The sequence below is a fragment of the Nerophis ophidion genome, linkage group LG21, assembly GCF_033978795.1.
Source record: "Nerophis ophidion isolate RoL-2023_Sa linkage group LG21, RoL_Noph_v1.0, whole genome shotgun sequence".
Lineage (NCBI taxonomy): Eukaryota > Metazoa > Chordata > Actinopteri > Syngnathiformes > Syngnathidae > Nerophis > Nerophis ophidion.
The window spans coordinates 23,246,223-23,318,311 of NC_084631.1; the positions used below are offsets into that span (position 1 = coordinate 23,246,223).

Here is a 72,089-nt window from a genome sequence, read left to right on the forward strand (position 1 = left end):
TAAAATACGTCTAAAATAGTGAAGTTCACCTTTAAAATCCAAAATAGCATCAGTGTGGTTATTATATTATTAGCTGGAGAAAAACAGTGTAAAAAAATCTAAAAGTGTTTCAAGAATGTCTGGAACTGTACTTTTCACTCATGGCAGGAAGTGCCAGTCAAACCGCAGGAATGCAAAGCACTAAAGCAGACATGGTTTTCCACAAGAAAGACAAACCAAGGGCACAATGTGTGTCTGAAAAGAGAAAACAGGGGTTCTGACTTTTATTATGAAAAGTCAGACTGTTAAAACTATGGCAATGGAAATAGAGAAGATTCCTTGCAGCTGCAATCAGACAAACTGGCATGAATTTTTCTTACTTTTATTTTTTACAAAAAAAGTGCAGACAGTGTTTTAATGAGCTGTGTTTCATAGTGATGACTGGTGACTGGTACCGTATGACTAACAAAAGGAAAAAAAAAGCTGGTTTGAATGGTGACTTGCGGCAGTTCCGGAGCAGTGAGAGAGTATCAATTTATGTTTGACATGAGGCTTAAATACACAGAAGCTAATACAAATAACATAAAAAAATTAAATAAATGGTTTAACAAAAACAAATTATCCTTAAAACCTCTGGAAAACTAGAATAATGCTATTCGTTGCTGATGCGGGTATATTGATTTTTAAATGTGCCAGAAAGTAACCCGTTTTGTGTACTGTTGATATGGTTCAATACCCAGTAGTGCGTATATGTGTTCCTGTATAGTATTTCTCCAGCAATGGTCATATGGTGACATCAATTATGGTCTTTTGAGAGGTAATCATTGAAGTCGGACATCACTGAAGGCCGAGGTGGGAAACGCACGGCCTGCCACTGAGTTAGAATTGTCACGCCTGTGGATTATGTTTTATTTTTGTCATGTTTGGTCATGTCATGTTTAGTTTTTTGGACATTCAGTTCTGTTTTTTGCACTTCCTGGTTTGTTTTCGTCTCCATGCCAACCCATTAGTTTCCACCGGGTCTCCAAGTCACGCCCCTGTCCTCAGCCCTCACACCTGTTACTAATCATCATCATAGTCGCTATTTTAGCCATTCTGTTACTGTCCTCGTCCTGGCAACTTTGAACTTTACCTACCTACCTTACCTTCTGAGACCTTTTAGCACAGTTTCATGTACCCACCTTGCTGTTCGTTTTTTGACCACGCCACGTAAGTTTTGGTTTGTTTTGTGCCACTGTTAGTGTCTTTTGTTCATTTGTATATAGTCATACCAATGTGCTGTTTTTTTGTTTGAGTATAGTCTAGTTTTTTATCCGCCATTGTGTGCGCCCTTTGTTTTCCTGTTTTGAATTATAGTGTTTAAATGTTTTCCTGCTGGCTCCGCTGTGAACGGGACTCTCGCTGCTGTGTTGGATCCGCTTTGGACTGGACTCTTGCGACTGTGTTGGATCCATTATGGATTGAACTTTCACAGTATCATGTTAGACCCGCTCGACATCCATTGCTTTCTTCCTCTCCAAGGTTCTCATAGTCATCATTGTCACCGACGTCCCACTGGGTGTGAGTTTTCCTTGCCATTATGTGGGCCTACCGAGGATGTCGTAGTGGTTTGTGCAGCCCTTTGAGACACTAGTGATTTAGGGCTATATAAGTAAACATTGATTGATTGATTGATTGAAATAAATCAAAATATACTTACATTCACGTCTGGCTCGTGCAAATCATCCTTTGCGTGGAAGAAGCAAAACAAATCTAAGTCCATGTGTGACAAGAATAATACATACATATAGAAAACATTCTAATCATTCATTTAACGAATCACAAATATTGAAATTCAACAATATAGTTAATTTGCAAACAGCTAAAATTCAAAGCAAACTATAACCTGCTACCCAAGAATGTACAAAAGAAAAGGAATATAACTTCAGAGAAAAAATACACTTTAAATGTTTGTATGCAAGTACAACACTTAAAACCTGTAGTACACCCGTATGTGGAATTAAATCATGGAATGGATTAAGAAAAAAAAAATCAAACAATGTGATCCAGTTAAATAAACTGTTCAAATTCAGTTTACAAAGTAAGGAAGAAGAATCATGATATTATGATTGATCTTTTTCCATCTCTCCATATGAAATTCAACTTATTTCACTATTTATTTTTTCAGAATTCTATCAATATTAGCCATTGCTATGCAATTGGAAAAGGGGCAGGATTAAATAAATTCTGCTTCTTCCTACCCCTTTTCGAACACATGTTGAAAAGAGAAACGGGAAATTCTCATAAAGGATTTAGAGAAACGCATAAAAAAACATCATAACTTCAAGTGTCTTTTTCCTTCTGCAATGATGCAATTTTTTAATGCATGTCGAGCAAGAAGTGACGTCACAAGTCTATGAAAGATCGAAAGATAGAAAAATCGAGAAGAGGTAACAATTTCTTTGAACTGGACGTTGCTTGGCCATACTACTGAAAATAATAATAATGATAATAATAATAATAATAATGATCATCTATTTGGTCCATTGTCACACAATGTTGGTGGTAAGCTACATTTGTAGCCCTGGGGTAGACTGGCGGGACCGTGGCACCCAGTTTGCACCTACCACCAAACATCCATTCACCTTCATGGCGCTGAATGCAATGTGGGCGAAGGACACGACAACAGTGATGAGGACGGCAGAAACTGGATTTGTGTCAGGAACCCTCAAGGTCCTGGACGGCCCCTCTACCATCCAAGCCATGCCGCTCCAAGTAATCTGGTCCAGACTGGTCGAAGCTGTATGGCCTTGTGACAAGCTGTCTGAGCTAGATCTTTCTACAGCTGTTCCATGTCTTAGAGAAATACCAGTGGCGGAGAGTGAAGAAATGCATGCCTGGTATTTGACAGGTTGGCTGGGACACCCCAGGAGAACCAAGTTAAGGGGTGTTCATGGCCAAAAAGGCACTGCCGAGTGTTGCTGTCAGCCATCAAAAACAAAAGATGGGATTTTTTTCTTTCAAAGTCTTATGAAGCTTGGTGTCAAACTTGGGGATTTCACATCACCACCCCTGTTAGCTCCCCTCCTCCCCTGCTCCCTTTTTAGTGCACACACACACACATTCTTGTATTTCGGACCTTCTTGAGACCTCCAAAAAATGCCTACCTCTTTAGAATCACCCTTTCTAGATATAAAGATTTGTATTTACAACATAAATATTGATTGATTAACTGAAACTTGTATTAGTAGGTTTGCACAGTTCAGTACATATTCCGCTATATGACCACTAAATGGATAAGTTTTTCAACTTGTTTGTGTCGGGGTCCACGTTAATCAATTCATGGTACATGGTATAATACATAAATACGAGGCAAATATAAAAAAGGTAAGCTTTTAGTAAAAAAAAAAATCTATGTATATTTTTTGTTTGTAATTAGTTTTTAATCGTCATTGTTTACTTCAAGTTATTATATAATGTCTCTATATACATGTATATATTTTTTTTTATTATTTTTTGGCCAAAGGAGGCAATTTCTTACACACACTTGTTATTACATATGTTGGCCAAAGGGTAGCACTTCAAATTTTTACACACACTTGTTATTTCATATGTTGACCACGGGGAAAGCACTTTTAAAACCAACACACAGTCAATTTGGAAAATCTCTCCATTTTGGGATCACCCTCATTTTGATGGATATCACCACCAGAGGTGCAAATAAGACGTTATCCATTAGATGCAATGGATTTCTGTATTGGGACCAAAATTTCGGTCCTAACTTGTTCACCGGTCCTGGAAGGTAATTTTTTTGGAAAATACAAGAACACACGCACACACGCACACACGCTCGCTCGCTCGCTCACTCACTCACTCACTCACTCACTCACTCACTCACTCACTCACTCACTCACTCACTCACTCACTCACTCACTCACTCACTCACTCACTCACCCACTCACTCACTCACTCACCCACTCACTCACTCACTCACTCACTCACTCTTGTATTTGTTACCTTCTTGAAACTTCCGAAAAAAGCGTGCCTCTTTAGGACCACCCTTTCTAGATATATAAAGACGTGTATTTACAACATTAATAATATATAAATCCTATGCAAATATAAAAAAGGTTGTTGGGAAAAATAAATTTGAATGTCACAAGAAAAAGTTCACAATTTTACAAGAAAAACTTTGAATTTTGCCAGTATTTTAGTAAAATTGGTTAATTTACTCAATGCAAGTCCAAATTGTACAGTAAAAACTGAACATTTGTGTAATATTATGGTAAAAGTTGGAATTTCACTCAATAACAGTCGCAATTTTACAAGAAAAGCTTAATATTTTGGCAATTTTATAAAAAGAGTCATAATTTTACTTGACAAAAGTCACAATTTTATGAGAAAACGTTAAAATGTTGGCAATGCTGTAATAATAATAGGAATTTTACGAGGTAAAATTATGACAAAAGTAATTTTATTCTAAAAAATTCACAAATTTACAAGAAAAACGCAATAATTGTCCATATTGTGATAAAAGTCGCCATTTTGCATCAAAAAGTAATAATTTTGAATAAAAAAAGTACTCATTATATGAGAAAATATTGCAATATTACAGACACTGAAAGAATATGAGAAATTATTCCCAATTTCATAAGACAGAAGTTAATTTTATTAATGTATTTTTGGGGATTTTTTTTTCGTTTGTAATTGGTTTTTAATCTTCATTATTTACTTCGAGTTAACACAGTATGTCTCTAAATACATATTTATTCTATTTTTTTGTATTATTTTTTGCCAAAGGGGGCGTATATTTATATATATTTTTTTTACACACACTGGTTATTACATATGTTGGCCAGAGGAGGAGCACTTCAAATTTTTACACACACTTGTTATTTCATATGTCAACCACTTTTAAAACCCGACACACAGTCAATTTGAAAAATCCTTCCTTTTTGGGACCACCCTAATTTTGATAGATTTCACCACCAGCGTTGCAAATGAGATCTCTATTTTTTTATTTTTGTAATGTGCTTAAGGCTGATGACAAACATGTCACGGACCACAGGTGGCCCCTGGGCCGCCCTTTGGGCAACTTAGCTGTATAACTTAACTGTTTATGGCCACAATAATCATAGTACTGTAGTGTATTTGTTCTTCCTATGGTCACATATGGGACGCGGGTTGTGTTCCGTAAGCACTGGAAGTCGTAAAATCAACCGTTCACCTGGCAGGTTTTTTCGGGGATGAATAGAGAAGTCCTTCTTTAGCTGCCGTTTTAATTTATCATATATTGCTGCCTTTACATCTGTCAATGTTTACTTTTGTATGCACATTAAATCAACCAAAAAAAATCCTGACTTTGGAGCAATGTTCACGGACTCTAGTATTCCGCTCTCTTTTATATGCAATGGTGTTCTGTATTGTGACCATGATTTTGGTCCTAACATGTTTACCGGTCCTCATATGGAAGGTACTTGTCCTTGTTGACGTCTCCAGAAGGGTAGAAATACAAGAACACAAACACACGCGCGCGCACACACACACACACACACACACACACACACACACACACCCTTGAAGGGTTTCCAGCTTCAACATTCGGCCAGTCTGGAAATAATTAGAGGGAAAAAGGTGTACGAGTTGGCCAGACCACTTTTCAAAGAGTCAGTGAGACCCACCCAAAGTGTGTAACATGCATACTCTTGGCTTTCTCCCCACAATCCCCCTGTGACACCACTCCTACGATTTGGACTCCAGCTCAAAAATCATACAATCATTCTTTTTTCCAGCTTACTGTATATTCTGCACAGCTCTTAGCTCTATAATTGACTCAAGATATCCACGGTCCGCACATTATGGCTGACCAATAACGAACAACAATTCTTCTCAACATACAGAAAATAGGTCCTTATGGAAATAAACACCTAAATCATTTGTATGAGGGTAAAGGCATGGCTCAGATAGTAGATCAGCCGGCCAGAAACCGAGTTTCTGGTTCGAATCAAGCTTCTGCCATTCTCGTCAGTGCCGTTGTGTCATTGGGCAAGACACTTCACTCACCCAGTTCCACCCACACTGGTGTAAATGGAGCTCAAAAGTAGATAATTGGTTACTCAATGTAAAGAGCTTTGAGTCACAAGAGAAAAAGCGCTATATAAATATTATTTGCTTCACTTTGCAAAAGCATATCTTTTCCATCCATTTATCTTCATCCGCTGATCCAGAGTTTGAAAGAAAGACCACGTCTGGTGACTCCGGGCTTGGGTCAGGACCAAAAGAGTAAAAATAAGGAAGCAGTATAGTGGAAATATTTATCTTTATAGTTATATATTTGCTACACGGGACAATGAACCTCAATACACATATAAAAATGTAAATGTGTCAGATTTTAGCCAAAGTGAAGTGAAGTGAATTATATTTATATAGCACTTTTTTCTCTAGTGACTCAAAGCCAGGGGTGTCAAACTCAAATACAGAGTGGGTCAAAATTCTAAACTGAACAAAGCCGCGGGCCAAAGTTGAAGAACTTAACCTTTTAATAGGGACCCAAACAAGTTTTGTATTCAATATTGAACAAGCAAGGCTTATATAACTTTATAGTGACATGCAAAATCAAGTTTTGTTGGAAGCGGGGGTGTATATTGTAGCGTCCCGGAAGAGTTAGTGCTGCAAGGGGTTCTGAGTAGTTGTTCTGTTGTGTTTATGTTGTGTTACGGTGTGGATGTTCTCCCGAAATGTGTTTGTCATTCTTGTTTGGTGTGGGTTCACAGTGTGGTGTAACAGTGTTAAAATTGTTTATACGGCCACCCTCAGTGTGACCTGTATGGCTGTTGACCAAGTATGCGTTGCATTCACTTGTGTGTGTGTAGAAGCCGCATATATTACGTGACTGGGCCGGCACACTGTTTGTATGGAGGAAAAGCGGACGTGACGACAGGTTGTAGAGGATGATAAAAGCAGTACCTTTAAGGCACGCCCCCAATATTGTTGTCCGGGTGGAAATTCGGGAGAATGGTTGCCCTGGGAGATGTTCGGGGGGGCACTAAAATTCGGGCTTCTCCTGGAAAAATCGGGAGCGTTGAACGCGGTGACACAGCGGCCCCGCCACTGTATAATACCGGCGGGCCAGCTCTAATATAAATTTATTATTGCCTCAAGGGCCAAATGAAATTACACGGCGGGCCAAATTTGGCCCGCGGGCCAGCGTTTAACACCCATGCTCAAAGCGCTTTACATAGTGAAACCCAATATCTAATTTTTACATTTAAACCAGTTTGGGTGGCACTGAGAGCAGGTGGGTAAAGTGTCTTGCCCAAGGACACAACGGCAGTGACTAGGATGGCTGAAACGGGGATCGAACCTGCAACCCTCAAGTTGCTGGCACGGCCGCTCTACCAACCGAGCTATACCACCCCAAAGGCTCATTTCCATCTGCAGGTTGATGGTAAATAAACAAGGTCCATAAAAACATGTACAGAAAAGTTAGGCAGTCCCAACATCAGACATAAACAGAACGGTAAAATACAAAGAATACAAAATTAAATGGAGAGCCGTATAAAACAGTAAGTTGCTGCGTGCCCTCAGCCCAGGAAAGATCAAGAATAAGGTCCCCATAAGAGAAGTGCTATTGTCACGGTCCGGGCGCATACCAATGCGCACTCATCTGTGTGCTATGCTGATTGCGCCTTCAAAAGCGCACCTGCGCGCGCTACTCCTGCTAAGGCAAGGAATCACCAGCAATCAGCGCACCTGGAGCTGATCATCAGACCGAACTTCACAGGCCTGCAGAACCTGCTATCCCGTGCCAGAACGTAGCTACCTGTCCTGTACAGTAAGCCGTATAACATGCTCTTTTCAATCCTGCTCTCTCGCTGCGTTTTATTGTGCATTGTCCTGTATCGTGTCGTTCCTGCAAATATTCCCTGTTCCTGCGTGACGAGCTGTGTCTCGTCTTCCCTCTTGTTCCCCTCTGGTTCTCTGGCTCCCTCTCTTGGATCTCGACCTCCCGCCAGGACGCGGACCTTTTGACGACTCTATCGACCCTGACCTCCTGCCTGTCTCCCGGATCTACGAGTCTACCCTGCCTTTTTGGACTTTCCTCTCGCTCAACACTCACACAAGTGACCTCGGGGAACATGCTTATTTTTTTGCCGTACCAGATAATGATAGCGTATGTAGCACATGGCTTCATTGTAACCACGGTGGGAGACAAGAAACAACTGGTGTGTTGTTATGCAATTTTATAGACAAATTATACTATTTATAGTAACGGTGGAGAGTTTGGGAAGGCGCAGAATATTTTCTTCTTCCTGGGGCGTAACAGAAAATATTTGCGAAGCACTGGCGGCGCTAACCCATGTAAGACTTTGTGAATCAAACAGGCAATTTGAAAACTTGAGAGTTATTACTTTTGAAGGATAACACAACATGAGAATGGTTTCTCATCCAATATTTTCAATACAGGGATTCAACAAGTTTCAAAGATGATGCTCCGAGTTTTGCAGTAGTCCAGGGGTCACCAACGCGGTGCCCGCGGGCACCAGGTAGCCCGTAAGGACCAGATGAGTCGCCCGCCGGACTGTTCTAAAAATAGCTCAAATAGCAGCACTTACCAATGAGCTGCCTATATTTTTAAAATTGTATTTATTTACTAACCAGCTGGTCTCGCTTTGCTCGACATTTTTAATTCTAAGAGAGACAAAACTAAAATAGAATTATAAAATCCAAGAAAATATTTTAAAGACTGTCTTCACTTGTTTAAATCAATTTTTTTTTTTTTTTTTACTTTGCTTCTTATAACTTTCAGAAAGACAATTTTAGAGAAAAAATACAACCTTAAAAATGATTTTAGGATTTTTAAACACATTTACTTTTTACCTTTTTAATTCCTTCCTCTTCTTTCCTGACAATTTTAATCAATGTTCAAGTAAATTTAAATACATTTTAATTAAATTCTTCAGTTTAGCTTCTGTTTTTTCGACGAAGAATATTTGTGAAATATTTCTTCAAACTTATTATGAATAAAATTCAAAAAAAATATTCTGGTAAATCCAGAAAATCTGTAGAATCAAATTTAAGTCTTATTTCAAAGTCTTTTGAATTTCTTTTAAAATTTTTGTTCTGGAAAATCTAGAAGAAATAATGATTCGTCTTTGTTAGAAATATAGCTTGGTCCAATTAGTTATATATTCTAACAAAGTGCAGATTGGATTTTAACCTATTTAAAACATGTCATCAATATTCTAAAGTTAATAATAATCAGGAAAAATTACTAATGATGTTCCATAAATTCTTTTGTCTTTATTTTTTCAAAAAGATTCGAATTATCTAGTTTTTCTCTTCTTTTTTCGGTATAATTTTGAATTTTAAAGAGTCAAAATGGAAGATAAACTATATTTCAAATTTAATTTTAATTTTTTTTGTATTCATTCGCCTTTTCAAACCATTTGATTATGGGTTTTTTCATCATTTATTATCTACAAAAAACCTTCCGATACACACTTAAATAAATACAATTTATTTAAGTGTGTATCAAACTGGTAGCCCTTCGCATTAATCAGTACCCAAGAATAGCTCTTGGTTTCAAAAAGGTTGGTAAACCCCTGCAGTAGTCAATATGTGAAAGTAAAAACCATGGGGTAAAAACATGAGACCAGCACTTTTAGATATGATGTTCCAATTTGCTTGAAATGTATATGTTACCCTATTTGATACTTTCTTTATGTGCCTGGTAAATACCACAAGACAGATAACAGGCGAAACAACAAAAGCAGACACATGAAGGACCCGGAGCAGCTAAATGGTTTCTCTACAACACCTCCAGGTAAGAGAATACATTTTCAGCTAACGAGTGTCACCTTAGTATGTGATAGTACTCATCTACCAACGAATAACTGCCACCACCTGGCGGTCTACCTGGTTTGTATGCAAATCCGTGATTTTCCACACACTGATGTGCTAATAGATTTAAAAGTGTTGTACGTGCATACAACTATTTTAAGTTTGACTTTCCTCTAAGGTTATATTTCTTTTCTTGTGAGAGAAAAGTTTAACTTTGTGTGGAAAATAGCCCATCATATCTAGCAAAGGTTAAGGCGTTGAATTATGCTGATTTAGGAGAGGTCCTTATTGTCAGGTTTGTCCCTGACAGTTTGGTTATGTTTTAGTTGTTTCCTCTGCATTTGTCTTTGTTTCCTCTGTGTGTGTAGTATTTCCTGTCAGCGCTTTTATTTTGTCTGTTTCCTGTGTTACTCCCTGAGCGCTGTTTCCCCTCAGATGTGGCTGATTGGCACGTGGTGTCAATCAGCCCGAACTATTTTAACCTGCCTTCCCATCCAGTCTGTGCTGGATTATCGTCGTTGCTACCGGTCGTGTCAATGCAGCGTTGCGGTAAGCTATATTTGGTAACGGTTTGTAGCTTACTGTCTTTTGTTCCCTGCTTCCAAGTTTTTTTGTTCAAAGCCAAGTTTGTTATGCGCCTCCTGCGCGCTTTTTGTTTGTACCCTTTTGGTTTTGTTCTTGTTTTAGTATTTGTAGCTTACTGTCTTTTGTTCCCTGCTTCCAAGTTTGTTTGTTCATAGCCAAGTTTGTTATCCGCCTCGTGCACGCTTTTTGTTTGTACCCTTTTGGTTTTGTTCTTGTTTTAGTATTTAAAGATTAAATCATGTTTACCTGCAAAATGCCTGCCTCCTTCTCGACATCTTGGGGTTCGTCAAAAACTAACTCTGACACTTATAGGTCTAAAGCAGGGTTACTCAGCTACAAAATTGAAAGGGCCACAGTTTTAAGAGCCCAAGGGCCCAGGGTCTGGACATCAAAATGTTGATGTTTCTTTAGAAAGTGCCTCGCAGGTTATATTTCTTTGGGACTGTGTTTACTTAATTGCAAAGTAAACACATCAAATTTCACAATGAACTGTCAATGAATTCATTATTCTGTCCTCGCTACACGTTTCCAGCTCCAGCGAGTGCAGCTATTTAACAGTAGGAAGAAACAGAAGCTCCGGTTTTTGTTGAGGATTGATCTTGCTTTGTTTGAATTACTCCACTTCCTTAGTTTTATTTCTTTACACTTCTTCCTTCATTTAGGTTTGTAACACTGAAAATATAAACATAAAATAATTTAAGGTTTAACGTCCACTGTGTATTCAACATAATGTCCATTGTGTATTTTACATGAACAAAATAGGTTTTGTGTTAATATATTACCACAAAAAACTACATATGTTTGCACATATAGAAATTACTACACGACATTCACACACCAAACATTGTATGTGACTTATCATTATTAGCGTTGTCGCCCTCCACTGGTGAAATTTAGCACTACATGTATTAAACAAGGATTGATCGAATGCAGCTGAGATAGGCTCCAGCACCCCCCGCAAACCTAAAGAAGGGACAAGTGGTAGAAAATGGATGGATGGATAATCGTTACTCTAAGACAAAAAAAACAACAACACGAATATAAAATACAAACTAAATATTTTTATGCACAAATAATATGTACTTACAAATGTTTCGCCAGGTTTAGACGTTGGGATTTCTACCAATGTTGCTGCTTGTCTGGATAAATGTGTCCGTCGCTTAAAAGGTCCTCCAGAAAACAAAGACTTGTGCACTTGCTCGGGGTAGAACATTCATACTTTGTTGTCCAGTCGCTGTTAAAAGTCCAATTTTTGCAATTTTTTTTTTCCAGGGTTGAATGAGTAGTCTTCTTCTGCTCACACCCTGCTGCTTCATTGTGACACATGTGCCTTGCTGCTGCCCCCTGCTGGGTGGCGGGAGTACTATTTACATGATCGACTTTCATTTTAATCAGAATCAATCAATCAATGTTTATTTATATAGCCCTAAATCACAAGTGTCTCAACGGGCTGCACAAGCCACAACAACATCCGCGGAAAAACTCACCCCAGTGGGCCGCGTATGTAGGGGTCGGGGGGAATGCCCACAAAGTCCAAATAAAAAGATGTGGCCTACAAGAATTGGAATAAGAATCATAAATACTTTAATTATCCCCTAGGGGAAATTGAGATTTTCAGCACGATCCCATTCCAGATCAGACAAACATTACAGGGAGACAGAACAGGATTGCTGACGGGTCTGCCAACTTTCGGCGCCCCTTACAAAAAAGGTGAGAGACAAAATATTCAGTCTAAGCCTGGGCCCTTGGAGGGGAAAAAAAACTCATATCCATAGCACACATAATAATAATAATAATAATGGATAATATTTATATCGCGGTTTTTCTATTGTTATATACTCAAAGCGCTCACAGAGAAGTGGGAACCCATCATTTATTCACACCTAGTGGTGGTAAGCTACATCTGTAACCACAGCTGCCCTGGGGTAGACTGACGGAAGCGTGGCTGCCAGTTTGCGCCTTCGGCCCCTCCGACCACCACCAATCATTTATTCATCATTCATTCACCAGTGTGAGCGGCACCGGGGGCAAATGGTGAAGTGTCCTGCCCAAAAAGACAACGGCAGCGACTTTGCTGTCAATAGGTGGGAAGCGAACCTGCAACCCTCAGGTTTCTGGCACGGCCGCTCTACCCACTACGCCATGCCGTCCCTTAAAGCACACATAACCATGTGTGTAAGAGAGAAACATCAAATAACACAAAAGACATTAAAGAATTTAAAAGAGCAGATTTGATGCAACCAGCCACTTCTACACCGAGCCACAAAAGTAAAACAACAACAACAAAACATATACCCTGCGGTGGCCTCTGCGGTGTTCCACGCCATCGTCTGCTGGGGTGGGGGGAGCATGCCCCAGAGAGAGAAGCAGACCCAACAAAGCAACCAAGCTTTTTTTTTTTTTTTTTCCCAAGATGGCGCTGCTGTAGTGGCTGCTGTAGGCAGGAGCTCTGTGCTCTTGTATCATCCTTTTGTGTTTCCCTCTTGTTTTCATGTGTTATTATATTTTTTTGCCTTTTGGTCCGGGACCCTTTGGGACTGTGTGACAAGGGGTGTCACTTTCGTGACCTCTGTGGTGCTTTTTTTGTGGACTTCTGGATCTGCCTCCCGGGAGCCTTTTGGCCATGGAGACCAGCTGCTGGGTCTCTGCCACACCGGAGTCGCTTTGGAGGGACTGGAGGAGATGCGGATGAGGGGACAGGGCTGCGGAGCTGGCACTGAGCGCTGGGACGGAGAGGCTTCGCGGTGTCTTGGCTGGGTGAGCAGGTGTCGGACACCTCAGTCTCCTTGGACGTATCCTCGCTCATCCATGCGGACTGGACACTGGCCGGGAGTGGAGTCGGCTGTCCTGGTTGCTTTGTTGGGTCTGCTCCTGTCTCTGGCCATGCTCCCTCCACCCCAGCGGACGATGGCATGGAACACCGCAGAGGCCACCACAGTGGATATGTTTCTTTTACTTTTTATTCATAACTGTATGTAGAAGTGTCTAGTTTTATCTGCTGCTTTAATGTCTTTAATGTCCTCTGTGTTCTTTGATGTTTGATGTTTCCCTCTTACACACATGTAAGAGGGATGTGTACTATGGCTATGAGTTGATGTTTTTTTTTCCCTTGGCCTCAGTCTGCACCCCCTCTCCAGGGCCCAGGATAATACCGATTTTTTTATTTTATTTTAATCTTCTATTTCCCCCCCTTGTTTACCTGTATCTCATCTTTTTTTGTAAGGGGCGCTGGAAGCCGGCAGACCCGTCAGCGATCCTGTTCTGTCTCCCTTTAATGTTTGTCTGATCTTGAATGGGATTGTGCTGAAAATTGTAATTTTCCTGAAGGAACTCTCCTGACGGAATAAATAAAGTACTATCTAATCTAATCTAATCTAATCTAATCTGGCTCCACCCTAAACAGCTCACCGATTCTCACCCAGTGTCCAGACTGCATGGATGGGTGAGTATATGTCCAATCAAGTCCAATCCGTTCATCTCCTTTCTGAACACTCAGCAAATATTACATAGGTCTAATGTAGGGAAAATGACAGATTTGTGAAATGGCGAGTTTGTTCCGGTTCCAGAGTGTTTTAGGTTTTATAACTGTGAAGAGGGACGCGGATAATCCAGAGATAAATCTGTGGCACAACGGTCGGGATGGTGGAGCAAAGAGACACCTCACAAAGAGAATTATATTTAGCACATTACCCCTGCCCTTCACAACTGACCTCCCGTTTCAACCAGTTTCACACACTAATGCATGTATGAACATGCCCCACCCTAACCTCAAAGAAGGTTTAAACACTCAAAACACAATATGCTCCCTCATATCCACCCACTCGAATCTCCTTCACAGACCCAGAACTGAACTCCTGACCAAGGGAGACAGGGTCTTCCGTTTTGCCATTCCCAGCCTATGGAGTGCCCCCCGGAAATCTTGAGGGCACCACAACCTTAAAAAGGGTCTTAATATTTTCTTTTTCAGCAAATATTCCGGTTACGCTCCTTAAATGTTTCTTTTCAACCTTTTAACTTTTGTTTTCCATAAAACTGTTTGTTTTCATATCCCTTCAACCAAAATGAGATGTTTTTTTTGATTGTTTTCTTTCATTCTTTCCTCTTTGTGATCCTTTAGGATCTCCTGACAGAAAAGGACCTAAAAATTTTAATTTTTAAATTTTTTTAATCTTTTATCTATTATTATTTGGATTAGATGGTGAGGAATGCTGTGGGACAGACCTGGCAGACCAAAATTTATAGTGCAGGGGTGCCCAAACCTTTTTAGCAGGCGAGCTACTTATTAAATGACCATATGTTTATATATTTAAATACATATATATATATGAATGGAATTTTACATTTTTGGTAACACTTTAGTATGGGGAACATATTCACCATTCATTAATTGCTTATTAATATGCAAATTAGTAACATATTAAACTTATTGTCACACACACACACGAGGTGTGGCAAAATTATTCTCTGCATTCGACCCATCACCCTTGATCACCCCTTGGGAGGTGAGGGGAGCAGTGGGCAGCAGTGGTGGCCGCGCCCCGGAATCATTTTTGGTGATTAAACCCCCAATTCCAACCCTCGATGCTGAGTGCCAAGTAGGAAGGTAATGGGTCCCATTTTTATAGTCTTTGGTATGACTCTGAGATATTGGCTCTTAATTAGTCATTATTAAGTCTATATGTGTTGGCTCTGCGATGAGGTGGTGGCTTGTCCAGGCTGTACCCCGCCTTCCGCCCGAATGCAGCTGAGATAGGCTCCAGCGACCCCCCACGACCCCGAAATGGATGGATGGATAAGTACTTATTAAACCCTCATTTTGCATGGCCTTGTTATACAACCAGTACGCCATTACCAAAAGTCTTCCCTCAATAACCTCAGAATTATTGCTTATTGGTAACCCTAACTTTAAACATTATACTGTATGTTCCCCTCGTGTCCAAATAACTCTAAATTAAGTCTTTGTTACTGAAACTACGTTCCCCATCCTAAGGTGTTACCAACTTGTTTTACTGAATGAGACACCCAGGTTGTACATGAAAATAAATCATTTGGGTTTTACGATATTAACTATGTACGATAAAACACTGAATATTGACAACATATGAACGTCATACCTCCTCTCGATCGACATATTTTACAATCAAGCGAAACGCAACAAAAATGCAACAAACACAGCAAAATATGAACGCGAAGGGTAAAAGAAAAACCCCACCTACAATTTGATATGTGATGTGATACATCACTAAGCTTTAGAACTTTCTGGTAAAAATCTCCTTCCGTAGCTGTCCCTGACACCCGCATTTCAGGCTGGCCGCTCTGGAAACACTCTGTGGAAAAGCTTGGTGTCTCGTCTGAGCTGCTGCGACTTAGATGGCCGTAGTAACTAGTTGTCAGAACGATTGTATGTAAATTATCAAAAGACTTTCCATTCTCTGAGTTCCCAATGAACAGACAAGAGGCTGTCTTTGTTGAGCCACGCCAAAGGCTTGGAAAAATAGCATTGTGTACGATGGGAGGAGACGGGAGGGGGGGTTATCTATTGCCATCCAAGACCTGCCCAAGCTGGATCCAGGACTAACCCAAGCCCGAGGCATCTTTTTCTTCTGTGTTAATGTGACCGAAAACAATGGCTGTTTACATACCCCCCTTTGCTTTAGAAACTGCTGTTGTTATGTGTGTTTATTGTTCTTCGGTCAATGGTCAACAAAGCAAACAAACAGTTGTACATTCATAGATTGAAAATAAAAAGTTGTACATTCATAGATTGAAAATGAAAAATGTTGCAGACCGAAAGGGTTTAGGCTGAAGTTAAACACTTATTGCGCCTAACCCTATAAACTATTTCAAGTACAAAATAAACTTCCGAAAATTATAAAATGTCCTTTGCACAACTATTTATAAATACACATTATAAACAACATTATAAACAACATGAACGTAGTTCAATTCTACACACAGTACAGGCATGTGAAATATCCCTGTGTACATATTAAACCTTTGTACTAATTATATATACAATATATACAAACAATTGTACTTATATTATTATTTATATCTCATGTTTAGTTTTTAATTAACATTAATCATAGTATTAACTACGATGTTGTTTCAAGAGTGATATATTTTATCAAGACATTGGTCTTAAAGAGTTTTTTAAACACGGAAAGTCCAAATAAAAAGAGGTGGCTTACAATCTTTCGCCAGAGTGTGGTGGAAGACTGTACAGAGAGTACAGTCGCCACATCTCTCCTCAAATTGAGCAAAATTGAATTCTGTCTCTGTTTATTTCCTTGCTTCTTGCCTTGTTTAATAGATGTCATCGATGATTGAACCTGACACTAGTATATCATGCAAAAGAGCAGATTCCAACCATTGAAATACTTTGAGCCAGATTGAAAAGCTTAACATACGGCCTACGGCTGCCGGGCCTTAATTTTCCCAGGTCTGCTTTAATCCGTGTTTTTATCAGATATTTAGATAAACTGATGTTGTTTTTTCTTCTCTACTGTAAAAGATTGTAGTTACCTTTTTTGGTAACCTAATTCGCCTGACAGAGATGCAAAAAAAATGAAAAGAGACACAAACAAGGCACTTTTAGAGGATACACAAAAACAGACGAACACAAAGAGAAACAGAAGGTAACAGACATAGCCAGTGTAATCGTTGAGACCAGACAAAGCAAAAGACAAAGGTGGGGCCAGGGGCCAAACAACGCTTACATAAAAAATCTAATCCTGACAACCATGTGATTACTGAACAATTAAAAAATGTAAAGTGTTGCTTTGTGTGGGTAGTTTTGTCACCAATTGTACTACTTTGAAGTAATTATCTGCTTGAGTCGTTGTTTTTGTTGACACTCTTCATTCTGCTGTTGTTTGTGTTGCTAATTATAGAGTTTTTGCTTGTATTACTTTGGGGCAAACACTCAAAAAGTGGCAGATGGTTTAAGTCATAGTTTCAACCACTGCCAAAGCTGGTGTGTCACTATTACATGATATTTGGGTGGGGATAATGAAAATAAGAACTTAAATGCAAGAACAACTTAAAATCATTGCCAAAATTGAACAATTCTTCCTTTGTGGAAATAGTGGTAGCCAAAATGAAACTTCGACCCATCCGATGAACAGTGCAGATGGTCTGCAAGTGTTCAAACTGTACTAAAACAAACATGCATACTGCCGACATCATCAAAGTGTGACTGACATCTGTTAGCCATTGCTCCTGTTAATTATCCGGGGCTGAGCCTTATGGAAAATGTGATGCAAGCCGGAATGGATGGAATGGAATGTAAACAGAACACTGTAGAAACTCCCAAGTCTGTAAAAAAATATATATATTTTGTACTGGTTCTTTTTAGTCACAGTGCTTGTTTGGCTCTCATGCACCCATTGTGTAGGCCAAATAGGAGGAAAAATAATTGCCATTTGAAGGACATATAACATGGATAAACAGCAACAAAAGTATCGATCTCTAACTAATATCGACCGGATAGCGATACTAACTTTGGTATCGATACCACATATAGCCCTCAACCTACTATAAATATATGAGTTGTCAGAGAAAGTCTCTTTGCAAACAATCTACAAATTCCTCATGAAAATCAATAGTGTCATTTTTCTGCTTTTAATTCTTTCAGCGCTGTCCTTGACAACACAGATTGACATTGATCGGCAACATATTTTATAAGACTTTTTTGATCCGTTACCCGGATCATTGTTCATTTTGGGTTTTGACTCGCTTGTGGTTAAATTTCTGTTTCAGCACCCCTGTTTTGTGTTTCTTAGTTGTCATGGGTGCTGATTGTTTTCACCTGCCTCTGATTAGTGTTCAGGATGCTCACCTGCTGCCGGACACTAATCAGAGAGCTATTTAGTCCTGGTTTTCCCCCTCACTCAGACTGGTGCTTTTGTTTGCTCAATGCAACAGTTACGTTGGTTCCCTGTGGTTCTGGTTTTCCTTGTGCAAAGCATTGCCATAGCTTCTCATTCTATTGGCACATTTTTCCTTGTTTTGTATTTGGTATTTTTGGATGTATGGTGAGAATAAATCATCCTCTACCTGCACACTGTCTCCGGAGTTCCTGCTGTTATCTCGCGCATCACCATGCCTCCTCGTCCTCGTCACTGTTACAGAGACAAGTGATTGGCCAGGGGAAAGGAAAGTCCTAGGCTCCGCTCTCTTATTGGTCAATGGACTGTTAATGGCTCCAATTCCCCAACCTCTCCGCATCCTAAGCCAGTTCGTTTTGGTGCATGAGTCACCAAGGCAACGAATCCTGCTCAAAAGTTAAGCAGTGTTGTAAAACTGCATGTTGTGACTCAATCCTCAAATTTATCCTGGATAAGCCCAAATCCTGACCTGTGATACAGGCCCCCGATCTTTCAGGGATGAAAACATGTGGGTCCGTCGGGCATGCAGGACAAGGACAAGAGACAGGACAAGATTAAGTTAGAGACATGAAGAAGGGATTTTTGGCGAATATAACAAAAATAACCCATAATGAAAAATCCTTTAGGGCAAACTGGGAAGTTCAATGTTAAAAGGGCAGTCAACAATACATTTAAACAGAACTACTGAATATTCCTGTGAGGCGGGGGTGAAAAACCTGTGGCTCTTTAGCACCCCCCAAGTGGCTCCCTGGACCACTTTCAAGGATGTGTGAAAATGGAAAGAGATGAAGAAAAAAATAATAATTTTGTTTTGATATATTTTCTGTAGGAGAACAAACATAACACAATCCTTCCTAATTGTTGGAAGTGCCACTGTTTATGTTACACATGCCTCACTGATGAGAGTATTAGGCAAGCACCGTTTTGTCCTACTTATTTCAGCAATCCTTGAACTCATCGTAGTTTGTTTACATGTACAACTTTCTCCGATGCTGCCACAGAAAGACGTGTTTTATGCCACTACTTTGTACCATTTTGTCCACCAAACGTTTTATGCTGTGCGTGAATGCACACAGGTGAGCTTTGTTGATGTTATTGACTTGTTGGAGTGTTAATCAGGCATATTTGGTCAGTGCATGACTGCAAGCTCATTGATGCTAACATGCTATTTAGGGTAGCTGTATGTACATATTGAATCATTATGTCTAGTTTGTAGGTATATTTGAGCTCATTTAATTAAATTTACTTATATTTTCTGTGTATTTGATTTATATTTGCAGTACCCATGATACATTATCTGTATGTAATATTGGCTGCAATTCTGATAGTTGTTTGTGCGCTATATTGTTCCAGACCACAGCAAACGTTCCCCAGCTTGAAAAGATTGTAATAAATCCTTTAGAAGAAGATAGCCTGCCTTTGCCTTAAACTTGGACACACACATCTATACCTTTGGCCATTATAAGCCAGTAATTTCCAGGAGTTATGTCCTGTGAGAATTTTACTAATGATTTCCAATGCTTTAAAAATGTGTAGAATAAAAATGTTAATAAAACATTTCTGTCAATGAAGATTTGCACCATCATTTGATAGTAGGCTAATATAGCTAATATAGACACATCATGCGTTGCCGTCATTATAACACTTATATAAGGCTTTTAATTTCTTGCTGCTCTGAACAATTTTTTTTTTGTTGTATTTTTGGTCCAATATGGCTCTTTCAACATTTTGGTTTGCTGACGCCTGCTGTGAGGAGAGGTTTAAAAACATCCGTGACAAAAGATCAAGAGGCAGATCAGAATTCTGAGGGGACACTGGAATATCATGCTGAGTCTTCACAAACTGGACAGAATGAAATGAATAAAGTTCACATCATCCTACTAAGGAAAGGGAAGACACTTTATTACTAGTACTATAAAGAAATGACGGCTTAATCAAAATAACGTTGACTACTGTTACAGGATGGTGTACCACAGACATCTAACGGGGCCATGCATTTGCCATGATCAAATGTTTGGTTTCGGAAAATGATATTAAAAATGTTTTTCTTTTCAGGAGAATAACACGTTCACCTTGACGACACTGCCACTGTGAAAACCCAGGAAAGAATGAAATATACAAGGTCGGTGAGAGTAAACAATGCTGTCATCCTCTGCAATCCGAACTAGTTCTAATAAAATCTCACTAATCGGCTGTCAATTGATTTAATTTACAGTGTGATTGTTGGAAGCAAATAATTGAAATTTAAAAGGCTACAGTCAGAAGGCAAGAATAGATTACAAGGAGACATTTACCCCAACTGTATATGACGTGTGTGTAGTTCGATGTCAGAATAGCTTATCCCCTCAAGAGATTTCTCGATGCCCCGAAACTTCTCTTGAAAACCATTAATATGTTTAATTTTCTTTAAAACAGGTACCGTATTTCCTTGAATTGCCGCCGGGGCGCTAATTAGTTCAAAACCTCTTCTCACTCCTGCGCTTACCAAAGGCATGCGGTAAAAGTAAGCATGCGCTAATTATTTTAAAACCTCTTCTCACTCCGACACTTACCAAAGGCATGCAGTAAAAATTTGAGTGTGATGTAAGCTTGGACCTTAAAACCTCCTGAATGGCTCTTAATCTTCTTCCCTTTATGCGATTTCAAATTACCGGTATTGAAATCAGCCTCCTCCATTTTGAAAATGATGACAGGGCGAGTGTCACTCGTGACATCACGAGTTTGAACCGGCGGTAAAACTAAGCGTTGCGCTAATTATTTTGGGAAGCAAGTTTGACCCTGCAGTAATTCAAGGCAGGCGCACACTATATGCCCTACGGCAATTCAAGGAAATACGATATTTACTGTATTTTCCGGACTATAGAGTGCACCGGAATATTAGCCGCATTAACAAAATTTCCCGTCCAGCTTCTTCCGCCTATCCGAAGTAGGGTAGCGGGGGCAGCAGCCTAAGCAGAGAAGCCCAGACGTCTTCTCTGCCCGGCTACTTCGTCCAGCTCTTCCCGGGGAATCCTGAAGCGTTCCCAGGCATAGCCTCTCCACCGTGCAACTACATTTTAGAAAAATTAATATTTTTCAATACATTAGCCTCACCAGACAATGACCCGCAGGTATATAAATTGTGAAATTAGTTATTTAGACAGAAACATTTTGTAAATGTTTATTGACATACCTTGATTATTTCCAATTAGTGCCTGTAACAAGGCAGTAAAACGGCAGATCAAACAAAACAGATGACATCGTCATGGACACACTAGCTGTGGAAGCTCGCTCTCCAACCAGCTAAACAGACTCAATAACTCCACGGTGAAATTTTGGTGAATTTACGAAACTGTCTCTTTAGACCTCCTTAGGCTTTGTAAGGTCATATAACCTCTAAACTAAACTAAATTAATGCTAATCCACTTTTTGATTGTTGCTGAATTTCAGCAGGATTCACATTTTCAATGGTACTGCGGAAATTTGATTGGCATAGCACAGGGGTAGGGAACCTATGGCTCTCGAGCCAGATGTGGCTCTTTTGATGACTGCATCTGGCTATCAGATAGATTTTAGCTGACATTGCTTAACACGATAAGTAATGAATAAGTCCGCTGGTAATCACAGTGTTAAAAATAACGTTCAAAATATAAAACATTCTCTGCGATGAGGTGGCGACTTGTCCAGGGTGTACCCTGCCTTCCGCCCGATTGTAGCTGAGATAGGCGCCAGCGCCCCCCGCAACCCCGAAAGGGAATAAGCGGTAGAAAATGGATGGATGGATGGATATAAAACATTCTCATGCATTTCAATCCATCCATTCCTTTTCTACCACACCTGTTCAAGAAGTCGCATTAACGGTAAAAAGTATTTTATATATTATTGGTTAGCTTCCGAATAACGATGTCATTAAAAAGAATAAGACACTTATTTAACTCTGAAAATGTTGGTCTTACTTAAACATGTACTTAAAAATGCACGCATTTAGTTGTATTCAGTGTTAAACAAATATTATATGGCTCTCACAAAAATTAAATTATTTTAAATATTTGGCTTTCATGGCTCTCTCAGCCAAAAAGGTTCCCGACCCCTGGCATAGCAGACTCCACATGCAAACCGCTTCCTCCCTTACACGGCACTCCAGCACCCCATTGTGGTCCAATAAATGCTTCTCAAATGTGAAGTGAAGTGAATTATATTTATATAGCGCTTTTCTCAAGTGACTCAAAGCGCTTTACATAGTGACACCCAATATTTAAGTTACATTTAAACCAGTGTGGGTGGCACTGGGAGCAGGTGGGTAAAGTGTCTTGCCCAAGGACACAACGGCAGTAACTAGGATGGCACAAGCGGGAATCGAACCTGCAACCCTCAAGTTGCTGGCACGGCCACTCTACCAACCGAGCTATGCACAACTTGGCAACTACTCGATCAAATCAAATAAACATAGTTGATAATAAATCTGTGAGGTTAAAAAAAAAAGTGACACATTAGATATTCAATACATTTATTACACACACTGAAATGAGCCAGAGAAATTGTTTCATAGGGAAACTGTTGTTTTTAGATGTACTGTGTATAGTAGGCTTTAATGTCTGTAATATGTCATATTTACAAATATGGATTTACGGCTTGTCTGTTAAGATACACAGTATAGAGCAGTTTTAGTACAATCACCACCTTGCGTCAACCTGTTTCTGTGTAACTGATTTACTATGAGGCCCAGCTAGCTTTCAGTAGTTTCCGACATCTTATTTTGTGCAATACAAACACTTCAGATTAAAAGGTGCCATAATAACAAATGATGAAAAAAGCCCCTAAAATCACTTTTTTTTTTGTGTTTGGTCTATCGGAAAGAACTGCCATGAATAATTTGAAATATATTGACAGTTTGAAAAACAACAAGAAAATAATCAACACGTGACTCATTTCCCATCACAACCTCAGTCCCCCAATTTATAGCTGTTAATGTTGGTTTTACGTTGCTATTTTACAAAGAACAGCTCAGTTGAGAACTTGAGATTAGTATATTTGCAGCTCTGCACAAACCTAGATCTGTGATACTGATGTGAGCAGTCTACTTGCAGGTGGGCAGAGAACAATGTAAGTAAATCTACGTACAGTATCTTAATAATAGTGATGACATCAATGTGGAGACGAGTCACTTGGACACTTGCCAGATGATGATGCCAAGTATTACCAGTGCGATGGAGAAAACTAAAGCCAGGATACAGATCTTCTTTCGGGACTTTTGCTGTAACAGGAAAAGCAAAGACAAGAGTTTTTACCAAGACACACAAAATAAGTATGAGTGAACATTTGAGTAACAAAATGAATCATTGATTGAGCCAATGTCAATCAATCATTGTTTATTTATATAGCCCTAAATCACCAGTGTCTCAAAGGGCTGCACAAACCACAACGACATCCTCGGTAGAGCCCACATTAGGGCAAGGAAAACTCACTCCAGTGGGACGTCGATGACAAAGACAATGACTATGAGAAACCTTGGTGAGGACCGCATATGTGGGCAACCGAAAGCAATGGATGTCGAGCGGGTCTAACATGATATTGTGAAAGTCCAATCCATAGTGGATCTAACATAACCGTGAGAGTCCAGTACAAAGTGGATCTAATATAGTAGCGAGAGTCCCGTCCAAGGTGGAGCCAGCAGGAAACCATTCCAAGCGGAGGCTTTGATAAACTGTTCCCTGCAACTAGAAGAGGTTCTGCCATTCAACCTCAACAGTATGTATAACATTTTTATTAAATATAGTTTTACTTATCTTGGTCAAGGTTTGTTTATGTATTTATTTATACAGCATACATTTAAAACAGCCACTACTGCCTCAAAATGCTGTACAAATTAAAAACAGGAAATTAAAAAAATAGAATAAAAATTACAATCAGTATGGAAAATACTGTAAAAACACAGCTAAATGAACCATTCAATAAAATGGAAAAAAAAAATAATTACCTTATTTTTCGGACTATAAGTCGCAGTTTTTTTCATAGTTTGGCCGGGGGTGCGACCATACTTGCCAAACTCGAGACCTCTTATTTCGGGAGGTGGGGAGTGGGGGGTGGGGCGGAGGCTGAGTTGGGGGCGTGGTTGGGGCGGGGGGCGTGGTTAAGAGGGGGAGTATAATTCACCAACTCAAGTCTTTCATATATATATATATATATATATATATATATATATATATATATATATATATATATATATATATATATATATATGTATGAAATACTTGACTTTCAGTGAATTCTAGCCATATTTTATCATATATAAAAAAAAAAGAAATAGTTGTATTTCAGACGGCACCCATCAAACAGTAACAAAAACACAGTTGTTCTACTAACTGTACTGTGCTTGCTTGTTGCTAAAATAAAAGCCACAACACTTACCTTTCACTACTTGAGTAACCTTTGTTCTGCTATTTGCGTACTTGCGAGAGTCACTTGCCTTCAGGTGCGCAAAACCACATAAATCAAAAGCAACCCCATAACGCTATAGCCAACATTTACCAGGAGATGGCAACAGACAACATAGAATCACTCTATTACAGACGGCGTCGCCATGGCTGTAACTTCCTCGTTCTTCTGCTTCGTCTCCTTGTGTGTGCAGTTTTTTATTAAAATCCGTAATGTTGTAACGTGATTGGGCAGGCAAGCTGTTTATATAGTGGGAAAGCGGGCGTGAAAACAGGCTGTCCCCACTCGGGTCCACATGGAGCTTGAGGGGGCGTGGCCTTCAGCTCCGCTGAATTTCGAGAGACTTTCGGGAGAACATTTCTTTCGGGAGGTTTTCGGGAGAGGCGCTGAATTTCGGGACTCTCCTGGAAATCCGGGAGGGTTGGCAAGTATGGGTGCGACTTATGTGTAAAATTATTAACACATTACCGTAAAATATGAAATTATATTATTTAGCTCATTCACGTAAGAGACTAGACGTATGAGATTTCATCGGATTTATCGATTAGGAGTCACAGATTGTTTGGTAAATGTATAGGATGATCTATATGTTATAGTTATTTGAATGACTCTTACCATAATAAGTTACGTTAACATACCAGGCGCGTTCTCAGTTGGTTATTTATGCATCATATAACGTACACTTATTCAGCCTGTTTTTCACTATTCTTTATTTATTTTAAATTGCCTTTCAAATGTCTATTCTTGGTATTGGGTTTTATCAAATAAATTTCCCCCAAAAATGCGACTTATACTCCAGTGCGACTTATGTATGTTTTTTCCCTTCTTTATTATGCATTTTCGGCAGGTGCGACTCATACTCCGGAGCGACTTATACTCCGAAAATTACGGTAAGGTCTAGAAATAGCATAAAGAATGTCCATAAAAATGTACAAAAGGTGTCACTCTAAACATAAAAATATCTGGCTTAGCCTCATTTAAACACAAGCTCAAATAAGTGTGTTTCTAAAGATTTTAAAGTGGAACATTTTTATGGAATCCTTCACAATCATTTTGTAAAACAAAGTGGATGTATTTATTTTTTAATGCCTCTGACTCGTAAATAAGTTTGTTTACAATTGAGTTTATGGGAGGTCCTCTATTCTGCCAAAACAGCCCTCTAAATAACCATCTAAAAAACACCAACAATAGTCCATTTACATTACGTGACTTGAATATTAAAGTACCAGTGATATTGTTATTATAAGCGCTAACGCAGACAAACCATTTATAGCTGCGCCGTGATCACATTGAGCTAACTAGCTTGTTACAATGTGGACTATCATGCCTCTCATCTTGATAGTAGAAGGAAAAAGACATACTCGGACAAATTGATACACTTTGAAAGCCTATTTAGACCATGGAATGGCGAGAAACATGAAAAGATGCTAGGACTGCATTTTCACCCCCATTTTCTTCGTAAGGATTATGAGTCATTTTTCATCTAAATGGGAATATATATGAACATACTATCAGTCCGCATCCTAATGACAGCAGACATTGTACAAAAAGTGATTTTTTATTATGCAGTGAGCAGTTATCGGTGATTTTTTCAAAGCTAATGGTAATGTTTAAAATGATCAAAATATGTAAATAATACATGTTATTATAATTGTCCCTGTTACTACATTACATATATACTTAAGGCATGTGCTGTACAGTGGGGCAAAAAAGTATTTAGTCAGCAACGAAGGAGTGGCTCCGTAAGAAGCATTTGAAAGTCCTGGAGTGGCCTAGCCAGTCTCCAGACTTCAACCCCAGAGAAAATCTGTGGAGGGAGTTGAAATTCCGTGTTGCTCGGCGACAGGCCCAAAACATCACTGCTCTCGAGAAGATCTGCATAGAGGAATGGGCCAAATTACCAGCTACATTGTGTGCAAACTTGGTAAAGACCTATAGTAATCGTTTGACCTCTGTTATTGCCAACAAAGGTTATATTATAAAGTATTGAGTTGATTTTTTGTTATTGACCAAATACTTTTTTCCGCCATAATTTACAAATAAATTCTTTAAAATTCCTACAATGTGAATTCCTGGATTTTTTTTTCACATTCTGTCCCTCACAGTTTAAGTGTACCTATGATGAAAATTACAGACCTCTGTCATCATTTTAAGTGGGAGAACTTGCACAATCGGGGGCTGACTAAATACTTTTTGCACTGTATATACAATTTTGATGGAATTATTTGGATGTTTTTGGAGCGCTTTATAGGCGGAATAGAGCGACTCCCGTGGGCTCCATTGTAAACGGACATTTGATCACATGTATTTACTAGCTAGAATGCGTAAAAAAAGAAAAACGTGTTCTTGACTTACATAAGGATTGTGAATGACCGACAAAATTCCAAACAAAATGCAGTTCCCTTTTAAAGGTCTGTGATTATTTGCCATCGAAAAAAATAAAACAACAATGTTTTCCACCTCTAATTTCTTTATCACAACAATCTATGAATTTTTGAAAAGCTAAAACTGTTAAGACATGTGATGCGGTCTGTGTGGTCATAAAACCACAAAAATCTGGAGGCCAAATAGCTGAAAATTACGTTGTCAGATACATCAGCTCAACAAATATAAGAAGTGGAGTCCTCTGACAAAAGTGCTGCTTATTGCAGAATTCATCCACACAATGAGGTAACTCTTTTCTGGATTTACTACTTTCTACTTCTATTTTTACATACAACCTGCTTAACTCACCTTTTTAAAATGATTTCTCTAATTTTGTAATGTTCATGTATTCTCCTTATCCTAAATACTTGTGTAAATATGAAGTTATGGGGACCGAAACAGAGCTGCCAACATTTGGTGTTTGCAAACAAGTAGCCACAGCAGCTCTGTAGTATACTTGGCAAGTGCTTATTTTTCCGCATAAACACCAAGTTGCAAATAAATAATCTTAATTTGTAGTAACTCCCCTTATTTGTCAAATGGAATCGGACTAAATGTACGGGGCATGATGATACATTAGCTCAAGATATAAGATAATATTGAGTTCACGAGAACAAGCCTGATACAACATTTTGACAGCAACTAAGACTCAAAAACAATGCAAGTGTGTTTTTAAAATATTTTTACGGCTTTGCGCCCATGCCCGAAGCATGAGCTTTTGACTGTTGAGCTTTTTTCCATGAATTCTAACTAAGACTCGGGATCTTTGTCCTCGTGATTGGCAACACTAAACTGGCCCTAGTGTGTGAATGTGAGTAGGAATGTTATCTATCTGTGTTGGTCCTGTGATGAGGCGTCGACTAGTACAGGGTGCTCCCAGCCTTGCGCCGGAATGCAGCTGGGATAGGCTCCAGCACCCCCCGCAACCTCGAGACGGACAAGCGGTAGAAAATGGATACTGCTCAAAGTAACGAGCCAGCATATCCAAGGTGTGTCAAGTCAGGTTTGACTTGTGTGATGGCAGTTGTGACTACTTTTGCTTGACCATACACACAGCGATGGCAGTTGGACTACGATGAAAGAGGTTTGTTGTGTATGCCCAGCACTCGGTGTGCGGTTCTGATCCCGCCTCGAACACAGCTATTTCCATGTAGAGTCCGTGAACATTGCTCCAAAGTACGGATTTTTGATGGCGCTGTTTTGTCTTTCGAGCTTCCACTGACCGGCGGCTGCTTGTCAGGCTTCGACCCTGCGCTCGCAAAACGGCTTTTCTCTTAAACCAGTACGTGTGGTACTACGAGCAAAGAAGATGGCGTACTTTGCCCAGCGACACAACATCAGTAACTCAAATGGCGGAAACTAAATTTGTACAAGGAACACTCAAGTTTTTGGACGACCGCTCTACCATCTAAGCAATGCTCCCCCACCCCTTGTTTTTATCTTGCAAAATCTCGTGTCCCACCTGCTAAATATAGATAAGCACATCAAGATGCTGGTACACACAAACTGGTTAAAAAATGTTCATCAGCTCTGTGCTCATTTGTGACTCTCACAAAAGGCCAAACTCGATACCAGAGAGTACAGCACTGATGGTAGCGCACTTCCACTACATACTCATGTTAACTTACAATGAAAATGCACAATGAGAAAGCAAAATTGGTTATGGTTTGTTTGTTGATTTGTGATCCTAACCTTTACCAGTGGATGGTGATCGACCAGCCAATCTTTGGACCAACAGGCCCGCCATCAAGTACGCATTTGAACCCCTGAACATGCCCACACACCACGCCCCTCTTCAGCTTCACATCCCGCCAGTGTCGACATTGTGCCGCGGCCACACCCCCAGAGCATGGCCGCACACGAAACCCGTTCGTCTCGACAATGGGCTTCTACAAAACATTAAGGGTGATTGTTCCAAAACATCGGGCAATTTACAGAATCCAACATCAAACAAGTCTTCCCTCAACCCCGACCATCATCGCTCGCCCGCAACGGGAAGAAAAACCAGCCAAATACTAGAGTCTGTGAACATTGCTCCAAAGTACGGATTTTGTTAGGATTTATTGTGCATACAAAAGTAAACACTGACAGATATGATAAAACAAGGCGGCAGCAAAGAAGGACTGCCACGTTTATCACACAGGAAAAAGATGCCAGGTGAACAGCTTATTTTACTACTTCCGGCACTAATGTCAGGCAGCCATGGGACAGCAGGAATGCCCAAAGTGTGGCAGAGGGGCCACATGTGGCCTGTAACTCGTTTGCCTTTGGCTTTAGGCACATAGCAAAAAGAAAACAAAAACACCAGCAAAAATTGGAAAAAAGGCAAAAAACACAACGAGAAAAACAATGTTGACATCAGCCAATAATAACTAAATAAAATATATGTATATAAATATAAAACATTTTAAAGACACAGCTTTATGTTCTTATTGGCTATAAAATATATATATATATACATATGGACTATTTATATACATACATACATATGTACTGTATAGATACATACATAAATATATATACACATATGCATATGTATATACATATGTATATACATACAGTATGTATACATATAAACATACATATATATAATTGGTGCAGGAGTAGATCTTGCTTTTGTTAATGGCTGAGTCTGAGACCAGGAATCTTTGGCTCAAAAAGCACCACTGCTTTAGACAATGATTGTATATTTCTATTTTGTCCACACTCAAATTTAATTTGTTCATGAAAGCAGATGTGATATTTTTTGTCACGAACATTTCAAAATTAATCCCACGTATATTTACATTTACAAACACTCTGCAACTTAACTGAGTGGTGTGCAACAAAGACACATGTAGTGCATGTTTTGCCACTGCTAACTGTGACTTTCAACAAGCATGTAGACTTAAATGACATATTTCCTTTGCCTGAATAGCCCACAAAATAATACCTCTAAGTTATTTTTAATGATTTGCTGGCAGTTGCCAAACGATTGGAAAACAATTGTTGGTGTTCAACAAGAAAAGAAACTAGCAAAAATTCACTAAGAGTGACCGACTCACTTGGTAATAGGCGGCTCTCTGAAGTTGGTCTGTTCCTCGTTCTACATGCACTTCAGCATTCTCCACATTTGCCTCGATGCTATCTGCAAAACCGCACAAACATCGTGCATATAAATACTACTTATAAACATCAGATTTTAATCATTTTTAATTCTAAAGTCAGCACTGATTACATTTATATACAATGGAACATCTCCAGCAGTGATTCTCAAACTGTGGTACGCGACCTCTATCTAATGGTATGCCATGATTCAATTGATTAAAATACAGTTTTATTTTCCTATATTCAAACAGTGTTATTGTTCAAACTGTGTTTAATATTAACGTGGCCAAAAACATTAGATAATATTGTGATTTCCGAGGTGCTATTTGGTGAAACAAGTTTGAGAACCGCTGCTCTATATTCAACCTTTTGATACGTTTTGAATTGTGAAACAAAAAAATATATATGGTAAGTTTCCTCTTCTCCCAACAAGTTGAGATAGTATGTGAAACAGGTGTAAGGAGCACCTTCTGGTTTTAGGTACAGTAACTGTCCCACCTTTAACAGACTGACTTTCAGGTACTTGGCTTTGTCATGAATAAGTTGAGAATCGTCACGAGGCCTTTTAGATTTACTGAAGTCTGACATGTTTAGTAACTTCACCAGTTTCAGTAGCTCGACGAAGAGGGCGAAGCAGAACAGGCGACCTGGATGTGACATGCTCACTGACTTTTTAATTGGTCATGAAAACAATAATATTTCGGAAGAGGGCCAAATATAATTCTTACAGCACTTTGGAACGTTAATGCCCTCTAGATAGTCGTAAAAAGGTTGCAAAACACCACTTCAAGTATTCTGTCATGATGGACACTATATACACTTTGCTATAAATGTAGATATTTTAGCAAACTAAATTTCCCAGACATTGTTTTTGTTTCAACACCTGCTTCTCGAAACTACAAAAAAAGAAAAGAAAATGTGAGCTGAGAGACGCGAGGTTTTTAGCACATACAAAGTCAATTGTGGACTCAACTGTACACAGTATAGTCTGGCTTCCATGAATAGGAAAAATCTCATTGTTGTAGCCTTGTGTTGTAGGACCGCCTTTGAACACAGGTGTTTTTTACTGATGGCATTTTAAATGCTTAGAGAAACAGTCCCAAGATCCTGAGGCCGATCGTTCTGCCATTTTTCCACTGCCATTCCTTAACCCCATGTTGCAGAACTCTAATGTTAGGGTGTAGTGTTTACCAAGTGGTGTGCAACCAAGACACATCTAGTGCAGAGTTGTTCTTTTGTGTACATAGCAAAAGTTGTGTAGGATTTGCACTTCATCTCATGAGAAATTGTGTTCAATATATGCAAACTACTAGATATAAGGGGGAGAATTCAATAAAATGTGCTCAAGTATTTTTTTATACTAAAAACAAATCTCATAATTTATCATTGTGTTGACTGATTTTTTTTAATAATTATTTTGCATCTTGTCAGGGTTTATTTACTATTTCAATGAACCGTTAGTAATAAATATATAATTTTCCTCACCAATCATCTCTCCTTGGTCATGGATCATTACTGCAAGGTCCTTAAAGATCTGATTGACATCCATGATGTCAGACTGTAACAAATGAAAACTAACATTAATATTTGATCCCAAGGAGTGAAAATTAATGGTAATGGGGTGTGGGAGGAAGGGCAGACCTCTAGCTGTCTGATGTTGGTTTCTCTCTCCTTGATGAGCTCCAAGTCTTCCTCTGTGATAGCTGCCGTCTCCTCCGTCTGAATGGCCATCTGACCCCATCCCTCCTGACTGTTGGGTCACAGAACATAGAACTGTTGGAATGTGTGTGAGTACGCTGCACTTACATTGTATCCACAATTGAAGAAACATGTTTCCGGCTTAGTTACGTCATTGAACAAATATTGAAGTAGGTCAATCCAAAGTGTTAATGCATCTCAAAACTCAACATGTATAAGCAGGGTCGCAGCACCAAATTCTGGGCCCCATATTACAGCTTCTTGAAGACCCCCATCTCACCTTCCTCCATCCCCCTGTTTTGAGACAAAGGAAACCTTCTGATTTTTATATTTTTTATTTGTCCTTTCCAACCAGACAAATCATATTGTTGATGTAAATGCCCATGTTTTCTGTCCGCATAACCAAAACAAAAATGTTTCAAAGCTGTGTGTCTATTTTATAAAGCTGGTTAACTTATGAGAGTAGTTTTCTGACATGGACTTGTTTCTTCAGAATTCTCCACATGTTCTCAATGTGGTTTAAGTCAGGACTTTGGGAAGGCCATTCTTAAACCTTAATTCTAGCCTGATTTAGCCATTCCTTTACCACTTTTGACATGTGTTTGGGATCATTGTCCCGTTGGAACCCCCAACTGCGCCCAAGACCCAACCTCCGGGCTGATGATTTTAGCTTGTCCTAAATAATTTGGAGGTAATCCTCCTTTTTCATTGTCTCATTAAAGCACCAGTTCCATTGGCAGCAAAACATGCCCAGAGCATAATACTACCACCACCATGCTTGACGGTAGGAATGTTGTTCCTGGGATTAAAGGCCTCATCTTTTCTACTCCAAACATATTGCTGGGTATTGTGGCCAAACAGCTCAATAAATTCATACATATAAACACATACTTATTTACATACATACACATTCATATGTAGATATATACACACACATATATACATGTATACACACATACAGATAAATACTTCTACACATATACATACATATGAACATATACATATAGTCAGCCACTGATTATGCAAAATCTCCCACTTAAAATAATGACAGGCCTGCAGTTTTCATCATAGGTACACTTCAATTCTGAGAGACACAATGTGAAAAAAATAATAATTTATTAGCAAATCATGGTGGAAAAGAGGTATTTGGTCAGTGACAAATGTTCAATACAATATCTTGTAATATAACCTCTGTTGTAAATGACAGAGGTCAAACGTTTTCCGTCAGTCTTCACAGGGTTTGTACACACTGTAGCTGGTATTAATTCCATGCAGAGCTCCTGTAGAGCAGTGATGTTTTGCAGCTGTTACCATGCAAAACAAACTTTCAACTCCCTACACAGGTTTTCTATTGGGTTGAGGTCTGGAGACTGGCTAAGTCACTCCAGGACCTTGAAATGCTTCTTACGGACCCACTCCTTTCTTGCCTGTTTGGCATCATTGTTATGCTGGAAGACCCAGCCACGTCTCATCTTAAATGCTCTCGCTGATAGGTTATTGCTTAAGATTTTAATGACATTTGGCCCCAATAATTTTTTCCTTAATACAGATCAGTCGTCCTGTCCTTTTAGCAGAATAACAGCCCTGAAGCATGATGTTTCCACCCCAAAGTTTCACAGTAGGGAATGGTGTTCTTGAGATGCAACTCAGCATTCTTCTTCCTTCAAACACGACAAGTTGGATTTTTACCAAAAAATCCTATTTTGGTTTTATCTGACCACATGACATTCTCCCGATCCTCTTCTGGATCATCCACATGGTCACAGGTAAACTTTAGAAGGGCCTGGACATGAGCTGGCTTAAGCTTGGGGACACGTCTGACACTGCAGGATTTAATTTCCTGTTGGAGTAGCGTGTTACTGATGGTAACCTTTGTAACTTTGGTCCCAGCTCTCTGCAGGTCATTTACCAGAAGCCCTCCATGTAGTTCTGGGATTTTTGGCCACGGTTCTCATTATCAGTTTGACCCCACGGGATGGGATCTTGCGCGAGCCCCACATTAAGGGAGATTATCAACGGCCATGTGTATCTTTCATTTTCTAATAATTGCTACCATTATTGATTTATTTACACCAAGTTGCTTGTCTATTGTAGATTCACTCTTTCCAGCCTTGTGCAGGTCTACAACTGTGTTCCTGGTGACCATCAACAGCTCTTTGTCTTGGCCATCGTGGCGTTTACAGTCTGGATGTTTGAGGTTGTGATCAAGTGTCTGTTATATAGATCAGTGGTTCTCAAATGGGGGTACGCGTAACCCTGGGGATACTTGAAGGTATTGCCAAGGGGTAAGTGAGATTTTTTTTTAAATATTCTAGCCAAAATTTTAAAATCTTTTATAAATATATTTATTGAATAATACTTCAACAAAATATGAATGTAAGTTCATAAATTGTGAAAAAAAAATACAACATTGCAATATTCATTGTTGACAGCTAGATTTTTTGTGGACATGTTCCATAAATATTAATGCTACATCCCTGAAAAAAGTTTGAGAACCACTGATATAGATAAACCACTTCAAATATGTGACCTTAATACAGGTAACAAGTGAAAGGCAGAAGAGCCTCTTAAAGAAGAAGTTACAGGTTTGTGAGAGCTAGAAATCTTGCTTTTTTGCAGGTGACCAAATACTTATTTTCCATCATGATCGGCAAAAAATTATTTAAAAATCCTACAATTTGATTTTCAGGAATTTATTCACATTCTGTCTCTCACAGATGAAGTGTACCTATGATGAAAATTAAAGACCTCTTACTTACTGTCATCATTTGCATTATCGGTGGCTGACTAAATACTTGTTCCCCTACTGTATGTTTGTACATATGTACTGTATGTGTGTATTTTGGCTTTAAAAGTGTATTGAGTTTAATTTTTGTCTTTATTATGAAAGCTTTTTTTGACACTGAATTTGTGTAACTGAATTTTTTGCATATGAATTTTGTGAATCTCTGCGTTTTAAAATTCAGTATTAAAAAGATTCAGTGTATAAAAGTTCAGTATAAAAAAATCCAGTGTCGAAAAATCTGCTGCTTCAAAAAAGCAAGACTAACTTTTGGTAAATTAAGGCTGAAGTGATCCTGTCTCAGAACCAGTCAGTGAAATGTTACATTTTGAAGTCATGTGACACGGGTCTTGGAAAACAGCATAAAAAAGACATTTAACTGGGCTACCTTTTTTATGCTGTTTCGCAAGACAAATCAAAGGACTATAAACTTCACACTCCATTGAACTGTTCTGAGACACAGGATCGATAGCTTCAGCCTCAATTTACCAGAAGTGAGTCTTGCTTTGTGAAACAGCAATTTTTTTTTACATTTAATTTTTCAGCACAACAATTTTTTGTACACTGAATGTTTATAAACTGACTTTTTACGCAATAATTTTTTTAACCGATTTTTATACACTGAATTTTTTTTTCAATTAAAGTGTCAGCATAATTTGATGTAAACACAAATTCTGTTCACCAAATTCAAATGCAAAAAAATAATTTACATTAATCCAGTGTCAAAAAAGGTTTTCGTAATAAAGACACAAATTAACCTGCATAAATGTGGGCCCCTTCGAGTCAAAACAATGGCCCAAATGGGATGTGCACCCTCTCTCAATGTACAAATACATGTGACGTCACCATATAATATAAGCCATAGCACCAGCAATACGCATTCAACTTTATACAGTTTAGAGTTGGAATATATATAACAACTTTGCACTGGGTTTGTATATAATAGTGAATGATTTTGCATCGGCCCAAATTGTTTTAATTGGTTACTGTGCTCCAGATTCCTGAAGAGATTACCCACTTAAGAAGCCTCCATGTTGGCAGCATGACAGTTTTTCAATCATTACACTATTTATTGTGCAACGCTGTTGACTTTATATTGTTCACCATATTATTGACTAAATTACTGGGTGGTCATTCGATGAACCATCCCTCAGATCTTGAAAGCTTAAATGTTCTACAAATTCTGCAACTGTTGAATGACAACCATTCACTTACTTATCGAAAGATACAAGCTTTTCATCTCGCGCAGCAACGTCTTCAACCTGGAAGATAAGAAAAACTTCTTATTGGTGTGACATTTTTAATTCAAATATAAAATGATTATTGAGAAAAAATGTAATTCTCCTTCCCAAAAATAATACATGCAAGACAGTAATGTTTACAATTACGGCTATGCATAAAGTAAGTTAAACTGTCAACAGATAACGACAAGGTGCCTCAGCTAATCTACAGATATGCAGGTGCATTATTGCAGGTTGGTGAATTACTTATGAAAAGTGCACAGACTACTACATACCGATAGTCGAGATCCAGCTCTCGCTCTGGCTACTGATTCTTTCTCCTTCTCTGCCGCACGGCGCTGAACAACTTGGAAGTTGTTGAGCGCCGCAGAGAAATCGTTCATCAGACGTTCTCTCTGAATCTTCTGCTGCCTCTAGACACACAAAGTGATTAAGACCATAGTTAAAATTTGAAATGAAATCATGTACTATAAATCTTACCACCGCACAATGATTAATAATCTCAAACATGCTCAAGCTGTATGGTGACACTGCAAAGAGGTGCTGTAAAAATTGTTTATACAGCAAGTCGAGGTGCTACCAGTCATAACTTCAGTTACATATGGACACTCTTTTGAGATCTAATTCAAGAGGTGTATGAAACATTCTGGGATTACAAAGATAACGATCAGTCTAAATGTAATTGCCTATAAAGTATTCATTTAGCTTTGTTTTTATATTGCTGTTGAATTTCAAAGTGGTGTAGAACCATACAGTGGGACGATGTATTTCTGTTTTTTTCTCGCAAAATTACATACATCCCTGAAGAACACTATTCAGTTCTACACCACTGTAATTATTCACCTGTAATAAAAACTATCTGACGGAGTCAGTTAAAAGAAGCATTATTGTCTTTTGAAACATACATTTTGAAACGATTAATAATCGCATTAGATTATGCAAGTGTACCTAACGCCGGCAGAAATTACTGCAGTAAGTTGGTGTGGCACAGTTGGGAGAGAGGCCATGCCAGCAACTTGAGGGTTCCTGGTTCAATCCCCACCTTCTACCAACCTTGTCACGTTCGTTGTGTCCTTGAGCAAGACACTTCACCCTTGCCTCTGATGAGTCGTGGTTAGGGCCTTGCATGGCAGCTCCCGCCATCAGTGTGTGAATGTGTGTGTGAATGGATGAATGTGGAAATAGTGTCAAAGCGCTTTGAGTACCTTGAAGGTAGAAAAGCACCATACAAGTATAACCCATGTATTATAATTATTTTAATAAGCCATGCAACTTGTAATTATCTCAGATTTTGGACAGGTGTGATACCATAGTGTGCACATCTAATTTTGCTTAATGTGGTCCAAGGAGTGCTCAGGTTGTTTGTTCAGACGCATGAAAAATTAGGTGGAACGCTTGCCCTATTGTGAGTAAGCTTCAAAGCTTTTATTATGCTACAGCTCATTCCTAACATCATTAATCCTGTTGTAGCTTTTTTGGAGGGTGGACGCGGCAAGGGAAGTGTTTTCCTGAAAGTGAGCAACCACAACTCTCATTGACTAGCTAGTTAGCTTCCTGTGTAGTAGTAGTAGTGGTGAAAAATTCTAACTGTCTTCTATATCCTTTATCAAGCTGGAACATCAGTCCATTTTAATGTACTGTTCCTTTAAGGATTTAAAGGGAGTATTTAAAAATGGCACTTTCGCAGTAAAGAAAACGTGAAAGGCCACATACCATTAACTAGAAACAACCAATAACGTGTCTGCGGTCTGCATTGCGTTGACGCGAAATACATTTTTTGGAAAGTGCGCGTCAAGCTCCAACAGATGGTTTGGAGCGGAAGAAGCAAGCCTGCATGGCTTACATAACACGATGAAGCTGTACCATAATGAAGCCTTCGGTCTTTAAAGAATTGAGTAGTGGGTTGGGATATCAAGAACCAGTGGAAAGGCTTATTCACGAAAACACTTTTTTGAAGGCTGTTAAGACAACTGAGGAATACTATTAAGATTCCTTCTTTCTTGTTCAGGAGTAGTGATGTCTACTAACTTGTTCTGAGGGGGATGTTGGCAGAGGAATTGAGCCCAACTCCTTCAGGTGCTTGTTGGTTTCTTTTGCAAGTTGGTTGGTATAGTGTTGTATTTGCTGCCTGTGGAAACAGCAAGAGTTTAGAGTTACAGTGAAACTGGAGGTCACCCACTTTCTGTCATGACACTATCCATGCATTGGAATGTTCTACAGTGGAACCTATACAATTAAATAATGTACCTTGGTTTTTGTCAGAAATTTGCCCCGGTTTATGTACCCAGCCTCGGTTATTCTACAGCTTAACATTGCGCGTAACAAACAAGTAAGTTTGCCGGGGTATTATTTTGCAAAATTGAGTGCCCAAATAATGAATCCTACACACTGGTACCTTAGTATCTGGGATTTTATTTTATTTTTTTTTACTGTTTTTTGAAATATCCCCAAAGAATGCCAAAGACAGTGACAAATGCCAGCAGTTTTCTAAAGAAGGTGATTAACACTATAGTCATTCATATGAATTTGCATTTTTTTCTTTACGTAAAACTATACTTCTCTGGAGAAAACATGTTGTAGTTATTATGTTGAATAATTGTGACTTTTTATGGGAAAAGTTGCTTCCGTTTTCATATAATTCCGTCTTCATTTGAACTTTTTGAACAGATTACTAACAAAAACCCAGGTGCCACTCTACCCTTGAGGTCTAACCAAGTCAAATAATTACATTAAGACTACCAGTATTTGTAAAATTGTTTGCATGTTAATTTATTTTTGCTTCAATTGCATGATAGTTAATATGTAAAAATCTGAACAAATTAGACAAAGAAGCAGTGTTCAGCAACAGATTATGTTCAGAGCTTCCACTGTAAATATCTTGAGTACCATAGTCCCATGCAAAAGAAAATAATAAGAAACATTTTTTTTTGATTGATTGAAACTTTTATTAGTAGACTGAGCTGCAACCTTATCGTGGTAAAGGAGTTTGCGTGTCCCAATGATCCTAGGAGCTATGCTGTCCGGGGGCATAAAGCCCCCTGGTAGGGTCTCCCAAGGCAAACAGGTTCTAGGTGAGGGATCAGACAAAGAGCAGCTCGAAGACCTTTATGAAGAAGAAAAATCATGGACCCAGATTTCCCTCGCCCGGACGCGGGTCACCGGGGCCCCCCTCTGGAGCCAGGCCCGGAGGTGGGGCACGATGGCGAGCGCCTGGTGGCCGGGCCTGTTCCCATGGGGCCCGGCCGGGCACAGCCCGAAGAGGCAACGTGGGTCACCCCTCCAATGGGCTCACCACCCATAGCAGGGGCCATAGAGGTCGGGTGCAATGTGAGCTGGGCGGCAGCCGAAGGCAGGGCACTTGGCGGTCCGATCCTCGGCTACAGAAGCTAGCTCTTGGGACATGGAACGTCACGTCACTGGGGGGGGAAAGAGCCTGAGCTAGTGCACGAAGTAGAGAAATTCCGGCTGGATATAGTCGGACTCACTTCGACGCACAGCAAGGGCTCTGGAAACACTTCTCTCGAGAGGGATTGGACCCTCTTCCACTCTGGCGTTGCCGGCAGTGAGAGGCGACGGGCTGGGGTGGCAATTCTTGTTTCCCCCCGGCTCAAAGCCTGTACGTTGGAGTTCAACCCGGTGGACGAAAGGGTAGCCTCCCTCCGCCTTCGGGTGGGGGGACGGGTCCTGACTGTTGTTTGTGCTTATGCACCAAACAGCAGTTCAGAGTACCCACCCTTTTTGGGAACACTCGAGGGAGTACTGGAAAGTGCTCCCCCGGGTGATTCCCTTGTCCTACTGGGGGACTTCAACGCTCACGTTGGCAGCGACAGTGAAACCTGGAGAGGCGTGATTGGGAAGAATGGCCGCCCGGATCTGAACCCGAGTGGTGTTTTGTTATTGGACTTTTGTGCTCGTCACAGTTTGTCCATAACAAACACCATGTTCAAACATAAGGGTGTCCATATGTGCACTTGGCACCAGGACACCCTAGGCGGCAGTTCCATGATCGACTTTGTAGTTGTGTCATCGGATTTGCGGCCTCATGTTTTGGACACTCGGGTGATGAGAGGGGCGGAGCTTTCTACCGATCACCACCTGGTGGTGAGTTGGCTGCGATGGTGGGGGAGGATGCCGGACAGACCTGGGAGGCCCAAACGCATTGTGAGGGTCTGCTGGGAACGTCTGGCAGAGTCTCCTGTCAGACAAAGTTTCAATTCCCACCTCCGGAAGAACTTTGAACATGTCACGAGGGAGGTGCTGGACATTGAGTCCGAGTGGACCATGTTCCGCACCTCTATTGTCGAGGCGGAAGATCGGAGCTGTGGCCGCAAGGTACTTGGTGCCTGTCGGGGCGGCAACCCCTTGGTGGACACCAGCGGTGAGGGATGCCGTCAAGCTGAAGAAGGAGTCCTATCGGGTCCTTTTGGCTCATAGGACTCCGGAGGCAGTGGACAGGTACCGACAGGCCAAGCGGTGTGCAGCTTCAGCGGTCGCGGAGGCAAAAACTCAGACATGGGAGGAGTTCGGGGAAGCCATGGAAAACGACTTCCGGACGGCTTCGAAGCGATTCTGGACCACCGTACGCCGCCTCAGGAAGGGGAAGCAGTGCACTATCAACACCGTGTATGGTGCGGATGGTGTTCTACTGACCTCAACTGCGGATGTTGTGGATAGGTGGAAGGAATACTTCGAAGACCTCCTCAATCCCACCAACACGTCTTCCTATGAGGAAGCCGTGCCTGGGGAATCTGTGGTGGACTCTCCTATTTCTGGGGCTGAGGTCGCTGAGGTAGTTAAAAAGCTCCTCGGTGGCAAGGCCCCAGGGGTGGACGAGATCCGCCCGGAGTTCCTTAAGGCTCTGGATGCTGTGGGGCTGTCTTGGTTGACAAGACTTTGCAGCATCGCGTGGACATCGGGGGCGGTACCTCTGGATTGGCAGACCGGGGTGGTGGTTCCTCTCTTTAAGAAGGGGGACCGGAGGGTGTGTTCTAACTATCGTGGGATCACACTTCTCAGCCTTCCCGGTAAGGTTTATTCAGGTGTACTGGAGAGGAGGCTACGCCGGATAGTCGAACCTCGGATTCAGGAGGAACAGTGTGGTTTTCGTCCTGGTCGTGGAACTGTGGACCAGCTCTATACTCTCGGCAGGGTTCTTGAGGGTGCATGGGAGTTTGCCCAACCAGTCTACATGTGCTTTGTGGACTTGGAGAAGGCATTCGACCGTGTCCCCCGGGAAGTCCTGTGGGGAGTGCTCAGAGAGTATGGGGTATCGGACTGTCTTATTGTGGCGGTCCGTTCCCTGTACGATCAGTGCCAGAGCTTGGTCCGCATTGCCGGCAGTAAGTCGAACACATTTCCAGTGAGGGTTGGACTCCGCCAAGGCTGTCCTTTGTCACCGATTTTGTTCATAACTTTTATGGACAGAATTTCTAGGCGCAGTCAAGGCGTTGAGGGGTTCCGGTTGGGTGACCGCAGGATTAGGTCTCTGCTTTTTGCAGATGATGTGGTCCTGATGGCTTCATCTGACCGGGATCTTCAGCTCTCGCTGGATCGGTTCGCAGTCGAGTGTGAAGCGACCGGAATGAGAATCAGCACCTCCAAGTCCGAGTCCATGGTTCTCGCCCGGAAAAGGGTGGAATGCCATCTCCGGGTTGGGGAGGAGACCCTGCCCCAAGTGGAGGAGTTCAAGTACCTAGGAGTCTTGTTCACGAGTGAGGGAAGAGTGGATCGTGAGATCGACAGGCGGATCGGTGCGGCGTCTTCAATAATGCGGACGTTGTACCGATCCGTTGTGGTGAAGAAGGAGCTGAGCCGGAAGGCAAAGCTCTCAATTTACCGGTCGATCTACGTTTCCATCCTCACCTATGGTCATGAGCTTTGGGTCATGACCGAAAGGATAAGATCACGGGTACAAGCGGCCGAAATGAGTTTCCTCCGCCGTGTGGCGGGGGTCTCCCTTAGAGATAGGGTGAGAAGCTCTGCCATCCGGGAGGGACTCAAAGTAAAGCCGCTGCTCCTTCACATCGAGAGGAGCCAGATGAGGTGGTTCGGGCATCTGGTCAGGATGCCACCCGAACGCCTCCCCAGGGAGGTGTTTAGGGCACGTCCAACCGGTAGGAGGCCACGGGGAAGACCCAGGACACGTTGGGAAGACTATGTCTCCCGGCTGGCCTGGGAACGCCTCGGGATCCCCCGGGAAGAGCTAGACGAAGTGGCTGGGGAGAGGGAAGTCTGGGTTTCCCTGCTTAGGCTGTTGCCCCCGTGACCCGACCTCGGATAAGCGGAAGATGATGGATGGATGGATGGATGGATGGATTAGTAGATTGTACAGTAAGGTACATATTCCGTACAATTGACCACTAAATGGTAACACCTGAATAAGTTTTTCAACTTGTTTAAGTTGGGGTCCACGTAAATCAATTCACGGTAAAATGATAAAATTATTTACCATAAAAATATGTTTACTGCAGAGGGTAATGCAAGGGTACTGGTAGTTTTGTCCATTACGGTTCTCCCATACATTCACTTATACTTATGTACCATCATGAATAGTTAGGTGGCAGTATGCAGTGTAATTTTGCATACTCACGAGAGGTGTGAATCTTTGGGCATCTCTCGATTCGAATACGATTGAAGGCTACGATTCAATTAAAAATATATTATTGATGCTCTTTAATTTATGTATATTGATGAAATTGTACACTTATATTGTTTCACTAAACAAACAATCATCACTTGCAACTTTTAAAAAACAGGGCATTTGTAATAAACAACAATTAAAATGAATTCCCACACTTATTAAATTAATGGAAATGTTCGCACAACTGGAACATAAGTGCCCTACAATAAAAGAGCTGTTCGGATCTCTCCGTGTGATGGCTCGCTGCAGTCAGCCAAATTTTAGAACTGTCTATATTACTTTATTTACAGTAAATAAACTGATTGTCGACGCTTACTAATCCATTTTATAATCGTCCGAATTTTCGATGCATCTAAAAATCCCTTTTTTCCTCCCACCTACTTTTTCAGACATCTAAGCACCCTTTACAAAAAAAAAGAAAAAAAGAGGAAAACTGATGAAAAAAAGAGGACCATTTCTATCGGCACAAAATGCTGCCACATAAGCCTCGAAAGAACATTTTGAAAATCAGGACTACATTTCCTGCAATTGGGTGCATTTCCAAACTATATTTTACCTTTAGATTTATTGTCATCTACCAACCTCTTTTGGCTCATTTTGACACTTACATGTCCCATGTAATGTACCACAGAATGTATAGTTTTTTAAGTACATAATTTACTAACATTATTATCATTGAAAATTTAATGTAAAATTCTATAACATACAGGACGGTCTCAGAAAATTTGAATATTGATTTAATTTTCCAGCATGATCTGGCACCTGCCCACAGTGCCAAAACCACCAGTAATTGGTGTACTGACCATGGCATTACTGTCCTCTATTGGCCTGCCAACTCTCCTGACCTGAACCCCATTGAGAATTTGTGGGGTATTGTGAAGAAGAAGCGGAAAGACACCAGACCCAATAATGCAAATGAGCTAAAGGCCGCTATTGAAGCATCCTGGGCATCCATAACACCTCAGCAATGCCACAGGCTGATTGCCTCCATGCCACGCCGCATTGATGCAGTAATCCGTGCAAAATGATTCCCAACCAAGTATTGAGTGCATTAATTGACATTTTTTAAAATGTTTGATTTTGTTTTACTGTTATAAATCTTTTTTTTTACTTGATCTGAGGAAATATTCAAATTTTTTGCGATAGGATTCTTGAGTTTTCTTAAGCTGAATGCCATAATCAGCAATATTAAAACAATAAAAGGCTTGCAATATTTCAGTTGATGTGTAATGAATCCAGAATGTATGACATTCATGTTTTTAGTTGCATTACAGAAAATAAAGGACTTTATCACAATATTCTAATTTTCTGAGACAGTCCTGTACATGCAAGGAACTCAGAAAACGTTTCCCATTTGCCAACTCTATCCTGTAGCCACGCCCCCTCGGGTAATATACTTCTGGTGTTGTTTCTTCCCTGGACTCCATTAAGTCATAAAAATGGGGTGCAACAGTAAATTTTGAAAACTAATGATAAATGTATTCATTATCCTGTCATATCTCAGATTCTATATTGTGTTTTGGAAAAAGGTTTTCATAAATGTTAATGCATTTAAAAAAAAAAAAAAAATCATACAAAAGAAAATAAATATTTATGCATATGTAAATGTATTCAGTTATGAACTGTGTGAATGTGAGTGTGAATGTTGTCTTGTCTATCTGTGTTGGCCCTGTGATGAGGTGGTGACTTGTCCAGGGTGTACACCGTTTTCCGCCTGAATGCAGCTGAGATAGGCCCCAGCACCCCCCGCTAACCGAAAAGTGACAAGCGGTAGAAAATGGATGGATGTTTATTGTTTATTGAATGGATCCTCAATAGCTGACGACAATGCGACTGCTAGTCTTCCTGGGGTCCATATAGGAGCATACAAAATAAAAATACAACGAATACATGCATTACCAAACATTATACAAAGGAAGAATACAACATAAGATAAAAAACCTCCTTAAACACAGTATTAACATTTCACATCATGTGGGCAGCTGCAATAGGTTTATCTTCATGGATGGCTGGACATTCCTTCACTTTGTTCTTTCCTTAGTGGATCTAAACTTTACCGCTGCCTGCATTTTTTTCCATGTTTTTATTGTAATATTTTCAGAATGTGTTTGTTTTATTTTTGGCCACAGTAAGACAAAGAAAACATTCTGAAGTTGTCTTTAGTGTTTAGTTTTAATGCCATGATTTTGAAGGCCTACTGAAACCCACTACTACCGACCACGCAGTCTGATAGTTTATATATCAATGATGAAATATTAACATTGCAACACATGCCAATACGGCCGGTTTAGTTTACTAAATTACAATTTTTAATTTCCCGCAGAGTTTCTTGTTGAAAACGTCGCGGAATGATGATGTGTATGATGACGCGTGCGCGTGACATCTCAAGTTGGAGGGGACATATTAGCACAGCACCACTTGCGGCTAAAAGTCATCTCTTTTCATCGCGCAATTACACAGTATTCTGGACATCTGGGTTGCTGAATCTTTTGCAATTTGTTCAATTAATAATAGACAATTCAAAGTAGAAAGATGGTGGTGGGAAGCTTTAGCCTTTAGCCACACAAACACACGGTGTTCCCATGTTTAAAATTCCCAGAGGAGAAGCTTTACTATGGATCAGAGCGGCCAAGCGAACATGGTTTACCGACCACTTGTCAACCGGCAGGTTTTGGTGAGAAAATTGTGGTAAAAAGTCGCCTCTTACCGGAGATCTGCGGAGCTTGCGCCGTCCATACAGCTGCCGTGACTTCCGTCAGACACTTGCGTCAACACACCCGTGGACACACCCCTCTGACTATCAGGTACTATTTAACTCACTAAAACACTAGCAACACAATAGAAAGATAAGGGATTTCCCAGAATTATCCTATTAAATGTGTCTAAAATTCGCTATCAATATCCTCAGCCACGAATCTTTCATTCTTGCTCAAATTAATGGGGAAATTGTCGCTTTCTTGGTCCGAATAGGTCTTGCTGCTGGAGGCTCCCAATAGAAACCATGTGAGGAGCCCTCAGCCTTGTGACGTCATCTTCTGCTACGTCCGGTAAAGGCAAGGCTTTTTTATTAGCGACCAAAAGTTGCGAACTTTATCATCGACGTTCTCTACTAAAGCCTTTCAGCAAAAATATGGCAATATCGTGAAATTATCAAGTATGACACATAGAATGGACCTGCTGTCTCCGTTTAAATAAGAAAATCTCATTTCAGTTGGCCTTTAATAGTCCGTGTGCACAGATTTTCCTGAGCTAAAATGAGTTTGACACCCCTGCTCCAGAACTACAACTGCTTCGGAACTAAGTGTTCGGATTGTAATCATACAAATATGATTAGCAGCAAAGTAGAAAGCCATCAATGTTGTGGCTCGGAAAGCGAACAGAGAGACGACAAGCAAGCTAGCTAGATGGTTATAACTATGCTAACTAGTGAGCTTGTTTAGGCACCCCTGATCATGTTCCTGACCTGCAATTTAGTGCAAGCAGGAGAAACAGCGAGTACCTGCGGCTGAGACGAGCGTTCAAAAAATGTTGTTTACATCCTTTTATTTTTATATATTTAATTAAACAAATGCGGAAGTGATATTTTGACGCGAAAATTAATGTTTAAAAACCCCAATTTTCGTGTTTTCACAGACATGTCACATGCCTGCATTTTGAATAAAATATTCACATCTATGAAACTATGCTGCATGCTCTTTTATTATTATAAATCTCACCTGCAGTGAATTGTTGCATTTCAATAGGTTATTTAATTTATCACCATTTTAATGTATATGGTGGTTACATTAGTGTTAGAATTTGGTCTGAAAATAATGCTGACAGTAATATTGATTGGCATTGATTTGTGGGACGATATTGCGTGCAGCAGAATTTGCTATCGTCCAAAGCACAGGCTACATTCACACTGCTGGGTACAATGTCCAATTCAGATTGTTTTTGTCAAATCCGATCTTTTTACGCGCACTGTACTTACAGCCGGTCCTGAAGTTCGCTGGTGTCCTGTCTGGTTCCCAACTGGTTCACAATGCTCTTGATCTGAGCAGCTGTCAAAGAAAAGCAAAAGTGACTTTGAATCCAGCAATGCGCATTTAGAAATCGGCTAAGGTAATTGCAAGAGTTATAATAATAACAATCAATTTTAATTTTGTAGGCATTTTTCAAGAAACCCACCAAATTTTACAATAAACAGATTAAAATAATTTACCAAAAAAACAATAAAATAAAGGATAAAATCAAAAATGTAACACTAAGCACAATTATCATATTTTGACCACTAGGCTGCAAAGACAATTAATGTGCACAAAATGAATTTTTGTTTGGCTTTTTTGCCAAAAACATGCACCTGGGGATAGGTTGATTGGCAACACTAAATTGGCCCTAGTGTGTAAATGTGACTTTGAATGTTGTCTGTCTATCTGTGTTGGCCCTGTGATGAGGAGGCGATTTGTTCAGGGCAGGGGTCACCAACCTTTTTGAAACCAAGAGCTACTTCTTGGGTACTGATTAATGCGAAGGGCTACTAGTTTGATACACACTTAAAAAAATTGCCAGAAATAGCCAATTTGTTCAATTTACCTGTAATAAATAAATAAATATATAAATTGGCCCTAGTGTGTGAATGTGAGTGTGAATGTTGTCTGTCTATCTGTGTTGGCCCTGCGATGAGTTGGCGACTTGTCCAGGGTGTACCCTGCCTTCCGCCCGATTGTAGCTGAGATAGGCGCCAGCGCCCCCCGCGACCCCAAAAGGGAATAAGCGGTAGAAAATGGATGGATGGATGGGTATTTCTGTCCGTCATTTCGTCGTACATTTGTTTTCCTTTTACGGAAGGTTTTTGTAGAGATTAATGATGAAAAAAAACACTTAATTGAACGGTTTAAAAGAGGAGGAAACAGGAAAAAAATGAAAATTAAATTTTGAAACATAGTTTATCTTCAATTCCGACTCTTTAAAATTCAACCGAAAAAAAGAAGAGAAAAACTAGCTAATTTGAATCTTTTTGAAAAAAAATAAAAAAAATTATTTATGGAACATCATTAGTAATTTTTCCTGATTAAGATTAATTTTAGAATTTTAAATAGGTTAAAATCCAATCTGCATTTTGTTAGAATCTACAACAAATTGGACCAAGCTGTATTTCTAACAAACACAAATCATTATTTCTTCTAAATTATCCAGAACAAAAATTTTAAAAGAAATTCAAAAGACTTTGAAATAAGATTTATATTTGATTCTAAAGATTTTCTAGATTTGCCTGTATAATTTTTTTGAATTTTTATAATAATTTTGAAGAAATATTTCACAAATATTCTTGATACAAAAAACAGAAGCTAAGATGAAGAATTAAATTAAAATGTATTTATTTTTCTTTACAATAAAAAAACTGTATTTACTTGAACATTGATTTAAATTGTCAGGAAAGAAGAGGAAGTAATTTAAAAGGTAAAAAGGTATATGTGTTCAAAAATCCTAAAATCATTTTTAAGGTTGTATTTTTCCTCTAAAATTGTCTTTCTGAAAGTTTTAAGAAGCAAAGTAAAAAAATTAATGAATTTATTTAAACTAGTGAAGACCAAGTCTTTAAAATATTTTCTTGGATTTTCAAATTCCATTTGAGTTTTGTCTCTCTTAGAATTAAAAATGTCAAGCAAAGCGAGAACAGCTTGCTTGTAAATTAATTAAATTTAAAAAATAGAGGCAGCTCACTGGTAAGTGCTGCTATTTGAGCTATTTTTTAGAACAGGCCAGCGGGCTACTCATCTGGACCTTACGGGCTACCTGGTGCCCGCGGGCACCGCGTTGGTGACCCCTGGTCCAGGGTGTTCCCCGCCTTCCGCCCGAATGTAGCTGAGATAGGCTCTAGCATCCTCCCCTGACCCCAAAAGGGACAAGCCGTAGGAAATGGATGGATGGGTGAGTTTTTCTTAACATAAAAATAATGTGCTTTAAAAACATTTAATATAACGTTTGTGGATGAAAATGACTAGTGTCTTTATACATTTGCACAGTACAAGTCTTGACCATTCCGCCAGTTACAGCATAAATGCTTCTTGGCATGTTTAACCTTATTAAAGAGAGCACAGAGAACTTACTGTTTTGTGTGATCTTCTGAATGTTGGAGCTGCATGACTGGATAAGGCTGTTGAAGTCCCGAGTGACTGGGCGATAACTCTCTCCTTGACCGTAGGACATGTCTGCGTTTGGCTTGGAATTTGACGTTTGGCTGTACACAGATGGCGATTCCTGACAACAACAATGCACTCAGGTTTAATAGTACCAAAATAACTCAATGACAAAGTTAGTTACATAATGGGAGTCGTTTTAAAACGCATCACGTGACACACGCCCATTTAGGAACACTGCAATGTTAACGCGTTTACGATTAAGGCTATCCATTTTTAATTGAACATAAACTTAGGCCAGTCAGTGTAAGCAACGAGCGAAATATAAAAAAGGAGGATAGTTTAAATAAGTAACAGCGAAGCCCACATACAAAGAAGGAAAAGTTACGTCGACACAACTCATTTCCCATTACCAGTTTAAAGCTTATAAAGCCAATGTAGCAGCGATTTAGTTACCGTTGACGTTTCAGCTAATCTTTACACAGACTGCGATTTTAATCAGCAATAACTGTAAGGAAACCATAACATTCATCGGGGGATAATGATTAATAATGTTAATACTTGCTTATCCTGCTGGGCAAGAACAAATAGTAGGTGGTGGTGACCAAATCTGCCTGCGGAACAACAGTTAACGCCTCAGACTGCGCACGCGCATTTCGGCTGCCATAATACAGTGCGCGGTAAGTGACAAAACAGACTCAAACTTTGCGTATGCGGTTAATCGACACTATATAATTGACACATATAATTATGAATGCCTCACAGTTATGTATAGTATTCAAATAAATGTATTAATCAGTATATGTTTTTTTAGCCTCTGATTATTGTTACTTACAGTATATGCCGGGCAGTGCATTGGTTGTACGTATAGCGTCACACTCTGTTTTAGACATTCCCTGCCAATGGCGGTTTTACTTTACTAAGGTCACAATGGTAACCAACCCTAGAGCACAATTACACATGTAAACATGTTACGATGACATTTCCGCTGCGTTTAGGTGAGTTGGCACGTAGCCGGTTTGGGGTGGGAATATTCCCTAAGGATCAATGGCAGACCAAGGAAGTCTGGGTCTACAGAGTCCATACTAAGCGGCGTGCTTACGTGGCGGCCATATTGGCAGGGGCAACTTCCTCATTTTATGCAAAGCAATACAATGAGGTGAACGTTGAACACATATTGTATTAACACGCTTATGTATCAACCTTTTGACTGTTTACTTTACTATTAAGATAAAAAAAAAACATGTGTTACTACTATGACACAACATTTAAAAAAAAAGTTAATAATAGTAATGAATAATAATATAATAACAATAAATAAAAAAGCTAAAACATCTTACCAATGAAACGTTATACGCAAAAAATGACAACAATCATAAAATAATAATAATAATAAGTAACACGCTTATGTACCAACCTTTTTACCGTTTACTTTAATGTTAAGAAAAAAAAAACATGTGTTACTACTGACACAACATTCTTAAAATAATGATAATAATAATAATGATAAATAATAATAATACTTAAAAAAATAAATAAAAAAGCAAAAACATCTTACCAATGAAACATTATTCTTTGTGTCGTTTTACGCAAAAACATTACAACATTCATAAAATAATAATAATAATAACAATAAAAAGTAACATTTATCAACCATTTTAACGTTTACTTTACTGTTAAGAAAAAAAAACATGTTACTACAATGACACAACAATTTTAAAAAAGACAATAGTAATGAATAATAATAATACTAATAACAATAAAAAAAAAAGCTAAGACATCTTACCAATGAAACGTTATACGCAAAAAATGACAACATTCATAAAATAATAATAATGATAATAATAAGTAACACACTTATGTATTAACCTTTTTACCGTTTACTTTACTGTTAAGAAAAAAACATGTGTTACTACTGACACAACATTCTTAAAATAATGATAATAATAATAAATAATAATAATACTTGGAAAAAATAAATAAAAAAGCAAAAACATCTTACCAATGAAACATTATTCTTTGTGTCATTTTACGCCAAAACATTACAACATTCATAAAATAATAATAGTAACAATAATAATAATAAAAAGTAACACACTTATGTATCAACCTTTTTAACGTTTACTTTACAGTTAAGAAAAAAAACATGTGTTACTACTATGACACAACATTGAAAAAAATTATAATAATAATGAATAATAATAATACTAATAACAATAAATAAAAAAGCTAAAAAAATCTTACCAATGAAACGTTATACGCAAAAAATGACAACATTCATAAAATAATAATAATAAGTAACACGCTTATGTATCAACATTTTTACCGTTTACTTTACTGTTAAGAAAAGAAACATGTGTTACTACTGACACAACATTCTTAAAATGATGATAATAATAATAATAATAATAAATAATAATAATACTTAAACAAATAAATAAAAAAGCAAAAACATCTTACCAATGAAACATTATTCTTTGTGTCGTTTTACGTAAAAACATTACAACATTCATAAAATAATAATAATAATAACAATAAAAAGTAACACTTATTTATCAACCATTTTAACATTTACTTTACTGTTAAGAAAAAAAACATGTTACTACAATGACACAACATTTAAAAAAAAAGATAATAATAGTAATGAATAATAATAATATTAATAACAATAAATAAAAAAGCTAAAACATCTTACCAATGAAAAGTTATACGCAAAAAATGACAACATACATAAAATAATAATAATAATAAGTAACACACTTATGTATTAACCTTTTTACCGTTTACTTTACTGTTAAGAAAAAAACATGTGTTACTACTGACACAACATTCTTAAAATAATGATAATAATAATAAATAATAATAATACTTGGAAAAAATAAATAAAAAAGCAAAAACATCTTACCAATGAAACATTATTCTTTGTGTTGTTTTACGCAAAAACATTACAACATTCATAAAATAATAATAGTAATAATAATAATAATAATAATAAAAAGTAACACACTTATGTATCAACCTTTTTAACGTTTACTTTACAGTTAAGAAAAAAACATGTGTTACTACTATGACACAACATTGAAAAAAAAATGATAATAATAATGAATAATAATAATACTAATAACAATAAACAAAAAAGCTAAAACATCTTACCAATGAAACGTTATACGCAAAAAATGACAACATTCATAGAATAATAATAATAAGCAACACGCTTATTTATCAACCTTTTTACCGTTTACTTTACTGTTAAGAAAAAAAACATGTGTTACTACTGACACAACATTCTTGAAATAATGATAATAATAATAATAATAAATAATAATAATACTTAAAAATAATAATAAAAAAGCAAAAACATCTTACCAAAGAAACATTATTCTTTGTGTCGATTTACGCAAAAACATTACAACATTCATAAAATAATAATAATAATAATAACAATAAAAAGTAACACTTATTTATCAACCATTTTAACGTTTACTTTACTGTTAAGAAAAAAAAACATGTTACTGCAATGACACAACATTTTAAAAAAAGATAATAATAGTAATGAATGATAATAATACTAATAACAATAAATAAAAAAGCTAAAACATCTTACCAATGAAACGTTATATGCAAAAAATCACAACATTCATAAAATAATAATAATAATAATAAGTAACACGCTTATGTATTAACCTTTTTACCGTTTACTGTTAAGAAAAAAACATGTGTTACTACTGACACAACATTCTTAAAATAATGATAATAATAATAATCATAAATACTAATAATACTTAAAAAAAATAAATAAAAAAGCAAAAACATCTTACCAATGAAACATTATTCTTTGTGTCGTTTTACGCAAAAACATTACAACTTTCATAAAATAATAATAATAATAATAATAATAATAATAATATAAAGTAACACACTTATGTATCAATCTTTTTAACGTTTACTTTACTGTTAAGAAAAAAAACATGCGTTACTACAATGACACAACATTTTAAAAAAAATGATAATAATTGTAATGAATATTAATAATACTAATAACAATAAATAAAAAAAGCTAAAACATCTTACCAATGAAACATTATATGCAAAAAATGACAACAATCATAAAATAATAATAATAATAATAATAATAAGTAACACGCTTACGTATCATCCTTTTTACTCTTTACTTTACTGTTGAGAAAAAAAACATGTGTTACTACTGACACAACATTCTTAAAACAAAGATAATAATAATAATAATAATAATAAAAATAAATAATAAAATACTTAAATAAATAAATCAAAAAGCAAAAACATCTTACCAATTAAACATTATTCTTTGTGTCGTTTTACGCAAAAACATTACAACATTCATAAAATAATAATAATAATAATAATAAAATGTAACACACTTATGTATCAACCTTTTTAACGTTTACTTTACAGTTAAGAAAAAAAACATGTGTTACTACTATGACACAACATTGAAAAAAAATGATAATAATAATGAATAATAATAATACTAATAACAATAAATAAAAAAGCTAGAACATCTTACCAATGAAACGTTATACGCAAAAAATGCCAACATTCATAAAATAATAATAATAAGTAACACGCTTATGTATCAACCTTTTTACCGTTTACTTTACTGTTAAGAAAAAAAACATGTGTTACTACTGACACAACATTCTTAAAATAATGATAATAATAATAATCATAAATACTAATAATACTTAAAAAAATAAATAAAAAAGCAAAAACATCTTACCAATGAAACATTATTCTTTGTGTCGTTTTACGCAAAAACATTACAACTTTCATAAAATAATAATAATAATAATAATATAAAGTAACACACTTATGTATCAATCTTTTTAACGTTTACTTTACTGTTAAGAAAAAAAACATGCGTTACTACAATGACACAACATTTTTAAAAAAAGATAATAATTGTAATGAATATTAATAATACTAATAACAATAAATAAAAAAAGCTAAAACATCTTACCAATGAAACATTATATGCAAAAAATGACAACAATCATAAAATAATAATAATAAGTAACACGCTTACGTATCAACCTTTTTACTCTTTACTTTACTGTTGAGAAAAAAAAAATATGTGTTACTACTGACACAACATTCTTAAAACAATGATAATAATAATAATAATAATAATAATAATAATAATAATAAATAATAAAATACTTAAATAAATAAATCTAAAAGGAAAAACATCTTCCCAATTAAACATTATTCTTTGTGTCGTTTTACGCAAAAACATTACAACATTCATAAAATAATAATAATAATAATAATAAAATGTAACACACTTACGTATCAACCTTTTTAACGTTTACTTTACGGTTAAGAAAAAAACATGTGTTAGTACTATGACACAACATTTAAAAAAAAAAGATAATAATAATGAATAATAATAATAGCAATAACAATAAATAAAATAGCTAAAACATCTTACCAATGAAACGTTATACGCAAAAAATGACAACATTCATGAAATAATAATCATAAGTAACACGCTTATGTATCAACCTTTTTACTGTTTACTTTACTGTTAAGAAAAAAAACATGTGTTACTACTGACACAACATTCTTAAAATAATGATAATAATAATAATAATAAAAAATGTATAAAAAAGCAAAAACATCTTACCAATGAAACATTATTCTTTGTGTCGTTTTACGCATACACATTATAACATTCATAAAATAATAATAATAATAATAATTATAATAAAAAGTAACACACTTATGTATCAACCTTTTTAACGTTTACTTTACTGTTAAGAAAAAAACATGTGTTACTACTATGACAAAACATTGAAAAAAATTGATAATAATGAATAATAATAATACTAATAACAATAAATAAAAAAGCTAAAACATCTTACCAATGAAACGTTATATGCAAAAAATGACAACAATCATAAAATAATAATAATAATAATAAGTAACACGCTTATGTATCAACCTTTTTACTGTTTACTTTACTGTTAAGAAAAAAAAATATGTGTTACTACTGACACAACATTCTTAAAACAATGATAATAATAATAATAATAATAAATAATAAAATACTTAAATAAATAAATCAAAAAGCAAAAACATCTTACCAATCAAACATTATTTTTGTGTCGTTTTACGCAAAAACATTACAACATTCATAAAATAATAATAATAATAATAATAACAATAAAAGTAACACACTTATGTATTAACCTTTTTAATGTTTACTTTACTGTTAAGAAAAAAAACATGTGTTACTACAATGACACAACATTCTTTTAAAAAAGATATATATGTATATTATTATTTTAATTAATTTATTTATTATTATTTTTATAAGAAATATAAGTAAAAATAATAATAATAATAATAAATAATGATAGGGCTTCACGGTGGCAGAGGGGTTAGTGCGTCTGCCTCACAATATGAAGGTCCTGCAGTCCTGGGTTCAATCCCAGGCTGGGGATCTTTCTGTGTGGAGTTTGCATGTCCTCCCCGTGAATGCGTGGGTTCCCTCCGGGTACTCCAGCTTCCTCCCACTTCCAAAGAAATGCACCTGGGGATAGGTTGATTGGCAACACTAAATTGGCCCTAGTGTGTGAATGTGAGTGTGTATGTTGTCCGTCTATCTGTGTTGGCCCTGTGATGAGGTGGCGACTTGTCCAGGGTGTACCCCGCCTTCCGCCCGATTGTAGCTGAGATAGGCGCCAGCGCCCCCCGCGACCCCAAAAAGGGAATAAGCGGTAGGAAATGGATGGAGGATGGATACATAAAAATAATACTAATAAAAATAAATACAAAAAGCTAAAACATCTTACCAATGAAACATTATTCTTTGTGTCGTTTTACGCAAAAAAATTACACAGGATTCATTAAAAAAATAAAATAAGTAACACGCTTATGTATAATGTAACACGGTCACTACTGCCTATTTTGTCTTGGTATATTCTTATTTTACTGTTATATTTTTATTATCATTGTTGCTTTTTTGTTTTATTCATATTTTAATATTTTTGTATTTTGCTTCCATTTATACCCCCATTATTTACTTTTTAAATTCGATCTCAAGTCTGTACACTGCTGCTGGAATTACAATTTTCCTGAGGGAACTCTCCTAAAGGAATCAATAAAGTACTATCCATCTATCCATTTACTTTAAAGATAAAGTTAAAGTTAAAGTACCAAGGATTGTCACACACACACTAGATGTGGCGAAATTATTCTCCGCATTTGACCCATCACCCTTGATCACCCCCTGGGAGGTGAGAGGAGCAGTGGGCAGCAGCGGTGCCGCGCCCGGGAATCATTTTTTGTGATTTAACCCCCAATTCCAACCCTCATTGCTGAGTGCCAAGCAGGGAGGTAATGGGTCCCATTTTTATAGTCTTTGGTATGACTCGGCCGAGATTTGAACTCACGACCTACCGATCTACTGTTAAGAGAAAAAAAACATGTGCTACTACTATGAGACAACATCCATCCGTCCATCCATCTGCTTCCGCTTATCAGAGGTCGGGTCGCGGGGGCAGCAGCCTAAGTAGAGGAGCCCAGACTTGCCTCTCCTCAGCCACTTCTTCCAGCTCCCGAGGCGTTCCCAGGCCAGCCGGGAGAGATAGTCTTCCCAACATGCCCTGGGTCTTCCCCATGGCCTCCTAATGGTCAGACGTGCCCGAAACATCTCCCTAGGGAGGCGATAATAATAATAACAATAATAATATAAATAATAATAATAATAATAATAAATAAAAAAGCTAAAACATCTTACCAATTAAACGTTATTCTTTATGTCGTTATACGCAAAAATTGTTTGACAATTTTATTAACCTAAATCATACATCAAAAGGTGCCCTTTATGCTAGTCCAACGTTTATTCACCTTCAGCACATACGCACACTTCTACTTTCTATATGTCTGTGGTCCCCGAACCGGTACTGGTCCGTGACGCATTTGCTACCGGGCCGCAGAGAAACATTAAATAATTTATAAACGACTGCATTTTTTCCAATCAACTTTTGCCTGTTCCACCAGACACACCAATAAGCTTGTTATAGATGTACGATAACACTCCTCATAGGAAGTTGCCATTTGTTCTAACTTTAATTAATGAACATATACAATTTAAATGTGAAAGAGTGAGTGCTGATTTGCATCTGCATCTCATTGCAAAGAAACAAGCCCAGGGCTCCCACTAATTCAGCGTTATTGTCATGTTGAGTTTGTGACAAACCCCAAGATGCAGAGAAGGCAGCAGGCATTGTGCAAGTTAACATAGTTTGATGTCCAAAAATATAAAAATAAAGAAGAAACACAAACCAGAAACTGGGAGGACAAACTGGAAACAGGGATCCAGCAAACAGGAACTAGGAACAAACAAACTGGAAGCAGGGAACAAAAAGACAGTAAGCTACAAACAGCTACCAAATATAGCTGACCGCTATCGCTACACTGACATTGACACAACAAGTAGAAATGACAATAATCCAGCCCAGACTGGATGGGAAGGCAGGTTCAAACAGCCACTGGCTGATTGACACCAGGTATGGCCAGGTGCCAATCAGCCACAGCTGAGGGGACACAGCACTCAGGGAGACAAACAGGAAACAGAACCAAAATAAAAGCGCTGACAGGAAATACTACACACACAAAGAGGAAAAAGTAAAACACAACCACACTGCAAGCCTGACAGTTATGGTGAGTTGTCTTTTTCATGCACTTATTTTTGCTGTTTTTATCTGGCAAAAACAAAAGCTTACATTAAATCGGTCCGTTGTGCAAAGAAGGTTGGGGACCACTGCTATATGAAACTGTAAATATGTGTTTTGGGAGGAGATCAGAGATTGACTAAAAGACACATATATGGAGATGCCCCCGTTTACGATAGAATTGCATTTGGTATATTTAGAAAATACAGTAATCTAAAATAAGATTGCAAGATAAAAAAACAAAACAAAGTGTACACAAATGTAGATTTCTGAGAGTAAAATCAACATTTTCACATTGGCGCAATGATTTTAAATTATTGATTAAATCTCAGAAATTGATTAAAGTAGAACAGCCCTTAAATTATTGTCTTTATTGAATACATTTGAATTTATTTGGATTAGCCCAATATTTTGTGTTTGTTTTTTGTTTTTTTCAAATCTGTTTGTATGGTCTTTTTCTTTACTTTTTCATTTGATTAATTTCATTTATTCTTTTATTTCAGGCAATAACATTAAAAAAGAACAAGGTAGACATCACGTAATAACATAAATTAATATAATGCAAAAGGTAATGTGCAGTATGTAAGGATGATGGTCCAGTTTTGCCTAAAAGGGAGTGGGAAGAAGATCATTTATTTTAATCCCACCCCCCAGTTCTCAATTCAGTGATTAATACATTGAGTTTCACTGTTACTTTGTTGAAGGAAAAGTTTAAGGATTATGATAGAAATGTTGTATCATGTTGGCATTACCACAGGTAACAATAATTATTACACTGTAACAATAATTTGTATCAACAATGTAGGAAGAATGAACATACCAACAATGGTAATAGACAAAATACCAACAATGGTTATAAGACAAAATAGCAATAATGGTAACACTTTTTTTTTGGACATGTTTTGCTTGTATTAAGATGATTGCTTTACCTGGTGGATATTTTAACATTTTGATATGTATTGAAAGTGCCATAATGTGTTTGTACATTATAAATATATATTGTTTGTTTGTACAACAGTTAAAACATAAATAACAATTAAACACCGATCTGCTTATTAGTGATAGTATACAAAATGTGGATTCTTACGTTCATATATCTTGATTGTCAAATATATTGTTTGTATTGTAACCTGTGACTATTCAGCCCAAAAAATGTTTTTGATAATCAAATAAATAAAAATAAGAATAAAAACTTCTACTTCCAGCATCAAACGCCAGCCTGCACATATCTCTGATGCGTGACTGTCATCTAAAGGTAACACTTATTATTACACTCCCTTCCAACAAGTTAACATAACACACTGATTCCAAAGTACTTTAACATCAATAACAAACTCTAAATCTGGGGTCACCAACGCGGTGCCCGCGGGTACCAGGTCGCCCGTAAGAACCAAATGAGTCGCCCGCTGGCCTGTTCTAAAAATAGCTCAAATAGCAGCACTTACCAGTGAGCTGCCTTTATTTTTTAAATTGTATTTATTTACTAGCAAGCTGGTCTCGCTTTGCTTGTCATTTTTAATTCTAAGAGAGAAAAAACTCAAAATAATTTGAAAATCCATTAAAATATTTTAAAGACTTGGTCTTTACTAGTTTAAATAAATTCATGTATTTTTTTCACTTTGCTTCTTATAACTTTCAGAAAGACAATTTTAGAGAAAAAATATAACCTTAAAAATTATTTTAGGATTTTTAAACACTTATACCTTTTTACCTTTTAAATTCCTTCCTCTTCTTTCCTGACAATTTAAATCAATGTTCAAGTACATTTATTTTTTTATTGTAAAGAATAATAAATACATTTTAATTTAATTCTTTATTTTAGCTTCAAAGAATATTTGTGAAATATTTCTTCAAATTTATTTTGATTAAAATTCAAAAAAATAATTCTGACAAATCTAGAAAATCTTTAGAATCAAATTTAAATCTTATTTCAAAGTCTTTTGAATTTCTTTGAAAATTTTTGTTCTGGAAAATCTAGAAGAAATAATGATTTGTCTTTGTTAGAAATATAGCTTGGTCCAATTTGTTATATATTCTAACAACGTGCAGATTGGATTTTAACCTATTTAAAACATGTCATCAAAATTTTAAAATGAATCCTAATCAGGAAAAATTACTAATGATGTCCCATAAATTCTTTTTTTAAATTTTCACAAAGTTTCGAATTAGCTAGTTTTTCTCTTCTTTTTTTCGGTTGAATTTTGAATTTTAAAGAGTCGAAATTGAAGATAAACTATGTTTAAACATTTTATTTTAATTTTTTTTGTGTTTTCTCCTCTTTTAAACCGTTCAATTAAGTGTTTTTTTCATCATTTATTCTCTACAAAAAACCTTCCGTAAAAGAAAAAAAATGTACGACGGAATGACAGACAGATATACCCATTTTATATATATATATATATATATATATATATATATATGTGTATATATATATATATATATATATATATATATATATATATATATATATATATATATATATATATATATACATATATATATATATATATATATATATATATATTCTATATATATATATATATATATATATATATATATATATATGTATATATATATATATATATATATATATATATATATATATATATATATATATATATATATATATGTATATATATTTATTTATTGAAGGTAAATTGCGCAAATTGGCTATTTCTGGCAATTTATTTAAGTGTGTATCAAACTGGTAGCCCTTCGCATTAATCAGTACCCAAGAAGTAGCTCTTGGTTTCAAAAAGGTTGGTGACCCCTGATCTAAATGTTTCCAATTGGCCAACAAATAGACTGTGTTTACACGGCAGACCAAAGTGGGGCAAAACAGATTTTTTTCAAAATCAGCTGTTTTTCAAACTAACTGTATTGGAGACAGAATTAGGCCTTTGAGGAGCTTCGTGTGTAGATGTGTCTTTTATGTCTGGTGTTGTATGACACATAAGAATAGGTGGGTGTGTGCACTGGTGGGTACCTAAGGTACTTAAGGTGAGCATATACTAGGTGCTTAAGGTGATCATATATGTACACCTGTGAGCGAGGATACAGATGATGTTTGGGTGCCACACAATTTGTTTACTTTGTGTAGCGTTCTCTATTCCCAGTTTTGGTCGCTGGAGGGATAAGAATGTTTTTTTTTCTTTTGAATGACGCGCTTGATTCTCGAGTGAAGTTTGACGTGGATTCAATTTCATTTACAAAATTAGAAACAAACCGAAGTGACAAACCAGATGTGATATAATAAAGTAAAGTAATAGATCAGTTGTGTGGTACCCAAACATATCTTCTCCTGTATATGCTGTCATTAAGTACCTTGAAGGGGAAATGCAATTTATTTTTATTTTTTTGCTTTTCTGTTTACTTTTATTATGAGAGACATGACGACGGATGTCATTTTTAATGCATTCTAAAAATATTATCCATCCATCCATTTTCTACCGCTTATTCCCTTTTGGGGTCGCGGGGGGCGCTGGCGCCTATCTCAGCTACAATCAGGCGGAAGGCGGGGTACACCCTGGACAAGTCGCCACCTCATCGCAGGGCCTCTAAAAATATTAAATAAACGTAAATGAAAGTCTGCTTACAACGTAGAAAATGGGAGCTCCACTATTCCGCCTATAAAATCCAAGAAAAAAAACATTCAAAAAGCGCCAACAATGCTCATTTTGTGACTTCAATACCAACCAAGTATTAGTGATACTATTATTATAAGCGCTGAACCATTTATAGTGGTGACGTAATGACTTTCGTGGGGGGGTCGCTGGAGCCTATCTCAGCTGCATTACTAATGATGTTCGGCACCGGGCCGCTGAATAATTTTTTATTAATTTTTATTTAAAAAAAAAATATATATATATATATCTTTTATTTTTATTTTTATTTTTATTAAATCAACATAAAAAACACAATATACACTTAAAATTAGTGCACCAACCACAAAAACCTCCCCTTTTCATGACAAATACGTCCCTTTTTCATGACAAAGGGGGAAAAAAAAAAAAACGGATTCCCCCCGGCCGCGGGACAAATTATCAAGCGTTGACCGGTCTGCGGATACAAAAAGGTTGGGGACCACTGCACCCTGGACTAGTCGCCACCTCATCGCAGGGCCAACACAGATAGACAGACAACATTCACACTCACATTCATACACACTACGCCCAATTTAGTGTGTTTTTTTTTATTTTTATTGTTTTTGTTTTTTACTTTTGTAGCTGGCAAGAAATCTGCGTTCAAAGGACTCCGGCTTATTAGTGATTCCCAGAGCCCCAAAAAAGTCTGCTGGCTATAGAGCGTTTTCCGTTCGGGCTCCAGTATTCTGGAATGCCCTCCCGGTAACAGTTTGAGATGGTACCTCAGTAGAAGCATTTAAGTCCCACCTTAAAACTCATTTGTATACTCTAGCCTTTAAATAGACCTCCTTTTTAGACCAGTTGATCTGCCGTTTCTTTTCTTTTTCTCCTCTGTCCCACTGGAGGGGGTCCGGTCAGGTGGCCATGGATGAGGTGCTGGCTGTCCTGAGTCGGGACCCAGGATGGACCGCTCGTCCAGAGCTGGGACCCAGGATGGATCGCTCGCCTGTGTATCGGCTGGGTCATCTCTATGCTGCTGATCCGCCTCCGCTTGGCGTGGTTTCCTGCTGGCTCCACTGTGGACAGGACTCTCTCTGCTGTGTTGGATCCACTTTGGACTGGACTCTCACGGTTGTGTTGGATCCACTATGGATTGAACTTTCACAGTATCATGTTAGACCCGCTCGACATCCATTGCTTTCGGTTCCCCTAGAGGGGAAGGGGGGAGGTTGCCCACATATGCGGTCCTCTCCAAGGTTTCTCATAGTCATCATTGTCACCGATTTTCCACTGGGTGTGAGTTTTCCTTGCCCTTATGTGGGCTCTACCGAGGATGTCGTTGTGGTTTGTTTTGTGGTTTGTGCAGCCCTTTGAGACACAAGTGATTTAGGGCTATATAAATAATCATTGATTGATTGATTGATCTAGAAATGTCTGGTTGCATCAACTCTGCTCTTGTAATGTCTTTAATGTCTTTTGTGTTCTTTGATGTTTGATGTTTCCCTCTTACACACGTTTATGTATGCTATGGCTATGAGTTTTTTTTCCTTGGCCTCAGTCTGGACCCCCTCTCCAGGGGCCAGGCTTGGAATTTTTTTTCCCTCACCCCCCCAGCGTTAACCAGTTTCTTACCTTTTTTGTAAGGGGTGCCATAAGTTGGCTGACCCATCAGCGATCCTGTTCTGTCTCCATGTGATGTTTGTCTGATCTTGAATGGGATTGTGCGGAAAATCTTAATTTCCCTTTAGGGAATAATAAAGTATTTCTGATCTGATCTGATGCTTAATAATTAACTAGTGTCATTGTGCATCAAATGTGGATTTCACCTGACAAAATGGCTGAGCAACAGACTTAGAGTCCTATTCCATGAGTTGATTAACGTGGACCCCGACTTAAACAAGTTGAAAAACTTATTCGGGTGTTACCATTTAGTGGTCAATTGTACGCAATATGTACTGTACTGTGCAATCTACTAATAAAAGTTTCAATCAATCAAACCCCAAAACCAATAGAGCCAAAAGCGTAACGAAACTGGATTTTGAGCAGTTATGTCTGCCGGTTTAGAGGGTGCTTTTTGTGTTTTTTGTTTGTGTTTTTCCTCTACATTGTTGCCTTTCACCGATGGTAAAGTAGTCGGACCTATCCGTTTATCGTATAAAAGAGTTTGTTTATTTTTGGAGTAAATCATTTTGGAAATATTTCACATGCTTATTATTGTTATTATACTGTCATCCTCAAAATAAAAAGTATGTAAAATTACATTGTTTGGAATATATTGTACATTAGGTACCTCAATCGTTTATGTATCTTGTTAAAATGAAATGAAGATTGTCAAGCACTTCATGACTTTAAGAAACAAAACTGGCAGGAGTTTTTATAAAAACAAGAGAAAAGTAATATTTGAAATTCATACTATGTACTTTTATTACTAGAAAAAATAAATTGTTTGTTTAAGGCCGGGGAATGCCGTACGCCTGTCGCACAACTGCACATGTGAAGTAAAGTCATGGGAAATGGGAATACCCCAAGGGTCAAAAATTGGCCCATTTTAGTAAGCCTTTTTATAAGTGACTTGCTTTTATGTTGAGCATCAACCAGATGCCAACTGTGTGCAGATGATGTGGTTATATTTACAGCAGCCAAGTCACCACCTCACATTCTAGGATGCCTTTAGGATATGAGGTCGTTTAACCACTAGGTGGCAGTAACACATTTGCATCCATCCATCCAATGGTTTTCTAAATTGGTTATCTTTCGCAGGTCATGACCCCTCAGGCTCCTACTTAACATGAGATAGATCCATTTGGGGCATTTATATATAGAGATTATGTCTGCTTTCACATCACTTTATGTATGTTTTTATATCATTATTCCTGCATCCTGTCCATCCATCCATCCATTTTCTACCGTTTTTCCCTTTGGGGGTTACGGGGGTCGCTGGAGCCTATCTAAGCTACATTCGGGTGGTTGGCGGGTTACAGCCTGGACAAGTCGCCACCTCATCGCACGGCCAACACAGATAAACAGACAACATTCACACTCACCTTCACACATCAGGGCCAATTTGGTGTTGCCAATTCCTGCATCCTATACTGTATGTTCCTTTTTTTTATTCCCCTAATTTTCCCCTGGGAATATTGTTTTTATCTTCGGGGTAAAGTAAGGACAACAATGATAACAGTTGTACTATTTTTTTAAATTATAAACATCATTGTGTTCATTTCTTTTTTTTAATATAACTTATTTCTGTTATATTTAAGAATATTTTTATATGGCTCTAATCCTTTGTTTCTATTATACAAAAAGATTACCCAAAAAATAGTGTAAATGGTATAGTATATAGATGAATATAACTTATTAGAATTTGGTAATATATCATCTGAATAAAAAATGAAATATCATAAATATGACAAAGATGTAATAAAATAACTAAACAATGCTATGTTAATATAATATATATATATATATATATATATATATATATATATATATATACATATATACATATATATATATATATATATATATATATATATATATATATATATATATATATATATATATATATATATGTATGTATATATATATATATATATATATACATACTGTATATGTATATACTGTATACCCCCCGCGACCCCAAAGGAAATAAGAGGTAGAAATGAATGGATGGATGAATATATAACATAAAATTGATTGATTGATTTATTGATATCTATCTATCTATATCAATACCTATATTCAATATCTATATCGTGTTAGAACACAGTATATGTATGTGTGGAAAAAATTACAAGACTACTTCATCTCTACAGAACTGTTTCATAAAGGGGTGCCTCAATCATCAGATTTTAATGGAACCATTCACATACCATGGTTTATATAGGGCACTATATAAACCATTCCTATACCATGGTTTATATAGTGCCCTATATAAACCATGGTATGTGAATGCTTCCATTAAAATCTCCTGATGATTGAGGCACCCCTCATGAAACAGTTCTGTAGAGATGAAGTAGTCTTGTGATTTTTCCCACACACACATATATATATATATATATATAATGTATATATATACATACATATATTATGTGTAAGACTGTAAATGGACAAAAAACATACTATTGGCATTGATGCAAAATATGTATAGAGATATAAAATAAACTAATTATACTAGGTGCATTCCTATTAAAAAACAAACATTATTGGCCATGTGGCATGTTAAGGCCTCGTGTTTGCAGCCAGGTGATGCTGTAAACCTGACTGCAGCTGTCTTATAGAGTTGTCCCGATATAGTGCAGCGTCCTTAAGTCCACTCGGGGTTTCTGTGTAATAGAATGCCGACTGTGTTTATCACTTCCTTGTGCCTTTTGGGGGGATGGCCTTTCAAGGTTTTTTTTTAGATCTAATAATTGTGGACATACCTGCCAAATTTCACAATTCTATGTATGCTAGGTCTACTAATGGTAACCATGTCTGTCAAATCGCATGGTGCTGAGTAAAACAGAGTTTAGGCCAGGGGTAGGGAACGTATGGCTCAGGGGCCAGATGTGGCTCTTTTGATGACTGCATCCAGCTCTCAGGTAAATTTGAGCTGACTCTGCTTAACACGATAAATAATGAATAATTCCACTTGTAATCAGTGTTAAAAATGATGTTCAAAATATAAAACATCCTCGTGCATTTTTAATCCATCCGTCCGTTTTCTACCGCACCTGTTCAAGAAGTTGCGTTGATGGTAAGAAGTTATTCATTTATTATCGGTTAGTGTGGGGCTTGCCCTCCTGGGGGTTCTTCAGACCACCAAGAACCGACATGAGACCCTGTTTCATGGTTACAGTATTGTTTCATTTTTCAATAAGTCTCTCAGTTGCTTTCCAGCAATTGTCTTTTTCTCTTTCGTTCTCGCTCACGCTCTGGCTCTAGCACCAACCCTGTCTCTCCTTCTGGCTGCTGCTTATAACATAGCGACAGGTGATTAGGTAACAAGGCCCAGGTGGGCCGTCTACGCACCTATCGCTGATTTCGAGGCCGGTCCTGGCAACACCCTGCTTCGCTGCAGGCCCGCAGGCCACACACCCTCCACAGTTAGCTTCAGAATAACAATGTTATCACAAAGAATAAGTGACTTATTATACTCTAGAAATGTTAGTCTTACTTAAAAATACACGCGTTTAGTTGTGTTCAGGATTAAAAAAATATTATACGGCTCTTAAGGAAATACATTTCAAAATATTTGGCTTCTTGGCTCTCTCAGCCAAAAAGGTTCCCGACCCCTGGTTTAGGGGATGAATTTTCTTGGACTTACATTTGCAGAAGTGGCCTACAAACAGCCCAAATGTTTAAAGTTGTTTTCCTGTGTGTTTATGAATATGGCCCTTTGAGACTTTTTGAAGGTCTACTAATGGTATGCATGCCTGCCAAATTTCACTGTGTTTGGTGAAATGGGCTTCGGAGGCTGAATTTTTCAAAAAATTGGATGAACACATTGGCAAACCTAAACTTTGCAAAATTCATGCATATCCAAACCCTCAGGAACATGGACAAAATGTCCGTCGGGATGTGGGTTTTGCGGGATGGCTTTTTTAAGCTTTTTTGTAGGTCTACTTGTGCTAGACGTGCCTGCTAGATTGCATGGTGAAAAGTGAAACAAGTTCTGATGTCTGAATTTTCAGAGATGTAGCTGCAAAATTGGCCTACTAACACTTTGACTGTGTTTTGTGAATTTCGGGGTATGGCTCTTTGAGACTTGTTTGAAGGTCTATTCATGGTATGGCTGCCAAATTTTACAGAACTATGGGCTTCAAGGGCTGAAGTTTCAAAAAGTTGGATGAATACAACTGCAAATTTAAAAACATACAAATGTATGTGTACATCCAAGCCCTCAAGAATGGCTTAAATGGCCACCTCCTTTTGGGGGTTGGCCTATAGAGGCATTTTTTTGGTCCATTAATGGTACACATGGCTGCCAAACTTCACAATGCTATGTAAAACAGGCTTCAGTGACTGGATTTTCAAAAGAGTTGGATGAACAGAACTGCAAACTTAAAAATTTGTAAAATTCATACATATATCCAGACCCTCAGTAATGACCGACGTTGCCACCAACCTGTGCGTTTTGGGTAGTGGCTTCTTATGGTTGACATGCCTCCCAAATCGCATGGTGCTAGGTAAAAAAAAACGGGATTAGGGCAGAATTTTCATTGATTTACATTTGCAAAAGAGGTCTACAAACAGACTCTTGTAAACGTCCAAAATGACTGTGTTTTTGTGTATTTGGGGGTATGGCTCTTATGGTATGGCTGGCAAAACTTTACAGAACCATGGGATTCAAGGGCTGAATTTTCAAAAAGTTGGATGAACACAACTGCAAATTTAAAAACTTACTATACTTATGTGTACATCCAAACCCTCGAAAGTGGCTTAAATGGCCACCTCCTGTTGGGGGCTGGGATCTAAAAGGCATTTCTTTAGGTCTACTAATGGTAAACATGGATGCCAAATTTCACAATGCTATGTAAAACAGGCTTCAGTGACTGGATTTTCAAAAAAAGTTGGATGAACAGAACTGCAAACTTAAAAATTTGTAAAATCCATACGTATATCCAGACCCTCAGAAATGACCAAAATGGCCACCACCCTGTGCGTTTTGAGGAGGGGCTTCTTATGGTTGACATGCCTCCCAAATCGTATGGTGCTAGGTAAAAAAAAAAACGGGATTAGGGCAGAATTTTCATTGATTTACATTTCCAAAAGAGGTCTACAATCAGACTCTTGTAAACGTCCAAAATGACTGTGTTTTTGTGTATTTGGGGGTATGGCTCTTTGAGACTTTTTTGAAGGTCTACTTATGGTATGGCTGGCAAAATTTTACAGAACCATGGGATTCAAGGGCTGAATTTTCAAAAAGTTGGATGAACGCAACTGCAAATTTAAAAACGTACTAAACTTATGTGTACATCCAAACCCTCGAGAGTGGCTTAAATAGCCACCTCCTGTTGGGGGCTGGGATCTAAAAGGCATTTCTTTAGGTCTACTAATGGTAAACATGGATGCCAAATTTCACAATGCTATGTAAAACAGGCTTCAGTGACTGGATTTTCAAAAAAAGTTGGATGAACAGAACTGCAAACCTAAAAATTTGTCAAATCCATACTGTACGTATATCCTGACCCTCAGAAATGACCAAAATGGCCACCACCCCGTGCGTTTTGAGGAGGGGCTTCCTATGGTTGACATGCCTCCCAAATCGCATGGTGGTAGGTAAAAAAAACGGGATTAGGGCAGAATTTTCATTGATTTACATTTGCAAAAGAAGTCTACAAACAGACTCTTGTAAACATCCAAAATGATTGTGTTTTTGTATTTCGGGGTATGGCTCTTTGAGACTTGTTTGAAGGTCTATATTCATGGTACGGCTGCCAAATTTTACAGAACTATGGGCTCCTAGGGCTGAATTTTCAAAAAGTTGGATGAACAAAATTGCAAATTTAAAAACTTACGAAATGTATATGTATATCCAGACCCTCCGAAAGGACCGAAATGGCCATTACCCTGTGCGTTTTGAGGAGGGTCTTCTTATGGTTGACATGCCTCCCAAATCGCATTGGTGCTAGGTAAAAGAATGGGATTAGGGCGGAATTTTCATTAATTTACATTTGCAAAAGAGGTCTACACGTGGACTTCTGTAAACGCCCAAAGTGATTGCTTTCCTGTGTGTTTGGGGACATTACTTTTTTAAGACTTTTTTGAAGGTCTACCAATGGTAGACGTGCTTTTAAATTTCACAATACTCGGTAAAACGGGCTGTAGGGTGGGAATTTTTCAAAAAGCTGGATGAACACAATTGTAAACAGACCTGTGGAAATAGACAACAACTGTTGCATTCCTGTGTCTTTTCGGTGATGGTTTACTGAGACTTTTTTGTCGGTCTACTTATCGTAGACATCCATCCATCTATCCATTTCTACCGCTTATTCCCCTTTGGAGTCTCAGGGGGCACTGGTGCCTATCTCAGCTACAATCGGGCGGAAGGCTGTGTACACCCTAGACAAATCGCCATCTCATCACAGGGCCAACACAGATAGACAGACAACATTCACACTCACATTCACACACTAGGGCCAATTTAGTGTTTCCAATCAACCTATCCCCAGGTGCATGTCTTTGGAAGTGGGGGGAACCCGGAGTACCCGGAGAGAACCCACGCATTCACGGGGAGGACATGCAAACTCCACGCAGAAAGATGCCGAGCCAGGGATTGAACCCTGACTACTCAGGACCTTCGTATTGTGAGGCAGACGTACTAACCCCTCTCCTACCGTGAAGCCCTATCGTAGACATTTAAGTTAAAGTCAAAGTACCAATGATTGTCACACACACACTAGGTGTGGTGAAATGTGTCCTTTGCATTTCACCCATCCCCTTGTTCACCCCTTGGGAGGTGAGGGGAGCAGTGGGTAGCAGCAGTAGTGTCTGCGCCCGGGAATCATTTTTGGTGATTCAACCCCCAATTGCAACCCTTGATGCTGAGTGCCAAGCAGGGAGGAAACAGGTCCCATTTTTATAGTCTTTGGTATGACTCGGCCGGGGTTTGAACTCACAACCTACCGACATCAGGGCGGAAACTCTAAGCCAGTGGTTCTTAACCTGGGTTCGATCGAACCCTAGGGGTTCGGTGAGTCGGCCTCAGGGGTTCGGCGGAGGTCAAAACACACCCGATTCATCGTGTCAATAAAAACTTCTACCTATCGGCGTATTAAGGATATGGCAAAAGCCGAAGTCACACTGATTTTGCAGGTGTGTAATTTGTTGTGAGTTTATGCACTGTGTTGGTTTTGTTCTTTGAACAAGGTGATGTTCATACACGGTTCATTTTGTGACCAGTAAAACAACATGGTATCATTTTAGTATGGGGGACATATTCACCATTAATTAGTTGCTTATTAACTTGCAAATTAGTAACATATTTGCTCTTAACTAGTAATTATTGTGTACTTATTAATGTCTTATTCGGCATGGCCTCATGATAACCCTAACCCTAACCAAATAACTCCAAAATAAGTCTTTGTTACTTAGAATGTTCCCTTAGTGTCCAACAACCTCTAAATCAAGTTTGTGTTACTTAGAATATGTTCTTCATACTAAAGTGTTACCAAAAACACATAACGTTGTCTTGAATTTGGAAAAAAAAAACATTTTATTTTTTACTATGAAGGGTTCGGTGAATGTGGATATGAAACTAATGGGGTTCGGTACCTCCAACAAGGTTAAGAACCACTGCTCTAACCACTAGGCCAGGGGTAGGGAACCTATGGCTCGCGAGCCAGATGTGGCTCTTTTGATGACTGCATCTGGCTCTCGGATAAATCTGAGCTGACGTTGCTTAATACGATAAGTAATGAATAATTCCACCTGTAATCACAGTGTTAAAAATAACGTTCAAAATATAAAACATTCTCATGCATTTTTTATGTTCAAGAAGTTGTGTTAATGGTAAGGAGTGCCCATCCATCCATCCATTTTCTACCGCTTATTCCCTTTCGGGGTCGCGGGGGGCGCTGGCGCCTATCTCAGCTACAATCGGGCGGAAGGCGGGGTACACCCTGGACAAGTCGCCACCTCATCGCAGGGCCAACACAGATAGACAGACAACATTCACACTCACATTCACACACTAGGGCCAATTTAGTGTTGCCAATCAACCTATCCCCAGGTGCATGTCTTTGGAAGTGGGAGGAAGCCGCAGTACCCGGAGGGAACCCACGCATTCACGGGGAGAACATGCAAACTCCACACAGAAAGATCCCGAGCCTGGATTTGAACCCAGGACTGCAGGACCTTCGTATTGTGAGGCAGACGCACTAACCCCTCTGCCACCGTGAAGCCCTTGGTAAGGAGTGATTTATTTATTATTGGTTAGTGTGGGGTTGGTCCTCCTGGGGGTTCTTCAGACCACCAACAACCGACATGAGAGCCTATTTCAGGGTTACAATATTGTTTTATTTTTCAATAAGTCTTTCAGTTGCTTTCCAGCAATTGTCTTTTTCGCTTTCGTTCTCGCTCGCGCTCTGGCTCCAGCTCCAACCCCGTCTCTCCTCCTGGCAGCTGCTTATAACAGAGCGACAGGTGATTAGATAACAAGGCCGGTCCTGGCACACACCCTCTCCACAGTTAGCTTCAGAATAACAATGTTTTTACAAATAATAACAGACCTATTATACTCTAGAAATGTTGGTCTTACTTAAAAATGCACGCGTTTAGTTGTGTTCAGTGTTAAAAAAAATATTATATGGCTCTTACGAAAATACATTTTAAAATATTTGGCTTTTTGGCTCTCTCAGCCAAAAAGGTTCCAGACCCCTGTTCTAGGCACTAGTTGCACGGGGCTAGGGAAAAATGAGCTTTGGAGGCTGAGTTTTCAAAATGTTGGACAAACACAGCTGCAAACTTTGAAACTTGCAAACTTCATGGTGAACGTACGGACTCCTGGAAATGAGACAACACTGGCCGCCTTCGTGTGCATTTTCCGGGATGGCTTCTTGAGACATTGTCGTGGGTCTACTAATGCTGCACATGCTTGCTAAATTGCATGGTGTTAAGTGAAACGGGCCTCGGGGGTCGGATTTTCAACTGCAACGCACGCTACTGTATCTCTTTAATGGTCCTGAAGAGGCTCAACGTGTCACTCTCAACATGTTCTGGTTGAGAATAAATTCACCTGTTGGCTAATCCAGTCAGGCTTGAGCATTAGCCTGCCTGTCATGACGCACAACAGCTTGCAAAGTAACAGGTCAGCTGTGCTCCAACGTCGCTGCAAATAAGCGAATGTGCATTGACTTTATTAATATGAGAACATCAATGCAGCATTCTCCCTGTGTTAAGATTAAAGGCCTCTACAGGGGGGTCCCAAACGCTACGAAGTTAGCTCTGAGCAGTTAGGTAACGGGTTTTTGGAACTCTCCCGTGCAGATCAGTGGCCTCTCCACGCCGCGCACGGCTTCTTAGCCTGGTCCCTAAAGCCGCTCTCGGTTAATAACTCGTGTGCAGCCATGGGCCGGCTCACTTACAGGAAACCTTTTTTTTTTCGTGGGGCCTCACTTTGC

General features: G+C 38.2%; 1 protein-coding gene across 3 annotated transcripts; it reads right to left on the reverse strand.

Annotated features, from left to right (window-relative positions):
• Positions 1 to 22,744: 22,744 nt before the first annotated feature.
• LOC133539896 (syntaxin-12-like) lies at positions 22,745 to 49,399 on the reverse strand. 3 transcript variants are annotated; one of them, XM_061882200.1, is made up of 10 exons: positions 49,245 to 49,399; positions 48,654 to 48,804; positions 46,535 to 46,604; positions 37,950 to 38,049; positions 36,197 to 36,334; positions 35,896 to 35,942; positions 31,842 to 31,950; positions 31,686 to 31,758; positions 30,158 to 30,240; positions 22,745 to 23,508 (listed from the first exon to the last, which is right to left on the reverse strand). In XM_061882200.1, the coding sequence occupies exons 2-10, from the start codon at positions 48,751 to 48,753 to the stop codon at positions 23,416 to 23,418; spliced, it is 813 nt and encodes a 270-aa protein (XP_061738184.1). In that variant the 5' UTR covers positions 48,754 to 48,804; positions 49,245 to 49,399; the 3' UTR covers positions 22,745 to 23,415. The 3 variants fall into 3 exon arrangements, with proteins under 3 accessions (XP_061738184.1, XP_061738185.1, XP_061738186.1); XM_061882201.1 differs by having other exon boundaries at positions 49,249 to 49,387; XM_061882202.1 differs by having other exon boundaries at positions 49,140 to 49,280.
• Positions 49,400 to 72,089: the final 22,690 nt, after the last annotated feature.

What these genes read in the sequence shown, in the direction of transcription:
- LOC133539896 (XM_061882200.1), bottom strand. Translation starts at nt 48,753, where the DNA reads ATGTCCTACGGTCAAGGAGAGAGTTATCGCCCAGTCACTCGGGACTTC. An exon ending in GAGCTGGATCTCGACTATCG is followed by an intron (nt 35,943 to 36,196) that starts GTATGTAGTAGT and finishes CTTATCTTCCAG; the next exon opens with GTTGAAGACGTTGCTGCGCG. An exon ending in TGACCAAGGAGAGATGATTG is followed by an intron (nt 30,241 to 31,685) that starts GTGAGGAAAATT and finishes GCGGTTTTGCAG; the next exon opens with ATAGCATCGAGGCAAATGTG.